This window comes from Neofelis nebulosa, chromosome 9 (assembly GCF_028018385.1).
Source record: "Neofelis nebulosa isolate mNeoNeb1 chromosome 9, mNeoNeb1.pri, whole genome shotgun sequence".
In the NCBI taxonomy this organism is placed as follows: domain Eukaryota; kingdom Metazoa; phylum Chordata; class Mammalia; order Carnivora; family Felidae; genus Neofelis; species Neofelis nebulosa.
In genome coordinates, this window is record NC_080790.1 from 29,415,362 (window position 1) to 29,487,450 (window position 72,089).

Here is a 72,089-nt window from a genome sequence, read left to right on the forward strand (position 1 = left end):
GAAGTGACAAAAAACACACTAGTGCCAGTCGTGGGCACCTTCCAACGTTCTGAAAAATCACTGATTTTTGCCAAACACTGAGGCCTGAGACCGAGCATCCGAGCATGGGTGATGAACACCCACAATCCCACAGCAAGGGAGTGAGCGAGAGAGAGAGAGAAACCATTGGCTCAGTTGTGATCATGTGACCTGTGGCATTACACACTACTCCTGTTGCAAGACATCACTTGTTTATCAAGTTAAAATTTATTAGAAATGTTTGCCCATCTTGCAGCACACTCACAGAACAGGTGACTCACAATGCAAGGTTTTACTGTACTTTTACAGGCAACCCTTGCCAAGAGTAGGTGCTCTAAGCTTAGTGCTTAATGGTAAAGATAGACCGTAGAGTCTCATAGCATTGGATACAGAATAACAATTCATGCCACTGGTAAAACAATAATTTGATTGTTAAACAATGGTTTGATGCATATTTATTGAATATTTTCCTCAGTTTACATAATACTTGCTGATACAATGTTTAGTGTACAGGTGAGATTCTCTACATGCAGGGAACTTTACCTGTGATCATATAGCAGAAATAGAGCCAGATGGGGAGGCAGAATATAAATTTAAAAATGGATTCAAATGTCAATAGTTAATAAAAATAACTAATAGGAGTAGTCAACTAGAGAAGAAATGAGGATCAACATTGGGAGAAATTATGAAACAAGCAGAGAACAAGAAAAGCACTGTAAATCCTAAGTAGGGGGGCCTATAGTGCCCACCCTCTTCCCAGTAAGAACATTATACATCCCCACAGATTACCATGAGCTTTCAGTACTCTATGGTAGGCGATATCTACATGTTCGCCTCATTGTCAGGGCCATTTGACTTGCTTTGAACAGTGAAATATGAGCAGAAGAGACTTTTGAAATCCTAAGTATAGGCTTACAAACCACCTGCATGCTTCTGTTGGCACTCTTGCTTTTGTCTCTCTGCCGTGAGATGGGTAGGTCAAGACTAGAGGCTGCTTCTTCAGTTTGGACTTTGGAATGAAGACACAAGTCATGACCACCACAGCCACTGCAGTCTACAAATACCATCAAAAAGAAATATACCTCCTCTGTGAGTCAACAAGATCTGGAGATTGTTACTGCAGCCTTCCCCAGGGAGAGCAAACTAGTGCAGTGAGCATCCAGCAGGACTACTTTTTTGTTTGTAATCTGGAGGACTTCATCAATATGTAGGATTGAAGTCTTAAAGAAGTCAGGTCAGAATGGAAAGGCATTTGCTTTAAGGTTTTGTGCTGAACGCCAAAGGAAAGCTGATAGTTTTTTTTTTTTTAATTGTTTAATGTTTATTTATTTTTGAGACAGAGACAGAGCATGAGTAGACGAGGGGCAGAGAGAGAGGGAGACACACAATGTGAAGCAGGCTCCAGGCTCTGAGCTGTTAGCACAGAGCCTGACACGGGGCTTGAACTCGTCAACCTACAGATCATGACCTGAGCTGAAGTCTGACGCTTAACGGACTGAGCCACCCGGGTGCCCCAGAAAAATGAGTTTTTGCTTTTAAGAACTTTGCATTCCATTTGGGAGAACTTTTATGACTTCACTAAGCTCTGTCTAAACGAGGACTGTTTGAAGGAAAAATGTCAGAGGACTTTAAGACTTACTCTTTCCAGTGATAAATTATCAGAAGATATCTCAGAATTAGAATGTAATTTGAATTTTCAAGGAGGGAAGGATCACCTTTAATAGGTGAACAGAAGGGATATTCAAATTTCTGTGAGTGTAAACATGTAGGCAAATGTACATCTAGGAGGAAAGCATTGGTAAACGTGTGTAGGATTGAAGACCTATAATCAAGAGGACATTAAAACTGTAAATAAAGGTCAAAACAAATTATACAGAACCTTGAATACCAACCTATAGAGCACTAATGTTGAGTTTTTCCAAATAATGCTCACAAACACCTGGAAATGACATAAAAATTTAATGACTACAGCCGCTATAATACTTCTGGACAGATGTCTGAGTAGCAGTGGTCAGGCTTAACTTTCCCCATCTTGACCCCATCCCAGAATGGAGAAACTTAGTTCAAGATACTCATAGATGGCATGGTGTTACGTGAAATCTATTGTGTGTTTCTTCAGACAATCAGCTCATGCCCTTTCAGAATCACAAAACTCTGCTCTTCAATGCAGTTCTCTTTGGAAACTTGCTGTTTTAAATGCCCAGGTAGAGAGGTAGCAATATGAAGCCATAATATACAGCATCTAGAGTATAGGTGACTGTATATACATATTTTTAATGGAGAATTTAAATAATACTAGGCAAAAAGGTACACATTTTATGGGTTACTTTAAATCGCCCATAATTCTATGAAACAATTATTTGATTTAGTAAGCCTTTCTCTCCCTTTCACTATTTATATCTACCTTACCTTCTCTCTGGAGAACAAAGTAGAAGGAAAAAAAAGAGATTATAATGCTGCAACTTTACATATGAGGTTTCAAACAAAAAATATTCTTATTAAATGTGGCTACAATTTTGAATACTCAATGTGTTTTGCTATATGGAATATTTAATAAGTGTTAAGACAATATTGCAATGCTAATTTAAGTTTAGTATTTCTTGTGTTATTTTTATGTTAGGTCTTAGATTTAATATTTAATTAACATTCTAGTAATATTTAATGTATTTATACATTATAAACATTACTATAAAGGCTTGAATTGTATGTATTTTCATGCATTTCTTACTTAGAAAATCATGAGACTGATCCTGAACTGTTAGCTTGGAAACAACTGATTTGAAGTCATTTTCTAGATGAGAGTACTTTGAGGATTACACAAAGCGATTTTATAATCAATCAAACCTGCATCTACATATGTAGTATTAAATGAAGAGAAAAGCAATTTTCTAGACAATTCAGGCAAAATTTCATTTAAGGTGTGTTTGTTTATTTGTTTGGTTATTTTTTTGTGCTAAAATAACATTTGGGCTGAATTCCACCAAATGTCTTTATTAATCTATAGTCATCATTTTTTATTAGATATGTAGACACAGTATTTATGCTAATTATATTTGTATGTAGGACAAGAAAACTTATAATTCATAATTTTCAGAAGTGACTGTATTACAATGTTCGAGAAAACTTACTTTGTTCAAGTTAATACAGTATTTGCAGAGGCCCAGATTCCCAGTAAATCCAATCCAAAATAGTTACTGAAACTGTACCATGAAAAAGGTACTACACAGGGGCTGTAACCAGAAAGAATGTAATATCCCAAATAAGGGGCAAAGCCTTAGCACTTTAAGCCAAATTAAAACCAGAATTTTTGAGGCAAATTCATGACTGATCAAGTGATTCATGTACTTAAATCCCTTCAGTGAAATCCCATTTTCTTGGCCTCTGCCTGCCTCTTTATCTTCATACCTAGCCACACTAGGGGCTGGAGAATCTTTAGATTTCTAAACACTTTCTCTATACACAAACATGCATCATCTCCTAATAACTGAGATTTGTATTACTTTCTTATTAATACTTATTCATGTTATTTCTTTTGTCTTCCTGGACTGCCTTATTTTTAAGTTATAATATGTAACAAACATACAGAAAATCCAAAAAGACATACATGATTTAACAAAACTGTAAAATTAAATGTCTCCTTAACGCACCCCCCCCCCCCCCCAACCCAATCTCAAGAGTGGAGCATGGCTAGCAGCTAAAAAAGCCCCACAGGTTCCTTCTGGATCATGATATCCTTCCTGATTTCAATGAGAACCATGCTCCTTAGTGTTTTAAAACATATTCCTTTTTGCCTCCGCTTATCATTTTATTATCTAATTGTTCATTTTGAAAAAATGTGGTTTAATTTGTTTCCTATTTTTGAAGTTTATATAAATGAAATCAATTAGTTGGTATTCTTCCATATCTGATTTCTTTCACTCAACATTATGAAGGTTTATTCATTTTTTGCATGCCTATGTATACATCGAGGTCTAGTTTTCTGAATGAATATACAACGGTCTGTTTACCCTTTCTAATGTTGATGGAAATTTAGGTATTTGTTGAGCTATAACAAATGGTCTTGCTATGAATGTCCTTGTTCGTGTTTCCTAGCATATTTATGCATGCCTAGCAGAATTGCAAGATAACATAATAATGTTTTCAGCATCTTCCAGATGGTGTCAAGCTTGTTCCCAAAGTAGCCGTTACCATTTCATATATCCAGGGTGGCTGTTGGGAAAGGAAATGTGGAAGCAAAGTAAAGGAGAGCGAGAACAAGCTGGAACCCAACTTGAGAGTTTTGATTCAACATCTTCACCAATATTTGATGTTTTCAACCTTAAAATTTTGCCAATCTGGTGGTAGTAGACTGATTGGTATTTAGGCTTTGTGTTTTCTTTGTTTGGTTGGTTTATTTTTTTGTTTGTTGAGAGAGAAAGACCACGCACAAGCAGGGGAGAGGGCAGAGGGATAGAGAGAGAATATTAAGCATGGAGCCTGACGTGGGGCTAGATCCCAGGTGCTGGGATCATGACCTGTGCTGAAATCAAGAATCGGACATTCAACTGACTGAGCCACCCAGGTGCCGCTCTTATTTTTATTTTATATTAATAGTTCTTCTTTCACAGTAAATATACATTTAGTTTATTTAGCTATGATATTGGAAAGAAGCACAGCCTTCTATTTTCTAATGGCCAAGGAAATTCTTCTCAGGTTTCACTTGTAAATATGATTATTGGTCTAAGTTTTCTTCAAGATATATTTTATTAAATTAAAGAGGTTCTCTCATCTTTATAGTTTATGAATTTCTAGCGTAACTAGATATTGAACTATAGCAAATGCTTGTTCTGTATCTAATGAGATAATCATATGATTTCTCTTCTTTGTTAGGCTAATGTGGTAAGTTATATTATTTCGTATGTTAATGTAAAACCAACCTTGTACCCTGAAATGAATCTAACTTAATTGTGAAGTATTATTCTTCTTATCTATAGACATATTTGGTTTACTAATATTTTATTTTGGACTTTGTTCATGCGGAGATTGGTCTATAATATTTTTTATAAAATTTTCCAAGTTTTATAAGCACAATCATACCGACTTCAAAACAGGAGATGAGGAATTTCTGATTTTTTTATTCTGAAAGAATTTGTATAAGAATTTCTAAAATATTCAGTAGAATTTGATGGTGAGGCATTAGTGCCTGTGTGGGGGGGGAGGGGGGTGGGATATTAAATTAACGTTTCTTTAAAAATATATGATTCTTATATTTATTTCTCACTGTGTCAGAGTTAAGTTTCATTTTTCTCAGAATGTGTCCATTTCAACTAGATATTAATATTTATTAGCATTAAGTCTTTTATAAGGATCCTTATGTTTTCTTTGAAATTTCTTTACATTTCTAGTGATACCATATTTTTCAAAACTCTATTATGTTATTGTATTATATATGGTTAGTTGTATTATTTTATTTACTATTTCTTTTTTTTTAGTGTTTATTTTTGAGAGAGAGACAAAGACAGAGTGTGAGCGGGGAGGGGGGGCGGTGGGCAGAGAGAGAGGGAGACACAGAATCGGAAGCAGGCTCCAGGCTCTGAGCTGTCAGCACAGAGCCTGATGCGGGGCTTGAACTCACGAGTGGTGAGATAATGACCTGAGCCAAAGTCAGACCCTTAACCAACTAAGCCACTCAGGTGCCCCTACTATTTCTTTCCTTACATTTCTTTGAATTTATTTTGCTACTTTTTTTCTGCTTTTTTTCATATATTTTAAATGTGTCTCCTATGAACAATATATGGTCTGAGTGTTGTGTTTTTGAATCCAGTTCAACAATCTTTGAATTTTGTATAGAGCATTTAGGCTATTTATATTTTATCTAATTACTAGTATATTTTAGCTTATACCTACCACTTTACCATTTGGCTTCTATAGATAATGACTGTTCTATGTTCATTTTTGTCTCCTTTATTACATTTATTTAGCATAATTGATTACTGCATCAGAGTTCAATTAGGGAAACAATACCACTAGGAAAAGTGATGATACAGATAGATAAAGATAGGTATAAAGGAATTTATCACATGTTTTGACCATGCACAATTATGAGAGTTGGTTAAGCAGTCTCTGTAAGGCTATCATTTTCACATCTGATATTAGACCTTGCAATCCAGAGGTAGGCTGTTGGAAAGGAAATATGGAAGTAAGGTAGAAGAGAGCAAGAACAAGCTGGAACCCATGACAGCTCTTTTTGTCTTTGACCCTGATAATACAGGTGTCTTGCAGAAGCCAGAGACTTCCATCATGTTACTAAATGCACATTCCCCTGACTCAGGACTTAGAGAAGCTAAAGAAATACTTAAAGATGGAGCAGTTTCAGGCTTGGCCATTGACTCAAGTCAATGGGTAGGCCCACTGGTAAGGGAAAATATGTGTGAGCTGCAAAAAGGCTGCTGCTTCACTCCTACCTTCCAAATTCCCCAGAAGAATTTCTCCTGTGGACTACTCTACCAGAAACTTAGAGAATAGGAATTCTGGGAATGTAGGTCAGTTTAGACAAGTTGACATATTGAAAAGCCACCAAAACTGTTTTAATCACTTCCACGTTTTCTGTAGTTTGGAAGTTACGCAAACTTTGGTTTCTGCACTTTTATTATATGTGTTCAAACGTAAATTTCCTTTTTTCCCCTTTTTTTAAGTTTATTTATTCATTTTGAGAGAGAGAGAACACAAGTGGGGGAGAGGCAGAGAGAGAAAGCAAGAGAGAAAGTATCCCAAGCAGACCCCTCACTGACAGCACAGAGACAGATGTGGGGCTAAAATCCATGAACTGTGAGATCATGACCTGAGCTGAAACCAAGAGTTGGATGCTCAATGAACAGATTCACCCATGTACCCTGGTAAATTTCCTTTTAATTATCCCATTGGACATCTGTTGGGCTTATTGATCAGTTTTAGAAAATTGTCAATAACTATTTTATGTTACTGCTTCCTCATTTTCTCCTCCACACTTCTGGAACTCTAATAAATGAGTGAATTTTAGATATTCTTGTTTTATCCTTTATATTGATTATTCTCTTAACTATATCTCTGTTTTCCAATTCTCCTTCTTTCATTCTGAATTTCTCCTGAGCTATCTTCCTATTCATAATTTTCTCTTCAATTGTATCTCATTTGCCCTAAGAGTCATCTGTTTTTAATATCAGTTATTATATATTTTTCAGTTATATCATTTCTAATTGGAGCCTTTTCAAAGCTGCAAAATAATATTTTGTGTTTCCAGTACTTTGCAGAAACTTTTTGCATTTAGATTTTGTTTCTAAGAGTATAATGAACAGAGTGCTATTACATTCTGTCTTGGATGATTTCATGTTTTTGGTCTTGTGAATTTGTTTCTGTTGGCGATTGTTTCTGCTGATTTTAGTTTGTGTTTTATTGCCTCCTGTGCCTCATAAACTTTAATTGCTTGCTGGATACTTTATTTGATAAATTCTTTTTAGAAATAATTTGAGATCTGGAGTTTTATTATCTTGTGTCAGAAATGGTTTTATTTTATTTTTTAATCTTTCTTCCAAGTTCCTGGAAGAAAGAGTGCAAACCCAAGGCATCAGAATTTTCTATGATACTTAGATGATCAGGGCACTATTCCTAATCCCACTCTATAATGTAACCTTTTAGGGTCCTTGCCAGAATAGGGGCCATATAAAACAAGATTTCCACCTTTGGAGAAGACTGTAATTTGATCTTTTCTCTTCGGTTCAAGGAGTTTGTGCCTCAAAGTTCTGTGTGTCTCTTAACAACTTTCTTAAAATTGGCAGAAGAAATACGGAAGTGGACAATTCTCAGAGAGCTTTGCTTCTGGTGGACAAAAGGAATTTGACAGCTGTTCCTTAGCTGTCTCTCATGGAGCCCTAGCTCTGACCTGCTTTAGAAAAATGTCCCTGGATAGAAGCAGCCCTGGTTTAATTCAGGGGCTATTATCTTCTCCTTTTTCATGGTCTGGCAATATCTTACCATCTTACAGAGTTTTGACCAGTTCCTTTAGTTATCATTAGTAGAAGGATTAGTCCAAATCATCTAGTTAGCTATTTATGGAAATGGAAGTCTTTCAGGAAGCTTTTCTTTGACTACCTTAAAGTCTCCATTTTTCTTTAGGGTCTTTGAAAATATTTCATCAGCATATAAATCTTCCACCCATTTTTGAGTATTTTTGAATTCAGATTGGGGCCTTGGACAGATTTATCAAATTCTCTTTTAAATATTAAACACAAAAATAGTTTTGTGATAAAAATTAAATGTTTAAGTGTTTAAGGTCCTTCACTCTTACTAAAATGTAATATCATTGACAATAATAATGTACTGATAACATTTATTTAATGCTTACTGTGCTAGATACTCTTCTCAGCAATTTCCACCTATAAGACTCAGAGTTTTACTAACTTTTTCAGGTCAGGTAGTAAGTTAGTGATGGAACCTAGTTACAAATATGAAAACTCTGGCTCCAGATTTCCTTCAGTAAACCACTGCACCAAAAATTCCTTGCATGTAATGACAGTGGTATCTCATTTACCACCTATCTGTACTATCTAACACAAGGACTCAGTGTGTTATGCTCAAAAAGTTCTCGATAAATATGTGTTGGAAGACTGCATGAATGAATTCGATAATTTTCATATGTATTGTAAACATGATAATTTCTATAAGAATAAAGAGAAAGATTATATCAATTTAGATTGCCAGAGAATACAAAGCAGTTAGATTCTAGACAACTAATCTTGTATACTAATTATTATTTGAATAGGAAAATACAAATAAGGCAAACAAAAGTGAAGAGGCAGAAAAGCATATATCCCAACACCTATTTTAAATATGTTTGGGTGGAGTAAAATATTTGGGAGTCATAATACATATCTCAATATTAATAGTAATTAACATTTTGAACAATGGTTCTAGACTGAGTATATATCATTATTTCATTAATATTATATAGTTCACATCATTTATTCCCATTTTACAGAGAGAAAATTGAGTTTCCAAGCAAAATAACAGCCTCAAAATCATATGACTAGCAAGTGGTGAAGCTTTTAAGTAAAGAATGAATAGTAGAAGAAATTGGGACAGGGAAATTAGGATCCAGAATTCACATTTTCTGTGCCTACATAAGGCATTTGGATTTTATCCAGTAGGCAAGGAAGAACAAAGAAATTCCACTTCTGAGGTGAAAAATAACCAAAGTTTGTGTGTGTGGAAAAGAAGTCTTGTGGTAGTAGGACTGATAGAATTTTTATCTACACTAAAGTTGAAATGAATTTTCATCCCTCATACTCTTTCTGATTAGACTAACATCTATCTATTTGTGGCTATTGTTCCATTTGTTTGTTCTTGTTTCTTATGTATAAATGTAATCTGTGTCAGGTACTGGGTTGGTTCCCAGCAATACAACAAAGAAACAGAAACACAATGTGCAAACAAGCAATTTGTGTACAGTATGGTGCATGGTCTTCATTTAAGAAGTAGGCATAGGATGTCTGAGAAATTGTTCTGGGAAGGTCATACCTAAGATAAATGATGGATGTGAAGAGTTTAGCCTGTTAAATATGGGCAGGTAGACCCACTCTCAGGTAAAAAGATAACACAGGGACAGGGACAGGAACGGAAATATAGAACACTCAGCGTATAGGGAACTAGTACTCAAAGGTGGTTACAGAATAGATGTCCAGAGCTGGACACAGGTCCATATACACCATGAAAGGAAGCTTTACTTTCATTCCATAAGACGTCTGGAGCCATTCAAAGATTGTACCCAGGGCTCTGATGTGGATAACAATCAGTGTGTTGGTACCTGATTTGAAATTTGTCCTCAGTGAGTTCTTATCAAGAACTTTCTACCTGTTCTGTGTGTTGTGGCCACCCCACTTCCATTAACCAACCATACAGGGCTTCAATTTTAGAGTCCAGATATTTTTGAATTTGGAATTGCTTCTCCCTCCACAGACAGTGCTCAGAGACAATTTAATCCAAAGTGAACGTGGTAACAGGAGGAGCCATAAATAGGATAAGCCACTCCAAGATATGATACCTTACTGAGGAACAAAAAGTATTGAAGGAGAAAGTCCCAGTATAGAAATAAGACAATTAAAAAACTGTATGAAGAAAATTACAAAGACTGAATTTCGGGTTAGCTGTGTGGATGTAAAGAAAGTTTCCTTCTCTATCACTCTCCAATGCTTTATTTGTACCAGATATTCTCAAGTGTAGACAAACAAAGTTACAGCCAGTAGAACAAGTAGCTTCAGAATTAACCTTCCAATAAAGGTTCCTAAGGGACTCTGATGAAATTCTTAAGAAATTTCCACCACAGTCTGGGGGAAGCAGCAATAGCTTCAGATACAAGGCCGTCTATAAACAGAAAACGTCTCCTGGATCTTCCCTCCATGGAGGTTGTATGCCCACAATTGACCTCATGAGTATGAAATGGATACAAAGATAATAAAAAGGTGGTCCGGGAGTGAGTGCCTGTATGACTTGTGGCTCAGTACATTCTTGCTTGAACACGACTTCCACTTAATGAGTGTGGAACATACTTAACATGTTTACGTGTCTATTTGAAGTGAGTCCATTTCCTAGACAATAATTCCTTTGTCATCTGTTGTCCCTTCTCACGTGTTTCTATCATTTTTTTTTCTAAAATATACATTCAAACTGAAACTTTAATTATGAAACCCTAGCTTTCATGCTTCGATCCACTTATACGTAATGTGTCAGATACCCCCCTGCAGGAAAAATGATCCCTTCCAGTTAGGGTACAGATTTTATTCACCTCAGCATCATCTTAAGCTCAAAGCAACTTTCTAAGAACTTTGGATATAGAATATTTTCGATAAAAGATGTTTGATTTACAACAATATAGTTACTAAAAAATTCTAGTTGGTGTTTGAATTTGACAGCCGTGATTGTATCTGCTGCATTTCCCTTACATCAATTCCATACATAATCAGGGAAATGGAACTTGATGGGGAAAATAAAGAAAGTCCCACAGATTTTGAAGTTTAGAAATCTCAGTTATTAATTAAACTTATAGAGTAAATTCAAAAGCAACCAAAACCTTTTGTAAAAAAAATAACAAATTTAAAAATGTTATCCATATTCAGCCATAGAACTTAAGGCCAGTTCAACATGTATAGATAAAAAAAAAAGTTCTCCATATGCTACTGGAAAAGTAAAACTAGGGTTTCTCATACTAAGGACATGTTCCTGGTTGAATTAGTGTTAACTAGTCTCCATCGTTTCTGTCTTTTTGGAGTTCTCTCTCTTTGCTGCATGAATTCTGTAAGGCTTTTGTTGCAAATAAATAGTCCAACTCTCCTCAGTGCCGTGGAAAATAGCTGTCTACATCAATATTGCATGGCTAAAACTCAAGCATTTCGGCTTCCTCTCTTTGCCCCCAACCAACTCCCATTAACCGTAAAGTTAACAGGATATTCCATGATGTCCCACCAGCAGATATGCTTTCAATGTAACCAGTCCAACAGACTGGAGTTGGTCCAAACTTCAGTATACATGCAGCCACTCACTGGAAGTAGAAGTCGTTGTCAAATAAAACCCAACAAAATAGGAAGATGATCAACTCAAAACATAAATACCGGAAGCATTTGACATCACCAAATTATAATATATTCCTCCTGATCAGTTTAAAGAAAACAGTAAAAGGCAACAGAACCTAAAACGGAAGTCTTGCTACCTGTAAGTATTTTGGCTGATTCACAGATGTAACAAAAGCTTCTTTCAAGGTGCAACTTCAAAAGATGAAATAGGTTATAACTGTAAAATCTAACACAAAACAGACTGGATTTAGTCCCTAGAGAGATTGAAGTGGAAGAAAGTCACAATGTAAACCATAAATGAAGAATGTGGAAAATTGTCACCATCAATTTCAGTGGCTTTGGAAGGCATTTGGCAGTCCATGCGGGAAGACCAAGTAATACCCAATGATGGATTTAGCCCTCTTGTCACTGCTGAGCTGATGGATACAAATCACTTGCCTTTTAAACTGCAAGTTGTGGAAATAGGATGCATTGAGCTATAAGGGGATCAAATGGATGAAAGTCAAATACCAACAGATCAGAAGGTGCACACCCCAATGTAGTCTGGACCAATTTTTGTAAATTGGTTCCGGTAAAGAAAATTAATATTCTCACTGAATTCTAAGAGTTAGATTTTTTTTTTTTAATCCAATAGTTTCACAAGAATGGTGGAAGGAAAGGTGATGTGGTTGATGTTGTAGATAAGGGACATTCCTAGCATCACTTCTAATCACACCAGGGGAGTGGACCGGTTTCACCTCTGCATAAATCTCCAGGTGGAGGACAGAGTGTGAGACAGGGAAGCTGAAACCATTTACCAGTCATGTGACCTTGATACAGCCACTTAATCTCTCTGAAGCTTATTTTCTATATAAAGAGTGTAAAGACCTAAAAAAAAAAAAGAGAGAGAGAGAGAGAGAGAGAGAGGTTCTATTTCACAAGGTTGTCTGAGGGTTAAAAGAATTAATTTCTTTGGAAATGCACTGAAGTACATATGTTTAAGGATAGCTGTTTGAGAACAATCAACTGAGTCTCTTCCAAAATTTCTTTGAAATGTCCAAAATATATTTAAACACTTTACCAGCGATAGAAAATGGAGAAAAAAATTGTCATTAAGACAAAAATTTTAAAAGATCCCTTTTAAGATACAGTACAGGTGAGCAAGTTCACAAAAAGCAATAACCAGCTGGCAAATCAGCAGAATGAAGGATGTGAGAAGGTACCCACATGGGTAATAAATTAACAGGATTTCCAACAGAGCCCTCGGAACTACTCATCTAAAACTGGCATGGCTCAAGAGGGAAGCAGAGTCCCTTGGGGACACTTGGAAGACTAGCAAATTGAACAAATTTAAGAATTTCAGACACTATTTCGTTAGCCAGATACATTCAACAGACTGTGGCCCTGATCACCATTCCTCCACCTAATGTGACCAAACCAAGGTAAACTATGAAATTTGCTACTGCAGACTCATAAAACATAGCCATGTCAGTCAGAGAATGTTTGAAATGACACCTCCCCCCTTAAGTGATGGGGGACTAAGGCAAAAATAACAGCCTCTTTGACAGCTTTTTCCATTCTTCCCTTGAGCAAAAGAATTTTTAATGGATCACAGATATCCCAACTTTCCATCTGGAGGTAGTGGGAGAGGATGGCCATAGGTCAGCTGGCAGAAAGAAAATTACTTGAACAACTTTAGGAACTGCAAGCATGAATATGGACACACACATACAAACTTTGCAACAAATTTTCCTGCCTCCCCAAAGAAGTGTTTTCCTTGTAGCTAACGTCCTAATTCCCACTTTCAAGCACTAGGAGTAATACAGGGACAAAAATAGATATAAATCCTCACCTTCATATGCTCATACTCTAAAATAAGTTATCTCCTTTTCTACTTGAAGCTTCCTCTTCCATTTTATATTGCCAGGGAAAGAAAGGCTGTATCTAGAAAAAATTATTGAATCCATAAAAAAGATAAACCAAGACCAGGAAATAAATTTTTCAGATGAAAATAGGATAAATAAATTTAAAAATTGAGTTGAGGCAATAAAGAACAGATTAGAGACTGCAGCAAAATGAGTATTTGATTTAAAAACAGGAGTCACCAAACTTGTCTATAAAGAAGAGGATAGTAAGTATTTTAGGCTACGAATTCCAGATATCGTCTGTGTTGCTGTTGCTGCTGCTGCTAATAATAAAAATAATATATAATAATATATTATTATTATTTCTTAGCAACCCTTTAAAAGTGTGAAAACCATTTTTAGCTCATGAGCCAAACAAAAGCAGGTCATGCACCATAGTTTACCAATTCTTGATTTAGAAGATCCGCTTATTTCTTTAACATGTTAGAAATATATTAAGATTAAGACAACTTTAGTGGACAGTAGATTTAGGAAATTTCCCAAGAGCAAGAGAGCAAACAAGAAAGTCAAAACTGGGGTGCCTGGGTGTCTCAGTTGGTTAAGCGTCCAACTTTGGCTCAGGTCGTGATTTCATAGTTAAGAATCTGTTTCACCAAGAAAAATTTTTTAATCCTTCAAGCATTAAGGCAGAGAAAAAGGTGTTTACATACAAAATAAAAATAAAACTTATCTTCACATCAGACTTGTTTTCCGTTTTATTGGTCACCAGAGGACAGCAGAGCAATGGCTACACTTTGACCAGTTGGAAGTCTAGCCAGATCAGGTCATTCAAGAGCCAGAGCAACAGAGAGAGTTTCCAATATCCAGTGACCCAGTAGCACACCAGCTACTTGTTACTCCTGGATAAAAATGTCCAAAAATGTACTGTAGAAAAATACATAAAAAAAAAAAAAAAAAAAAAAAAAAAAAAAACAGTTCAAGAGAAAAAGTAAGGCACTCAAATCTGGCGACAAAAACTGCTAAGAAGACATGGAGAAGTGTAATTGAGGAGGAAAAAATGATATTCTTGGAAATAGAAAAACAATTAGAAATAACTAGATAAGTAAAATAGAAAACAAATAGAAAATATAAATACATAGGGAAAATATTAAAAGACTAGAGATGAAAAGGTAAAAATTTAGGAAAGATTTTAGATTCACAGTCCATACTCTAGAGAGTATGGCTCAAACACAAAACATTTTTGTAAAATGAAAGAAGATATTGGATCTCCAGCTTCTGAGCATAACAGAGGATTGGATCTAGCCATTTCCTGGGTACCTCGACACACACTGTTCTGATACTTGTGTAGTTAAACTTTAATGCACCTGTGGTTGCAACATTTCTGTGCAAAATACCCCAGAAATACTCCCCAGCTCATAGGGACCTGCTTCAGCAAGGGCACACACTACCCAAATTCATTCATTTACTGACATAAGAGATACAGGGGACCAGGCACTTTCTAGTGCCAGGGATAAACAGGGAACAAAACAGACACAAATCGCTGCCCTCACAGTGCTTACATTCTAAAACAAGCTTATTTTCTCTTCTGTTTGAAACCTCTTCCCCATTTTATATTGCCAAGGAAAGGCTACATGAAAAGGTGTCCCACCGACAAGCTTTCATGTTTCTTTGTCTTCTTTTTTTCTTTCTCTTCCCTTTTCCCTCCAACTTTGCTTCTTAAAATGACACTGACGTCTGTAAACAACAGTACTGTTATTCTGAGGATTAGAAATGATTATGCAAAGAAGCAATCTATCAACTAAGAATGAGAGGGGTGGAGTCAGGAACCCTGGCTTCATCATGAGGAGCTCTGGAAACTCAGACAAATTCCCTAAGTTATGTGTGCTTCTGTTTTCTTGTGTATATAATAAAGCTAACAGTAGGATTTGCCTTAGACAGTTGTAGTGAGTATTAAATAATATAAATGATGAACAGATTGGGAATAGGGTTAGGCATGGAAAAAAGTGCCCCATATTCCCTGCACTCACATTTAATTATTATGGTCAATCCTGAACAAATGACATGCCTCTCAAAGTATAGGTGTAGGGGCACCTGAGTGGCTCGGTTAAGCGTCCTACTTTGGCTCAGGTTACCATCTCACGGTTTGTGGGTTGGAGCCCTACATTGGGCTCTGCACTGACAGTGTGGAGCCTGCTTGGGATTCTCTCTCTCTCTGTCTCTCTGTGCCCCTCTCTGACTCATGCTTTCTTTCTCTCTCAAAATAAAAACATAAAGTTAAAAAAAAAAAAAGTATGGCTAGGGGTGCCTGGGTGGCTTAGTCAGTTAAGCCTCTAACTCTTGATTTCAGCTCAGGTCATGATCCCAGTGTTGTGGGATACAGCCCTGTGTCGGATTCCAGGCTGGGTGTGGAGGCTGCTTAAGATTCTCTCTCTCTGACCCCCTACTCATGAACATGCAGGTATGCTGTTTGTCTCTCTCTCTCTCCCCCACCCCCCAAAAAAACACTCTCACACATACGAAGTTGTGAAGATACAAAGATAGAAAGAAAGTTCACATATACATTACTACAGGCCACTCCATAATTTGAGCTCCGGTGATCCTGGCTCTAACACTTCTGTTCTGCTTATGCTGCCTTCTTAGGAGAAGCATCTGAATCTCCATTCCTTCAAATAACCCAATTCAACTTAATTCCCTTGGGACAATGCAAAGGCTTTGAGCACATGGAGCTGAATGTCACTTACACTGGTACTTTTCTTATGACAAAAGGCTTTTATAAAAAGAAAAGTGCAGTTTAGAAAATGGTATTATGACATTATTGGACATAAAAATAAAGCAGACTGAGCACTTCAGGGAAAACCCACTGCCCTCAGAGAAGAGCTTAATATGTCACTCTCAGAGAAAAGCAATCCTATGGAAAGGGCAAGATCAGTAATCTAGGAAGAACCTCACTTACACTTGGTAGGATGTTGAGCTCCCAGCTCAAGGGCAGACAGAGAACAAGAGTCATATGGAAGGGTCATGAAGATGAGGGGCCCCATCAGAAAATCCCCTTCGCTTCTATTTGAACACTAACTGTAGCAAGAGTAAGCAAGCACTCATAAAATGCTTACTCTGTGAGGGACACTGTGCTGATTGCTTTACGTCCTTTATTACATTTGGTTCTTCCATTAATAAAGTAAATGTTATTGCTATTCTGATTCCCTAGATGAGGAAAGTGAAACTCAGTGAGGTTAGGAAATTGGCTCAAGATTATCAAACTAGTAAGTGGAGTTGCTGGGACCTGGTTAATGAATTCTTGACAAAAACAAGTTACTATAATTGAATTAAACAAAATTAATCATTTTCTTATTCAATTAACATGATCATTCTTCAAGGAAGAAAGTATTATCTGACACTGATTTTAATACCAATAACTTATCAATTTAATTATTCATTAATAACATTGCATCAGTGTATTTAGCCAGTGTTTTTAAGGGGCCTATTAAGCACAAAGCACTTTGCTTGGCATGATAGGAAGTTGGGTTTTAGAATAAAAAAAAAAAGTGTAAGGTTACAACAGAAGATGCTCCTAGCAATCCCAGGAACTGCATTATTTACACCAAAGGTGAACATTGGCCACCTCAACGGGATACAGAAACACTTGGCATAACCAGAAGCTAGATTTATGCCCATTCTGAGCCCACTTATTTCACAGCCTTACAGTGCCTTAACCCCCCCGATGCTCTCTCTCAGGTTTGACTGAGTGCTGTTAAGATACCTGTTTTCTATATTTAGTGCCATAATATCTGAGAAAATACTGAGAAATTTAAGAAAATGTTAGTACCAGCTAACTAAAGAGCAATTTTGCAAAATGGAAAGATTAAGGGAGGGAAAGAAAACTAGATTTGGATTGGGCATTGCAATCCCAATCAGATCTCAGCCAACCCCTGGGTAGCTCCAGTGCTGGGATGATTTCTCAGAGTTAACTTGAGTTGGGTCAAGAGAGTCAAGCCATTACAGCTCCATGGATGCAGGTTGCCCTTGAAAGGAGCTTAGGTGACACGGTCTTCTTCCTCACCCAGTGTTCCAAAGGAAATCCTCAAAGAAGAATAACAACTAATGGCACATCTTTGAGTAGCTCTCAGGAGCTGGTGGAATAAACTCTTAATTCCTAAAGGGGCAGAAAGGCAGTGCACCCCAATAACTACAACAGTTTACACTTTGAGCCCCTTGTATACATTTCTTTATATATGGTCTGGGAGCAGTTGGCCTTTCTTCCTGGGAGAAATGCAAAGGGGAGAGAGTGGGATGAACTGCAGCTTTTGTCACTGTAATTGGACTTGGGGCCACAGCTAATATCATTCTGATAAGTCCTATCTGACTTCTCTTATTGTCAGTAGGGATGATTTTTCATGTCACCCTTTTTTCCAAAAATAAAATGGTCTTTATTGTTGTGAGACTATATGTTAGGAATAATGCGTCACTCTAGCAGATTAAATTCTGTTCTGCTAGTTTTCTTTCTAGTTTTACGTTCACCAAGAAAGAACAATTCCAGTTACCTGTTAAAGATCAGGGTGTATGTTCCATCTCCTTTGTAAGCAAAGAACCAATGTCCTATATGGCTTTAATTTTCCATTTTCACTAATTCTTGTATTCTAAGAATAAATAAGGCACTGTTGCTTTTTATGTTTGCTTACTTATCATTATCAGAACAGTTCATTTATTATCCAATTCTAATATGGTAAGTAAACAAAACAAAGAAGAAACAATAAATTGAGGTTTCAATGGACCTTCTTTAACGACTTGCTTTAAAAATGAATATACATAGGGATGCCTGGGTTGCTCAGTTGCTTGAGCAGCCGACTTCGGCTCAGGTCATGATCTCACGGTCTGTGAGTTCAGGCCCGGCATCGGGCTCTGTGCTGACAGTTCAGAGCCTGGAGCCTGCTTGGGATTCTGTATCTCCCTCTCTCTCTGTCTCACCCCTTCTCACACTCTGTCTCTCTCTCTCTCAAAAATAAATAAACATTAAAAAAATTAATGAGTATATATATAATTTCAACCTAAAGAAATCTTCCATGGGTTAATGCATGACTTCAGCTTAGTTTATGGCATGGTTAAGAGTGAACATTAATATATACATGCTACAGATTTGTAGATTTCCAATAATTACTGCTTGCAATATGAAAGGGGAGTTCTTATTTCATTTTGAATAGCAACATGAGATTCTTATTAAAATCATTGACTCTATAGGTCATAGATATCCTTCATTTTCAGAGTGAAATAAATTCACTTTTTTTGAATATATACTCTATTGCTTTTTTAGCTTTTAATTCTCAAGGATTTTAATAACCGGATTGAGAAATTAAGTAATTAGCTGGTTTGCTACTAGTATCTGCTCCCCCCACCCCCGAGAAATAGTAACCATCTGCCAAAAGCTTCCCTTCCCCATTCCTTTTTCCCCTCAGACCCCTTTGTGATTTTTTCCATGAAGAGGTTCTGATAGCTTTAAATAAATCAGGGTAACAAGTCCCCTTGGCCAAAGTAATTAGTTCAGAGTGGGTAGTTAATCTGTTAATCTGGTTAGAGCCAATGAGATGCACAGGCATATTTTCTGGGGCTTCTGGAAATCTCTCTCTCTCTCTCTCTCTCTCTCTCTCTCTCTCTGTCTCCATCTCTCTCTCCTCTCTCTCTCTCTCTGTCTCTGTCTCTCTCTCTCCCTCCCTCCCTTCCTTCACCCTCTGTAAACTGGGATTTAGAAGAGGGAAGGCTTGGCCCAACTGAATCCATCTTGTGACATTGAATGGAACCAACCTAAAAATGCTAGCAACTCAGACCCAGAGACAACAGACTCAGAAGCTGATCCTAATAACTTTGTTTATGCATCTGAACTAAGCCATGTCGGAAGTTTGTCCTAATCCTAAACTGTCAGTTATGTGACCCAGTAAATTCCCCTTTTCTGTTTGGGCCAGCTTAGTTAGATTTTCTGGGCAACAGCCAGATAAGTACTAACTGAAACCTATGGGAAATCTGCCATTGATCCAATGAGCAATTGTAGAATTAGCTCTTCATTATGATTAGGCTAATAGGAAATTCCAAACACGATGTTCATCTTTTTATTCCTCTGGAATGTTTACGTATCACCAGTATCACTTCACCAGGAATGAAGTGAATAAAAATATGTACAAGGTAAGTTAAATGGAGAGTCATTAAAGAAAATATAATTCATCTTCAAAAGTGAAATTACCTTGTTAAATTCATCAAAATTCAGGTTCTAGTTCTCAGTCTTGTGCATCTAGAAAATTAAATAAAATGTATCAGTATATCCCAAAGTACTCAGTCTTTCAATGAGCACTAACATTAACCAAAATTACAGTAGGCTAATGTATGATATCTAATAGCAATTTTGTAATAAATAACTAGTCATCTAATTTCCAGATGGTCACATTCTCTGTTCAGGGCATCTCTTCCCCAAAATTAACATAAATTGTAACACCAAAATAGTACTCATACTTTTTCCTTTTTGGTGAGCATGGAAATGAAGCCAGAGAGGGCATAATCCTCAGTGGATCTCAACCAAAGGTAGTAACTCTTACTGAAAGTATTTAAACTTAACAGTGATTGGTAGTGTTTGTGGGGTATTACTGGGGCTTAGTGACCAGGACTAGGATGCTGCTCACTTAGAAACATTTAGGTCAGTCCTGACCAAAATGCCAATAAAGACTGATTGTCTAATAAGGCCTATCAGAAGGTACAAATCCCAGAATCAGTATCCTTTTCCCCTTATAACATCCTGACCCTAAAGACAATGACAGTCTACAACAAAAAGGACCCCTAACATATAGTTTGTGGTCTCTGAATACCATTTTACGTAACAGAAACTAGGGGTACAAAGAGACATGGCTGATTCTGTGTCTGGTACAAGAAATATACAATAGTTTTCTTATGCCAGAAACCTATCAAAGACTAATAAACTATTAAATCTCTTTCATTCAATAGTGAGCCCCAGGGGAGGGGGTGAGGAACCCCAAGCTAAAGGAGCTTTCACTGGTCTAGCATAGTATAAATCAATCATCAAGAAAAAGTTATTACAATAGGTTGCAACACATCAAATATATAAGAATATATATTAATGATATAATGACATAATATGATAATTTTTAAAAAGTAAAAGTCACTGTTTACCACAATGGACAATTCAATGAACAAATTCAGTATTCTACAGATTAACAAATAAAGAAAAACTGCTAAATATCCTTCTTTTCCTCTGAAACTTTATTTCAGGGTAACCAAATATTTGATAAGGGAGAGTCATTTTTTTAAGTTTATTTATTTATTTTGAGAAAGAGAGAAAGAGAGAGAGTGGGTAAGCAGGGGAGGGGCAGAGAGGGAGAAAGAGAATCCCAAGCAGGCTCCACACTGTCAATGAGGAGCCTGATACAGGTCTCGATCTCAAGAACCATGAGATCATGACCTGGGTGGAAATCAATAGTCATCCAACGCTTAACTGACTGAGCCACCCAGAGACCCCAGGGAGAGTTCTTTTCGATAGAATGCCTGATCAAAGTACAGGAGGAATGATAAAATTAGAAAACCACCATTTTGCAATCCCAATTAATAATGTATCTAAGTAATATCCATCAATGGATTACAAATCTAATGGTGCAATAGGAATTAACACCATCTATGATCTATGCATATTCTATCCAAAAATATTACGGTTGAACAAATCAAGTCTTAAGAAGTAAAAAAAATTATCACTTAAAAAAGTAGCATAGAAAGCCATTTTTAAAAATCTTCTCAGGAAAAGATGATCAGCCAAATTGATAATGTGGGACATTGTTTAAGACAAATGACCCAGTTTCTGCAAAAGAAGGAGAAGGAGAAGACAAAGAAGAAATGTGAAGAGGAAACAAAGAGCCATTTTTGAATAAAAGAGACTTAAAAGGCATAAGAATAAAATGTGATGTGAGGCTCTTGTTTGCACTTTGATCTAAACAAACCACTTGTTAGTAGATAATTTTGAGAAAATTAGTGAGATTTAAATATGGCCTGTGTATTAGTATTAAATCATTGCCAACTTTCTCAGGTATAATAATGTCATGATAGGTGCATAAAAAATTCACTGTCAATTAGTGAAGTATACTGAATGGTTGCAGAAGGAAGTACCTGTTGGGTTGCAACTGCAGGAGCTTCCTGGATGAAACCTAAAACTGGTTTCCATACCCAGAGGGTAAAGAGTGTGCAGAAAGAGGCAGACCATCCCACATTGGTAGATGGCAGGTTTAATAAACAAGGGAAGTTACATATGAAGCTTGTCTTGGGTGGCCACCAGATGCGGAGGTTTCTGCACCTCCCTGCCAGAATCTTAAAAGTTATATAGAGGCCTTAACTGGGTTCACTCATGTATTTAGTCCAGGTGGTCTCAACAACACCTCCCCCTCTCCAGGCTGCATCCCTGAAGCAGCTCCCACTGTGAGAATGGTACCCAGAGCATACATTCCAGGGGCAGGGGAAGGGGTGAACAGCATCTAATTGCCTGGGTCCAGCTGGTGGGTCACCTGGAAGTCACATTCTCTTGATGACCTTCTCTAACAGTAACATGATGGCTAGCATGCTTTCAAATACTCCAGGAAAATAAAAATGTGTGGACAGGGAATACAAGAGACAAAACTAACAAAATGTTGATCATTATTGAAGTTGGTTTATTATATTACTTTCTAAACTTTTATATATACCATTTTTTTATAAAAATAGTTTTTAAGAGAAGAAAGTACTAGAGCCAAGCTGTTTCTCTGAGTCCCATTTTGATAAATAATTTCATTGGTAGACTTGTACCAGTTAAGCTAAAGGCAGTCTTCACTACAGATTAATTCTTTTAGTTGCTCAGACATGAACCTGGATACCAGCCTTGACTCCGTTTGTTTGTTTGTTTGTTTGTTTGTTTGTTTTTCTTTCACACCCCACAGTGACTCCATCAGCAAATCTTTCTGGCTTGGTATTTGACACATATCCTAAATCTGACTTCTCATCATTTGCACTGCATCTGCCTTTTTCCAAACTACCACCATCTCTCCTCTGAATTATTGCAAAATCCTCCTAACTGGTATACTTGCTTCTATCTTTTTGCTCTTTTGGTTTGTTCTCAATGGGGCATATAGACAGGTCCTTTTAAAGGCTAGGTCAAGTTAATCCTTTGCTCATCCCCTCTACCTCTAACATTATATCTATCTCACTCAGATTGAAAAGATATATCCTTAATGCAGTCTGCAGGGTTCGACAAGATCTAGACCATTACTCTCCCCTGTTTGTTTCCCCTTCACTCATTCCATTGCAGCCACACTGGTCTCCCTATCATCTCTTGAACATAAGAGCATGTTCCAGTCTCAGGGCCTTTATCTTTGCTGCCCCTTCAACCAGCCATACACTTTTCCCACATGCCTGTAGGCTTGTTCCCTTACTTCTTTTAGGTCTTTGTTCAAATGTCATTTTCTCAGAATTCCTTTTTAAAAATTCTCTACTCTTCCCTATTCCTCATCAATGTCTTATTTCTTGTCGTACCTCAAAAAAATTCAACATATATATGGTGAACTTATTTAAATTGTTTATTTCAGTGTCTTCTATTTTCCATGACAGATTTATGACTCTTCTGTTCACTACTAGATCCCTAGCACTCAGAATAGTGCCTGCTACATGGTAGGAATTCCATAATTACTGGTTGAATAAACAAATTCGTTGAATAACATTTGATGAATAAATTAAGCTACTATTCCAATAATGTTGTCCATGACCCTAGGGTCTCTTTATGTTCCCAAGTGAATTTACCTTGACTAGTTTTAACCATCAGGGAGCAAACCCACTTGCATTATTCACTTATTCTTTCAAAATATATTTATTGAGTTCCTTCTCTGCATTAGGAACTAAAAATACAATAATTAATGAGATAAAGATGTTATGCACTCTCTTATAATCATCTCTCCCAGTTTTTAGGGAAGAAGGGGCACCTCACTGTCATCCTGTGATTAGTGTATATAAGTATTTAATCAGTTATTCTAGACCCTAGGGCAAGCTTTCATAAAAAATTTTTCAAAGTGTGTATGCTACAGAAGAGTTATAGAGGTAGGTACTGTGAGATAAGGATCCCTCTGGAATAGGCAGCCTTAGTGATCCTGAGGGGCTGTTTGGAGTCCCAAAGCCAATAGCATCTGATTTTTAGCTTCCTCTTCTGGACCTCCTCCAAGAGCAGCCCAAGAGAAATAGGTTACAAGAGTATTGCCCGTGGTCTTCTCAGGTGGTGAGTGCTCCTAGCCATATCTGGCTCTCACCACTGGACCCTGATATTCAAGCGTGGAGCCAAGGAGTAGCTCTGCCACTAGAACAAGAGGGCAGTGTTACTGCGGGAGGCACTCAAAGAGAACCACACAGAGCAGCAGTCCAACCTCCAGCCCATGGGAGGAGAGGAGTGACTCGTCATGGGTACAATTCCACACAGTGGCTAATAATTAAAGCTTTTATTCTGATGCTTCTACTGTTTGTGTCTCTTTAGTGATATCCAGGGTAACCTAGGATGGTGGTTCTAACAATGTATGCATGTTCTGCAAGTCAGAGCTCCATCATTAGTTTAAAATACCTACATTCAAGATCCTTTTTTATTACCACAGAATATTTCAACACTGCATTTGTCAGTGGAAGAAAAGAATAATGATTATATTCTTTAAACCTAATTTCCAACTATTAATTTTTGTATTGCTATAATAACAGCTTTAAATTTTTTATCACCTGTTTGTAGGAACAAAGGTTCTTGTTGATAATGACTATCAGATTTTGGAGACATCATCATTTAAAAAAGTCTTAATCAGAAATTGCTTTTGGTCATTTCAATATGAAGATCTGATGAAAATTATAGTTACGTTCACTGAAGCAAGCTCAAGCTTCTCATTTGAAATTTTAAGGTTTTACTTGGATGTATTCTTCCAGTTAAATATCAAGTATTGTCCTTAATACTTTGCTTTATAAAGAGATATAATTATTTTATCACCATGCCTTATATAGCTACTCCCAAATTTACTTCGATTTACCCCAGGAAATATTATTATTTCCTGTGTGTGCTTTGAAATGGAAAAATGTTGATAAGCACTCCACTGGGGAAACTTATATGCCATGGGTGAATCCATTGGCCTCTTATGTGCAGACATTTTCAGACAGCCAAGATTTCCCAATGGCATTTCAAACCTCTTTCTCTCATGGCTTGATTCCTGTGCAGATGATGACAAGTACTGGTGACAGCAATAGCCTCCCTGTGCTATCATTCAATTCCTTCAGTTCCTTAGAATGAGATCAATAAAGCTTCACTCTTTTGAAGGAAAAATTATACCACTGTCTTGGAGTGTCACTAAAGACAGTATGTGAGTTCAGTAAGAGGATGTATTGATGGTACAGATTTCCAGTCCAAGTTAGAATGACTGTTTCAGGGTCAAGGAAGTGAGACAGAATTATTCTAATCCATACTAGACTGCCGTTTGCCACAGTTATTACAGTATATAATCTTAAATCATAAGAAGAGAGTTATGGTTGAAATTATAGTTGCCATCTTTGATATCTTGAGTATCTCTTAGGCTCATTTACCCTTTTTCTAAATAAACTTAGAACATTAGCACCTAAGAGCTACCCTTATTAGTAATGGGTTTGACTATCAAAAAGTGTATAATCAAATCTGAGTTGCTTCAGCAAGATGAGGTAACTATGCAATATCCTGACTACATGGCAGCAGCTGTTTTCCCATTCGTGTGTGCGGTGGAAGGACTTTGTATAATCATAGGTGAGGCTTTATCTTCTGCATATCCATCATACTGTGACCTAGTCAAAGAAGGCATCTGTGAATGGCATAAAAGGATATTTCTCTAACAATTAAGAAAAAGTTTAACACTTGGAAAATAACAATTATATTTGGAAAAAGAAGAATCACAAAAATGCTGGTGGTTATGGGTGTGGAAAGTTGGGGCCTGACCTCTGTTCCCATTGCCCTGGTAGTCCCCACCCCCCGCCAATGCAAGGCAGGTGCTTAACCCCTAAGAAAAATCTAATAACTGCTTATAGGTTTGAATGAATAAAATAAGAGATGTAAAAATGTCTTCAATATTCATAACATTCATCACTAATACAGTAGGCAGAGTACAAGGTTTTATTGATATTCAGTCTTTGGTCGGGCATGAGGAACAGCTGTGAGCAGTGGCTATGTTCTAACCCTATGATATGGTGGAGCCTTAGCTAATAAGTGTCTGTTCTCTCAGACCCATACTCCCCATGAAAAGGTATATGTGCTATGGTTTCATTTTTGAAACAGACGTTCTTTCCTGCTGCAAAAATTGTCGAGAAGTTGAGTTTATAGAGAGCATGTGTAGCAAAATGTTGAGTGCTTCAGTCAGGATGGCAGAACACCGTACATTTTAAACCGGTGTATTTATAATGTTGCTGATGCATTTGGTTAGAGGAAGGCCCTGTTAAATGCCTCACACGCACTCTCGTTTAACCTTCAGAGTGCTTTTACACAGGTGCTATTTGTAACCCCATCTTACTGATGAGGAAAGTAAAGCTTAGCATCTGAACCCAAGTGTGTCTGAATCAAAATGCCACCCTCTAACCCCTTTGCTCATTGCCTCTTAATAATGCACATTCAAGTGCTTACATTTTACACATTATATCTAGAAAAGCTTTTCTACTCTATGACAGCTGTTTACATTTTCAGCCTTTTTGGAGGAAAAGTATAACTTCTGCCACTTTACAGGCTTGTATTAATTATTTGTTAAATTGAAAAATTAATTTTTTACTTTTTGGAAATGCTTACTTTAATACTTGAGTCAATCTGAAATAGATGAGAATTTGGGTATTTTAATATATACTTGAAGAATTATTAAACACTGATTATGATGATTGTAACCGGTATGAGATAAGAGGATACCCGTGGCCAGGAAGGTCAAGAATGAGTTTTCCAGGTCATTGGCTCTGCCCAGAACTGCCTTGGTGAATCACATTCCACACAGTCTCTCAGTGCTGAGCTAGCATCTATGTAGATCAAAGCTGTGGCCAGAATGGCTAATTCATGCACTAAACCCAAATGTCAAGATTTGTTAAACACATGTCCTTTAGAAAAGCTACCTAACTGAACCCACTGCATGAAAAGTGGTAGAACGAATTATTGGTCTAGATTCAGATTTAGATATTTTAATTTACTTTTAGGAGGAGCAGCCACACAATATTCCTAAGCAATAGCATAGGAATAGCCTACCTGGGGGCAAAGTGAGAGTCTGTGGCTGAAAGTCTTCAGGGAAAGACATGTGAGGAAATTAGTGAGATTGATGAAGTGTTTCGCGGTATATGATACAGAGGTTCATAATGGATTGTCCCTCAGTCTTCCCTAACCACATTGAATATAAATGCATTATTGAATGAATAAATCAGCAGCTTAATGATATAAAGGCTTTCAATGTATCAACCCAGCTGTTGATTCTTAATGTCTCTGCTCAGTTTCCCCACCCTTCTTTTTTCTTCTTCTCACTCCTAATGAGGAATGTCTTAGGACTACAAAAGCGTAATAACCCCGACGCTGCCACCACCACATACACACCTTTTTTAATAGGGTGGAGTACTAGTTCAGGACCCTCAAAGCTCCAAAAGCAGAAACCTGATTCCCTTGCTCCTCTTTGTCTCTTTTCTCACCTCCAATTCCACTTAACCAACTCCAGGAGAGCACATACTGGGCTTCTCACAAGGACTTGCATTTATTATACAACATCATTCTTCATACTTTTTATCGTGCCATAAAAATTAGTAGTGTGTGGACACTCATGGCACAAAAAGGTAGGAATCCTGCTATCTTCCCTTTCAGCTCTTCCTCACATAAGGAGAGAAAATGGCAAGCATAAACTAAAAAGATGCTCATAGGGGTGCCAGGGTGGCTCAGTCAGTTAAGCATCCGACTCCTGATTTTGGCTCAGGTCATGATCTTACAGTTTGTGAGTTCAAGCCCTGCATTGGGCTCTGCACACTGACAGTGCAAAGCCTGCTTGGGACTCTCTCCGTCCCTCTTTCTCTCTACCCTGCTCCCACTTGCTTGTTTTCTCTCTCTCTCTCTCAAATAAATAAATTTTAAAAAAAGATGCTTATAATATGATAGACCCAGTGCCACTTATACACACCACAATGTATTACCTGAGTTAACATGAGACTCTCATATAAGGTTCATGCCGTGGTCACTCCTTGCCTTCTACATCCTTTCCACAGTCAATGGTTTCTATGTATTCTGCTTACATAAAGTCAACATAATTATATTTGAAATGTTCAGAGACAAAGAAACTGGTATTTAGCTACAATCCTTGATTTTCCCAGTACCTAGAAACTCAATGACAAAAACTTGAATCCTGTACCTCTCAATTAAGCTAAAGCCTCATACAGACATGTCTGAATGACCAGGATAGACATTCAAGGTCATAGCAGAAAAGAACCTAAGGCCCCCAAATAAAACTGTTACAAGTGCCAAATGAGCTTAGGAAGACAGGACTTCACAGGAGTGCCCGGGCATTGGGAAGAATTAGTTGATGCTCAATAAGACGAGCAGAAACCTATCCGTCATCTTTGCTATTAGTTATGCCAGCTGTGAGGTTAAACTGAGGGGATTATAAAATTAGGGCCTTTAACTCCTCTGCTATGGGATCCCCTTAATGAATAGAGTGGCAAGCAGCTAAGCTCTGAGAAAGGATATGATGAGGAAACGTCCAAAGAAATTTTAGCATTGTTCAAGCATTTCGGGTCCAACCCTACAGAGACCTAAGGCATTGTGTCCAGTCCTTCTACATCCATTACAAGCCAACACTTTATGGGGTCTGGCAGACATTCTCAGGCCAACCATGCCCTCTTGGCCCACACATTTCTGACTTTCAACTCCTTTAATTTTGGCCCCTGTCAGTATCCCTTAGACTTTCATGAGCACAGCTATGCACTTAGGATGTTGTTGCATTTCTAGCTGTCTCACGATGGAAGAATTTTCACCTCCCAATCTCAATATTCCTGGGACTTTAAGAGTCTTCATTTTTCCAAAGAACTCTTTCTAAAATAGATGTGTATAAGGCTGTTGTTTAAAACAATGAATTCACTGAAATTTGGTGTGGTTTCAGCTGCTTTGATATATTTTTGTCAGATACTATGCTCTGAGAACCTCTGTTCAACCTTTGGCTCTCTCAGCCTTCTTTAAGAGGGTAAAAGGAAATGACCTGTGTGGTTATACTTGAAACTCTTCTTTTAGGGATAAAATCTGGAGGCATGTGGTAGAAAGCAAGTAATGTACTGAGGACATTGTAAACATAAGAAAGTAGGGTACAAAAATGCTGGATGGATTATTAATAATATTAGCTTAGCACTGAGTCAATTTCCCAAAGTCCTGTTGTATCTTGGTAGAGTTTCTCCAGGCATGTAAACTATTCCCTGGGTGCAAACTAAACACTTTCAAAACTATATTCACTTTCTTAGGCTTCTGTGGAAGTAAATTCATTAAACTGGAAATTCCCCCTGGACTGAAAGACTGAATGCAGTTTCTTTAAGTGCTCTTTAAGTAAAGGAAAGATGACTTTTAAAAGTGTATTGATTTGGCAACTATTCTGAATCCATTTACAGACAGAATAAGCACAGGCCCCCTATGTCCCTGGATATCCCACTCTGGCTCCATATTCCTAACTGACAGTCATACCTCTCAAGAAAATAAGCCTAGGTAAAGAAATTTAAAAAGAATTCAATGGTTTGGAGCATGATGCTATTTAGCTATCTCTATTCTTCTTTTCCTATGTAAAACATCAACAGAGCACAGAGAAGTTGGAAAATAGGGACACAGAGAAGTTATGAGACAGTAAAACACAAAGAAGCAAGACCATTGTGGGCTTCCAGGTTGGTTGCAGACCCTCCAAACAATAGGTAAGTCTCGCAAACATATTAAACCCAGGTTAGGAGTATAAATACAAAGCCTTCCCCTAATTACAAATATATCTCTTTTGCAAACAGATGTATAGGAGAGAAAGGAAAAGGTCACACAAGGTCCTGAAAAGGAGACAAAAACAGTGATAAAGAGGGTGGTAAGCCGAGCTTCACTGTACCTAAAGAAAAGTGCCAAGAGACTACTGGGTGTCAAAGTAGGACCATAGACTTTTTAGCGAGAACATGGAAATAAATAAATTGATGGGGGAAAAAAAGGGGGAAATGTGAACATTGTTGAAGGGAGTCTTGAAAAGATATCTGAGGGGGCACCTGGGTAGCTCAGTCAGTTGGGCGTCCGACTTCAACTCAGATCATGATCTCGCGGTTTGTGAGTTCAAGCCCCGAATCGGGCTCTGTGCTGACAGCTCGGAACCAGGAGCCTGCTTTGGATTCTGTCTCCCTCTCTCTCTGCCCCTCCCCTGTTCACAGACTGTCTCTCTCTGTCTCTCAATAATAAATAAATGTTTAAAAATTTAAAAAAAAAAAGAAAAGATATCTGAGGACTTTTAGGTATGAAGCTAATTACATGTTAAAACTACTGAGGATCTAACCTTATACCCATCGTCCTTTCAAAGTGCCCTTTGAAGACCTGCAATGGGGAATAATGAAGGCAATAACAGAAACCTAGATTCTGTGATTGAGCTTGGGACTAAATTTAGGAAGATTTGCTGTAAATTTAGTAGAAATATGAACACATAAAAAAAAAGGGTGTGGAGGAGAGGTTTGAAGATTGACATAGGATTGCCTCCTGAACTAAATAAAGTTCTATGCCTCAGAAATAAGTGGGTCTTGGAGAGTCAAGACAATGTTCAGAATCTAAACAATAGTAATATCTTACACTCTAATCATCAATGTTGACCCAGGAAGTCTACTCACAAGCCTCTTTAAGGACACATTTAAAGTGTTGAAATGCTTTGTACACACATATATTCATCAAAGGGTTATCTATGATAGTGAAATTGAAATGTCTAACCATAGGCAGGTTGTTAAACGAATGGGGTTTTTTGAAGATCTGAAAATGAGATTTACACATCCAGGTAATAACATGGAAAAGTGTTGCTATGTTTAAAATGTAGGCTGTAGTATATAGATATTTTTAAATTAGAGTTGCAGGAAAAAATGCTTAAATGGAAAATCACAAAAAAGTCAAAATTCTTGCATTTAGATAGGAGAAAATGATGTTGACATCATCTTCCTCTGCCCCTTCCTCCTCTGCTTTCTCGTTTTTTATTTTATAATTTTCAAGTTTTATTTAATGATCTTGTATTATTTTTTAAATGATTTTTTAAAAACAGTTCAATAGAGGTAGAAGCCCATCTGAGGTTATTCATACAGGGAATAGACAGTCTAAGATGGTAGTTCTCCACTTAAGCATATATAAGAATTATCTACAGTTCATGATTCTGTAGATCTGGGACAGGACCAGAAATTTTGCTTTTTTCATATGTTCCCAAAGGATTCCTATAGTATTGATCTAGAGACCAAACATGGAACCACTGCTCTAAGAGAAATGCTTTCATTCCTCATGATTCACAAGATTTTACCCATTTATCCAATCATTTTACCAGTCATTCTACCACACAAATAGAAGGCTCTAGTGTAGTGAAACTGACGCTACAACAGTATGACTCAATATTTTGCCCTTGCCTTTTATCCAAGGTCAAAGTAAATATGACACTTTTCTTTTTCTTGGAAAGGGCGACTGAGAACATGATTTTACATGTTCCAAGTTCCCTTTTAAAAGGCTTATGTTGAAAAAGCTTTCACAGAACAAAGAGGAAAAAGAATTTAATCATATTTTTCTAATTACTTTTCTTTATTAAACAATAGGAACTGATTTTTAATTATGTGTTTATATCTGCTTTATTCCTGGATTTAGGATTGTTTCCAAAAATATAGGACAGGAGACAGAAAAAAGTTGCAAATAGATAGGTGAGGAAATCATGACAAAAATTTACATAACAAAGATGGCATTAGCCTGTCCTCTTTACCTTGAAAAGTTATGCATTTGCCATTGCACTACCTTCCTTCGCGTTGGTTTTCTGTTTTTTTTCTGTATTTAGTTTCCTCCTATTGCTTCCATGGCACCTTTGAGTACTTTCTTGCAGACATATCTCCCTTTCGACTCAACTGCCCAAATAGTTACGTTAAATTGTAGATGATGCTTATATTCCTATTCCTCACATAATTAATCTTCAACTAAATATCAACAAATACTAAGTTATGTTCAACTAGCAACACAACTGAAATTAATACTTAAGGACAAGAATATTTAAGTCTACTGTCTCAAATATAGTTTTAAGTATTTGTTTGGATATCTCAACAAAGCCTTGAGAAACAAAAGCTTTGAGAATATGAAAACCTCTCCAATTCAAGATAAAATAAAAGTGTCACAGTTATTGTAATGAATTTACTCAATATCTCAAATTTAACCAGCTGAATTTTTTTTTCCTTTGCAAGCAGTATTCTATTCAACTTTTAGAAATGAGGATCCTGTCTTACAATGGAAAAGCAGCATATTGTCATATAGGTGGAACAAAATGTCCTTGACTTATTAATCCTCTAGGGGAGCATTGCCTTTGGTAACAGCTACTTAGCATATATTAAAGGAGTAGATTCCAGTAATTTCACTTCAGGGCTTAAAAGTCCAGAGGCTTCCTTTTGTTCAGCATAAAGAAAAATGCCATTCTAATTCCAATGTACTAGCTTCTGCTTAACTAAACCCTGGCAATATTAGTCTCCTGCTGTGTAAGGACACCCTAAGAACACAAAAGAAAGAAGCAACTTTAAAATAAGTGATTGAAAAATAAAGCAAAATAATAAGTGATTGAAGTAATTAAACACATTAGAAAAGGAGAATGTTGTGATCCAAGAGCAAGTAGGTCAACAGCAAGTTTAAGTGAGACTCAATGTACTGTAAATACCTGCTTGCTTCTTACTGATTTGGGGAATATATAATTAAAAAATAGCACATTTAATCTGTAATTTGCAAAATCAGTGAAACAATAAAAGCCTATTTAAGGGAGAAGTTTTTATACTTTGGTTTTTAAACAGCAAAACACATGATTGGCATTTGCTTACTTAAGACTGTTGGAGATAATTTTTCAGGGTTGACACATTATCAATTCAAATCAGTAATTAAAGATACAGATGAAACTTGTCAGTGATATTGATATGGTTCAGAATTGTTTGGAATCAAAGCAAACTCATAATGAAGTGTTGATGGAAATTATTTTTAAGAAGTACTATTAGGTTCCTCCTGGGTACAGAGTCTTGAATCAAACCCTGGAGAGACAGATAAATTATAAACATCTCCAAGAAATATTGTATACAAGGATAAACTGACAGAATTGCACCATGGAAAGAATTCAGTGTGTTTGTATTCCATTTTTTTAAGGGAAACATTATGACATAATTGGTTCAGAGTTTGCCCACTTGAGAATACTGAGCACTCACCAGGGGTCAGATGCTTCATATAAACATTACGTCGTTTAATCCTTACAACAGTCTGGAGAGGCAGGAAAAATTGTGCCGTTTTACAAAAGAGGAGAAAAGCTCAGTGTTTAAAAAACTGTCTCAAAATAGCATTGTTTGTGGGAATCAGAACCAAGACTTGAAGCCAAGACTGCCTGATAAAACTGTTTCCTACAACAGACCAGACTGACATGCAGCACTCTCTCTTCCATACTCTGGGGACACCTTTATCCAATTTCTCATTTCTAAATCGAAGATCATTCTGTTCTTAGGAAGCTCCTCAAATCTTATTTCCCTGGAATATTAATTATATTCTGGCAGCTTCCAGACCAAGAAGCACTTCTACAGAAACTTGGACACCTTCAGGAAGTCATCAACTGGAAACACTTTCCCCTCCATGGGCAGTGTCTCCCACCCACCTTTAGCATCCGGATCTATTTTAGACGTACTTGTTTTTAAAGATTCAACACAAGTAGTACCTATTCCATAAAGCTTTTTCTTTTATTCACAACCAGATGTGATCTTGCCTTCCTCTGTTATAATTTTCTTTTCTTTCTCCAATAGCACTTTGTTTATAGTTCTATGTGGTAGTGCATTGTATTTATTTATGTATATTTATTGACTCAACAAGCATTTACTGAATGCCTTCTAAGTATCACTCTATCTAAGTCACTGCTAAATGCTGAGTCTACAGAAATTAGAATTGTGTAAAGACACCCCAACTTTGTTTCACAGCCTGGCAGAACATGCTTGCTTCATGTGTTGGATAAGACTGAAAGTTCTTTTATGTTTCAACTTATGTCTTGTTCATTTCAACATAAAACATGAACCATGTGTTAAATAAACCAACACATTGTCTTTCTCCTAGCTGCTTTCAAAAGCGGTTGTTTAATTTAATTAGATTGAGAGGCACCTGGACGGCCCAGTCGGTTGAGTGTCCAACCGTGGCTCCAGTCATGATGCTGCAATGCGTGAGTTTGAGCCCCACTTTGGGTTCTGCGCTGACAGTTCGAAGCTGGCTTCAGATTTTGTGTCTCCCTCTCTCTCTGACCCTCCCCTGCTGTAATTCTGTCTCTCTCTCTTTCTCACAAAAATAAATATTTAAAAATATATATATTTAAAACAGAAGAATTTAATTAGATTGAAATAACATGCAATACTTGCAGTGAAAAAATCCATGTAAAGTTATTTACAAGAATACAGCATTTGTATCCGTATCTTATTATTTTAGGTAGATGAAAGTAAGACTTTTCTCTTTTCTGACATATAAAACTAGGAACTAAGTATATAGAATTCTGTGTTTATAACCATATGCCAGGTCTCAGTAGAGTCTTAAATGTACCCAATCTGACATTAAATGCATTTTGAATATATTGCTGGTCAAATTAAATCCCAAGAAACATTAAATAAATTACATAATTAAAATGCCTTGGACAGCATGCTCACAAAGGGAATACCCACATACAACAGTCAACAAAAAGCAAACAAAAATGATGTCAATTTCCTTCTCTGAATAGTATAAATGGATTCTCCTATATTTTCCTTCAAGTGAAAAATAATGAGATAGTGAAGCTTATTACAGGGTTGCTTTAAATTTTTTATGGGTAGAGAAGTTGCTTCCATATTTTAACCAACCTAAGTCACATTGGTTTAAAGTCCCAAAGTGGTTCAATTTTTGTCAATACTTTCCTATCCTTTTAAGTCCTTACTTCTTATAGCTGATTTCTAGATCCAAATGACTTGCTGTCTTTAGAATCTTCTTCCACTAGTAGCTTAAGAGAAGAAAGTATGTGTATATTTCTTCTTGAAAGAGTTTTGTGCCATCAACATAATTGGGGCAATGTAGAAGGTCTAGAAGAATGGATCTGTATTTTATTTCTTTAAAAATTTTCTTCTAGTGAAGGATAGATATTTTCCACAGTTCAAGTGGATTAGGAGTTTGCCATGTCAATGCTTTGTAGAACACCCAAATTTCACCTCTTATATCTTATTTACTCCTGATATTTCTCCCATAAAGAGAGTAGGTTCAAATAATTTAAGCTTGGTCAGTCTCCCACTAAAATGCAGGCAAAAATAATCCACGTGGTGTTGGTGGAAGAGAATCTGATATAAGGACTAAAAGGTGAAAAGCTAAAAAAATGATTTGAGAACTCTACTGCCTGATGAACTTAGAGATCTTTTTAAGGAACTTCCTGCAATCATTGAGGCAGCACCAGAGTAACATCTTAAGAAGGGGGGGGAGGGGGGGGAAGGAAATGGAGGGGTCATGGAAGCAAATTAAAAATATGCAAAGAAGTGGGATACAGGTAGGAAGCTGGAGACCATGCCCAGCAGAGTCTAGTGAGAAAGTCCCCCTCTTAAAAGTGGAGTATTCATCATTGCGGAGGTTCTAGTATTGGAATGAATGAGAGAATAAGTTTATCCAGCTTCCTAAACTGCAGTTGCAGGGAAGCAAGATGGGGTGGACGTTCGTTCTGTGTCCTGGCTACTCTCTTCCAGGCAGCTCATTGCAAGAGAATGTATTTGAAAGCTTCTAATCACCTGTCTCCTGCTGAGCAGTTTCCACCTGGGTAAGTTCAGCAGGTGTGTCAATCAAGAGTTTGGGCCAATATCTCCTCAAATGCCTTCATTATATCTTACATCTTCCTCTGGCTGTATTTTTTTTTTTTCATTTCCAGAGTCTTATTCTGATTTTTTTCAAACTAACAGAAAATTTGAACAATGAACATTTTAATGCCCTTCACCTATATTCATCATTTCTTTTTCTTTCTTTCTTTCTTTCTTTCTTTCTTTCTTTCTTTCTTTCTTTCTTTCTTTCTTTCTCTTTCTTTATTTCTTTCTTTCTTTTTCTTCTCTCTCTTTCTTTCTCTTTCTTTCTTTTTCTTCTCTCTTTCTTTCTCTTTCTTTCTTTCTCTCCCTCCCTCTCTCTCTCTCTCTCTGTCTCTCTCTCTCTCTCTCTCTCTCTCTCTCTGACATTTCTCCTGAGCAATTTGGAATGTAGTTACAGAAATCGTGATAGTTTACCGCTAAATATTACATCATGCATCTCGTAAGGAAAAAAATCATCTTACCAAGAAAATTAACAATACCATCTACTCTCCATATTAAAATGTTCCCAATTACCGAAAATACATTTTTTTCCAAAAATATATCTTATAACTTTAAAATACAAGATTCAAGGGGCACCTGGGTGGCTCAGTCAGTTGAGCATCTGACTTCGGCTCAGGTCATGATCTCACAGTTTGTGAGTTCAAGCCCTACATCGAGCTCTGTGCTGACACCTCAGAGCCTGGAGCCTGCTTCCAATTCTGTGTCTCTGGCTCTCTCTGCCCCTCCCCTGCTCTCTCTCTCTCTCTCAAAAATAAATAAACATTAAAAAAAATGTTTTTAAATACAAGAGTCAATGAATGATGAAGCATTGTTTTTGATTGTTGTCTTTTTAGCCTTTATAAATTTAGAAGTTACATACCTTTATGTTTGTTTTGTTTTTCAAGACATTGTGTTTTGTTTTGTTTTGTTTTTTGTTTTCTGGAGGAGTACAAGCCATTATTTTGAGGAACAGATTACATTTTGAAGTTTCTGATTGTTTTTTAAGGAATGAATTCAAGTTAAACATATTTGGAAAGAAGAGCATAGGTGTTACTGGTACTTTTTATTATATTACATTAGGAGCATAATGTATCAGATTTTCACACTAATAGTAATGCTGTTTGCTTGTTAGTTAAGGAGTTGACTGTCAGATCTCTCTATTCATAAAAGTACATTTTCCCTGTAAAATTCAATTAGTAAATAACTGGTGGGATTGAATCATTGTTGACTAAATATACTATTTTCTAACCATATTTTAGCTAAAAGTGTTAACATCCACAAAGAATCCTTGCCTAATCTAGTTACTACATTAAGGGTTGCCAATAGAGTTTTCCTAATTTTCCCATTTCTTTTATTTTTTAATGTTTTTGGTTATTTTGAGAGGGAGAGAGAGAGCAAGCAGGGGAGACGCAGAGAAAGAGGGAGAGAGAGAATCTCAAGCAGGCTCCACACTGTCACCATAGAGCCCAAAGCAGGACTCAAACTCACAAACTGAGATCATGACTTGGACAGAAATCAAGGGTCAGTCACTTCACTGACTGAGCCACCCGGGTGCCCCTTCCATTTCTTTTACATTAACTCATTGATATTTTTCTGAAAAATGCTTTAATTTGTACCCCCCACACACATACACACACATATTATCTCACAGGAATCACTACCACCACATAGATATTTGTATCAGTGTTATCATCCATTTTCATAAGTCTTTGGTACTCAAAGTGCCCAACTTGTGGCCAGTGGGAGCCCCTTCAACCTGCCTTCCATGTCATTTTCAAATGACCTTGTTGTTTCTGAGTTCCTCTTTGCTTTCTGCCATAGGTATTCCTGGCACACCTTATGCTTTTCCTGCCTCAGAAGGAGGCAGAAGTCAGCCATGTCAGCTACTTCTCAAATGAGTTGCAGTTCTTTTTAGTGGGAAACGGAACATAGAAACCAACTCTGGGAGCTAGATGTGCCCCGTAGTAATGGGATGTCATTGTTTTGAGACCATCTCAGTAGCCAGTTTACTCTGTGTGTGTGTGTGTGTGTGTGTGTGTGTGCACACACGTGCATGCATGTATGCATGTGTGTTGTATAATGTTCTTAACTTTCTTATATTTTGATATGCCTTCACTGGGATAGTAAATTTTATTATTTTTTAAAGATAATATTTTTAGAGCAGTTTCAAGTCTACAATAATGATGCTTTCTCTACCCATATCTTGGGGTAGATGAGAGGAACAAACAAAATAATATATACCATGTCCTTTGAAAGGCATAAACTGCTATAAAAAACTTAGTGCATTGCCAGTGTTATTACTCATACATGTTCATAGTTGATCGGACATTTCAAATATGCCCCAGAAATTTTCTTAGTTTGTAGTGCTAGGTGTTTATGCTTTTTTGCTTTTGGTTAAAAATATCATTTTAGAATTTCCTAGTGTAGTACGTATAATCTTGCATGCTTTTTATAAAGTTAGAAATTCAAAGTTTGGGAGGCCTGCAGTAACCTCAGGAATAGGCAAACATTGGCAGATTTGGAACATAAAGGCTTTCACTTTAATGCTGGCCCTTACTGCAATCAGCAAACTAAATTCCTTGTCACATTTCTTACTCTGAGTGAATTCCAGTGTGGCAGAGTACTCTCAAAAAGCATTTAATCATCGTGCAAGTCACAAGACAGGTTATTAATAAGTGATTATTTCTCATAATAAAGAAGCTTGTTATAATCAAAGCTGTTGTTTATTCCTACAAGAAATGTTCTTCTGCTCAAAATGAAGTTTGTTCCCATTTTTAACGGAGTTTAAGTGTGAGAAATTAGAATGCAAAACTGGGTGAAGCAACAGAAATTGGCTGGCAGGGTTCAAATATCAACCCACAACATGTCAACTTTCTCAGTCTCAGATGCTGCTGTAGACACACACGCCTACTGTGAACGATGCCACGCACAGAGACCTGACACAAAACATGAGAATCATGGAAGCAGAAGAGACCGTAGGAACTTATGAAACACTTGCCCCACAACAGATGAAACTGAGACTTAGTAGGAAACTCTTTTACCCAAGTTCACAGTGCAAGTCAGCAGAAGAACAGAGCTAGAGCCCAGGTGTCCAGACTCCAGGTCCAGTGCTGTTCTGTTTCGCGCACCTGTCTGTAGCGCCGGAGGTAGACATTGGTTAAGTTAAACAGTCAAGGGGTAAACAGAATGTAACCTGGTTGGATGTGGGGAAGGCAAAAGGACAAAAGAGAAAAACATGAACAGATTCTTACCTCATTCCCCAGAAATCCTGTCCCTAAAATTTGGCTCTTTAAGGCTGTGGTGATTCTGTGATTCTGGCTGACGTTCCAGACATGGAAAGGAATGTTCTCTAGATAGTTCCTTTTAAATAAACTTGCTGCCACCAGGAGTGCTAATCCCTGGGCATTCTGCTGCCTGCAAAAGTATCTTTATCCTCTTATGCTTATATGCTTAAACAAGGGTGATACCACACCCAGACCCTAGACACATTGTCCCTCAGTGGCTTTCCCAGCAAACACTGTTGTTCTTAACTCCCAGGAAAGATCAGTAAGAACTGAGGCGCCCCTTCTTTTGGAATTATTCAGAGTCACAGTGCAGGGCAGGGATGGGGTGGGGGGGCGGGGAAAGAGTATTCATTTAGAATAAAACAAAAAATCTACAAAGAAAATGTTAAATTATATTAAAGGTACATATGTCCAAAACAAAGATTTTTCAGGGAAACATAAATAACAAAAATATATATTAAATGCATTCAAAAATATTCTTGTGGTCAGAAGGCAAATAGAATTAAGGATGAAGGGAATAAGTAGACAACAAACTAAAATAAAATAAATTTAAAAAAAAATTTGGAGGGAGTGGTAATGACAGAGGGGGTATTTCACTATAAGAAATACCAAGTTACTATGCACGTCACTTGACCTGACTGCATAAAGAAATCAGATGTCAGAGTTGTTAGGTCCTTGGTATAAATTTGTGCCAAAATGTTACATCCCATAGTCTTTATAAAAGTGTTCTGAAAGAGCTCTGTTAAAACACAAAGTGCCAGGAATGACTGCATTCAACCTGGAGAGCTAGGAGTGAAAGAAAACCATGCCAACCGATACAACATGTTGGCCAGTTGCATGCAGTTTAATTCATAAGGCCTCACAGGTGATTATAAAATGACCACTTTGACTTTCTTTTTGAAATCATCTGCTGAGAATATTAACATAACGACAATTTGCGTGTACCAGGTGAGTGGGGAATATTGCATAGAAGAAAGTCAGTATTTTTGAAACTTCCTGGTTCAGTCAGCTTTTTAATTTAACCCAGAGAAATAAGAAGCCTCCAGTTAAGCCTGGGGTTTAACCCCAGGGTGGGGGAGTAGGGAGGTAGAACAAAGACAAAAGCAAGAGGAACCAGGAAGCCACCCACCAGGACCAGAGACTTTCTGCCAACAAGGACTTTTTTCTTTGCAAGGATGAACTGATACATTGAGGAAATTCAACAGCAGGCTTAATTTTTTAGGTGACTGTTGAAAAAACTAAAAGTAAGACATTGAAAATAATCATACCCTTCAAAATATATGGCTCTTGGAATTTAAAGGAGGTTGTTGTCATAAAATGTAAACCTTAATTCAACTTTCACAAAAGTTCTTATTGGACACCCCTCCACTGTCTCCCTGCTCCATGAATAGCCTGCTTTCAGCAATTTTCGTTTCTGTTCATACATAAGGTATTAGCTTGCTCTCCTTTCCCCTTGGCCTCTGGCCTTGAGAGAGACTCTAAGTAATAATGCAGGAGGAGAGCAGTACAGGGCAACTTTTCAGTGTTTCCACTTCCTCCTTAGATGTCACACCAGCTCACCCAGCAACTCTTCATTCAAGAAATCCAGTGCAAAAACCAGAAGGTCATGAGCAGAGTCATGAGTCATGAGAACTGGCTAAATTCTAAACCATTCCTGAGATATAATAACAACTACCTACTACAAAAAAGCAGCTGACCCTAAGAGGCTTCTTGACAGTGTAGGACAGAAGAGCCCACAATAGTCCCTCTGCACCATTGCTGCACATTAGAATCACCGGGGGGAGTATTTCAAAAATATACATGCTCAAGTTCAACCCAAACTAATTAAATCAGAATCTGAGGGGGTTAGCCTCAGTATTATTAAAGCCCCTCAGGTAATTGTAATATGAAGCCAAGGGTGAGAACTAGTGTTCTAGAAGATCCAAGGAACAGATAATTAATACAATCCGGTTGCTTATTAAGGGTGGTTTTATAACAAAACATTTAATTAGTAGCTGATCAAGGTAGTTGAAATGGAGAATTAACCTCAGGCTTTGTCTTACTGCATTTTTTGAGATCACAGTCAGATACCAATTTATAAAGTGATAGGTTGCAGAAGGCTGAGAAAAATGGAACAGAGTAAAGTGTGTGGGGAGATGGGTAGGAGTCAGCCAAAGGGAAGTACCCCAAATCCTGAGAGCAGAGACAGCATCGTATTCATCTTTGAATTGCCACCACCTAACATAGCAAGTCTGCACAGAGTGGGTTCACAATAACTACCACGATCTGACTGAATTACCAGGAGAAGCTTCTTTTTGTCTGGGTTTCTCTGATAGATCTTGATACTAGAGCGTTTTTCTCCTGAAAGCCAGGGGAAATCCCTTGAGAAAGCACCGCCAGACAAGCCTGGATAGACATGTTGGACACACGCAACTAGCTAACAATGTGGTGCCCCTTAAAATGGATATTCATTTTAAATGTTCCCTGGGCATTGTTCAGTCGAGAAGCCGAAGGCTCTGTTCGGGAAGGGCGGGACTGAGAAGATCTGGTGGTAGTAATCTGGCTTTCTTCCATTATATGAACAAATTAGCTCTGGACCCAAATTTGCATATAGCATTTGGCAAAACAAAAGCCATTCAGTTAATTAATCCACCCTACTCAAAATAATTTTCGTGATAATCTATTGTCATTTAAGCTTATTGATGGAAGTGTCACCTATATCATCCCTAAGTACTTTGTTAATATTCCTACTAATTACATCTGTATTTTCCCTCAAAGGGACTAGAGAAGATAAAATTTGATGCCTCTTTTACCTTTCCCCTGTTCCCCAGGGATTTACATGTGCCTGCATAAATTGGTACCCTGTGGCTGGCATATCTCTGAATCCATCTTATTTTCTTGAGTAATTGCCAATATCACCACACTGTCTAGCAGTGCCTCAGACATTTCCTGGTTCCTATTGGAAATTTCAATTCATCGCCAGGCCTTCTACTCATCTTCAAGTTGTCCACTCTGAGACATTGCTTGCATTCCTCACACTGACTTCAGGACAGTCACTCACTATTCTTTGGAAACCCTCTGCCTCTATTATACCGCAATATTTGGCTATCCAGAAATTCAGCCCACTGTCGTCACCTGTGAACATTTTCTCATACTGGTCCTTATCTTCCGTCTCTCTATAAAAATATAATCTAAAAGATTTGCCTCAAATCCCATAATTTAATAGAACTTTCCAGAACTAATTATGAATCTCTTTTCTCTGAGCTTTTTGTGCTGTAGTTCTTTTTCGGCACTCATGCTATTTTACTTTACTATGTACACGCGAGTCTGTATTAGTTGGATTCTTTTAGTTACAAGTGACATAAAACTCACTTTTCAAACTGGCTACAACAACAAAATATTTAACTGAGAAGTCAAGAAGTAGGACAGGCTTCTAGCATGGTTAAAGAAGAACGTGAGTTCCAAATATGTGTGACTCTTCCATTTTTTCACTCCGCTCTCATGTGTTGGCTTCATTATCGGAACTGGCCTCTTTCATGGTGGTAAGTTGGCTGCTGGGGCAACGATAACCTCCTCCTTCACATGTGGCAGATATAGGAAATGATATCCCATCATAATTGGAAAAAGAATCTTGGGTTTTCTGCTGCCTAACCCCATTTCCAAACAATCCCTTTACCTAAGGAAATGTCTTGCATTAATTGGTTAATGCCTGAATCAGTCACCATAGCTCTGGAGTTTGGCTGAGACCAGGAGTCAGCATTGCCATAAACTTCAGCAGAGGGTACAAATTGGCCCACAGTCCATTTTTGTAAATAAAGTTTTATAGGAACACAGACACACTCATTTGTTTACTTTCTCACTGTGGCTACTACAAAGGGCAGAGGTGAGTAGTGTGACAGACTCTATATGGTTCCACAAAGCCTAAAATATTTCACTTTGGCCCTTCATAGAAAAAACTTGCCAATTCCTGCTTAAGTCTAGTTTGGGACCATCCATGAAACGGAGCTTGGGAGTCATTTCCAAAAGGAATGGCTGCTTTATCATGAAGAGGAGAGGGTCCCAAAATGCAATTCTGTGTCTTACTAGGAAAGAAGAAGGAGAAGTTTCTTGAGGGCACTGACCAAACTTACTGATTTTCATAGCACAGTGTTCTGAATGGCGTTAGGCTCAATAATAATGTGTAGATTTGCTGAGTTGAATCGAATTGTTGCATTCTCTCCTGTTAATTTCCTCTTCCATTTCTCTGGGAATGTAGATATTGAATACTCTAGAAATTCTATTGGGTGTAAAGGAAAGTTTCTCCAACTTGCTTGCTCCATTACTTTGCTGAAGGAAATGATGGGATCTGACATTGGATTTGTAATCACCAACTCTGTTTATTTGTCCAAGTCAACAATAAACCCTAAAAATACTGCAGGAACTCCAAGAATGGAGAAGGACATGCTAAATTTTTTAGAGAAAAATAAGGCTGAATATTCTGTAATTATACATTCAGGAAGGTATCCTCATTTGTTTGTTTCTTTTTTTAACAGAAACTTTTACAAATATGAGTCAAGTTTAAAAGTATATTCTTCCTTTTCTATAGTTCCATAGTAAATGAATATTTTCATGGAATAACTAAATTGGGTCTGTAAATTTTAGTGTAGAAGATATCTTCGGCTACTGAACGATACAACTGACATTATTTGAAATTAGAATAAAGCAAAAAGTACATGTAACAGCTTAATATTTATAGTTCTGCCATCGGGAAATCATACATCTGACTAGAATATTTTTAATATAAATAAGGCACATATTTTTCAGTTATTTTACTTATTAAGTGCCAATCATATCACGAAGTTAGTACATCAAAATCATTCCTATTTGATTATTAGCAGGTATGTTTTAGCCTACCGATTTATCTTTTTCATTCAATACTGATTTTGAAAGCAAAGGGGCTGGGATAAGGAGAGAGGACATAGAACTGCAAAAATTGCCTATTAATTACAATAAAAATTACAATAGTATAAAAATATTTATGTTATCCTAAGACCCAAGATATTCAAAATTGGATGTGAATGTCAAGCTGAAAATGCAAAGGAAAAATACTTTAATTTCCCAAACTGCATCATTTCCTGCTGAAAGGAAAAATTGAATAGATGAGAATTTGATGCTGTAACATATTCTGAGTTCAGAATCCTGCAATTTTTAAGGATTAAAATACTAGGGGATTCAAAGCTGTGCAATTCCATCTGACATTTGGATTGTCATTTACTATTCAGCTCCCTGTTTCATCACTCTCGGGGGATGGGGGGGGGTTGGGGGGAGTACTCTAACTGCATACTGGAGAAGCCTGCTCCCCCATCTCAGCCACATACTGAGAAGGGAAATGTCCTGCCTCCTAACACCTCATTTCTTGTCTTCCCGTTTGGATTATGCATTGCCCACAATGGATTTCAAAACAACATTGAAATGTTGTGGTATTAGAATCTCATTACCTGATATTTACCACTGATTTCCTTCCATTCAAAATATAATTTTACGTCCTTAATTTCTTAGCATAAACAAACCACTTCCAATACCCACGTCTACTTGCACACCGTGGAATTGGTAATAACTCAGATTCAGTTGTTCTAATTCACCACGGCTCTTTAGGGTTGCCTCCAGAGAGGCAAAAATTCTGTTTTGCTTGTAAATAGTAACCCACTGTTGCCTGAAGGCTATGTCTAATTTATCTTATTTTGCAAAGATATGCACCTGTAGCACAATACATATTGAAATATTGAAACTTTTACTTTGGTTTACACATTAATTTCCTTAAAAAACACCATTAGCCTTTTAAAACCATGCACCATTCGGTAATTTTCATGACTTTCATACACATTTGTCAATAGTTTTTTTTTTTTTTATTTTCCCCACACCTTACACTCTATTTCTTGCTCTTTATTACTGAGAATAAAGGTTTCAGACAATAGAACTGGGCTGTTTCCCCTATTTTATAAAATATCAAGGTTAGGATAAAAAATACAGCACTTTTTTTCCTCCTGAGTTCACTTTTGTTGCCATTCTACCTTACAGAATCTGATCCTCAAGAAGTTATTCATAGAGTGTGTGCAAATGTCCTTTTTACATTCAACTACTTTTTACATATCAAGTCTCACTACTCCCTTCTTTCTCCTCCTCTGCTTACCTAGTCTACACATTTACTTTGTCCCCAGAAGGAATAATCCCAATAGAAGTATGTTAATACTGCTTTACAATTTGGATGTCACTACACTGTAGCATTTTGTCCTATCACAGACATAAACTAAGAGATTATATTATAGTTTATAATAATCTTCTCACATGGATTACCAAACAGAAAAAGCTCTAGTCCACTTCTGTTTAAAACTTCACCCGCATAGATCAGGAAAAGGAGAGAGCAATGTCATGGGAACTTTTTTGATTGTTTGTTTTTAATATTTATATATTTTTGAGAGAGAGACTGTGAATGAGAGAGAAGCAGAGAGAGAGAGAAACACAGAATCTGAAGCAGGCTCCAGGCTCTAAGCTGTCAGCACAGAGCCCGACGTGGGGCTTGAACTCAAAAGCCATGAGTTCATGACCTGATCTGAAAGTCGGACGTTTAACCCACTGAGCCACCCAGGTGCCCCAATGTCATGGGACCTTTGTATTTGAAGTTAAACTGACCTGAAAATGCAGGTTTTGACTCTGTGCATGTGAATGCCTGTTTGCCTGCCTATTATGCCAATGTGGGCATTTCTCAGAGGATCCAAGTGACAGAGAGTGTGGAGTTAGAACAAAGAAAATGCATCAATAAAGGATGTATCTATTAAGTATGGACAGGAGAGAACATATACAATGTAGCCCCACAGATACATTAAATGAGTGTTAAGAAATTAACCAGATGAAATGAAGTAGAATTTCTTGATTACTGCAGTAAGAGACTTCTAACTCTGCTGAGTAGATCCTGAAGTAAATCAGACCTTGTTGAACAACAAGACTTTGAAGTCTTGTTTCAGCAGAGAGGCTTGACTAGAATTGAGTAAAGGTGTTGGCATAATAGTTCAGGCTTGGTAAAAACAGCAAGGTGACGATTTTGAGGTGAGGGATTCAAAAAATGTTAGGGAATAAATAGTCCACTGATACTTTCTATTGAAGATTTAATGAGTCTTTTAGGAAATTTCTGGAATGAATAATGAAGTTGTTTGCAGCTAGTTTTTTATTTTGCTGGTAAAAGTCTCCTGGAATAATAATACCATATTGATGTAGACAGTGATAATACTAGATCCTTTATTTATGATTTCTGTAATCTGGCAAAACATTTACTGTCTCAATATCTCTTTTCCCCATCTGTAAAATGGGAGTGCTTTTTACCTGGCAGTTTGTTTGGGAAGACTGAATGAGATATTTATTAGGTTCTGGCACAGTATTTGACCTAAGTTTTCAACAAATGCTATTTTTTTCCCTCTTCCCTAATTTCTGGACTCTGGCTCCAAGGATTCAATAATATTTTATTTTTTCTTCTATTTTTTTTAATAACTCGAAGTTTGTACACTTTGATCACCTTCACCCATTTCCCCTGTCCCCGCACCCTCCCCAGGCATCTGCCATTTTACTCTTTAGGGTAATGTCCTCAAGTCCATCCATGTTGTTGCAATGGCAGGATTTCCATATCTTTTATGACTGAATAATATTCCATGGTATATGTATATACCACATTTTCTTTTTCTGTCCATCTACTGACAACCCTTAAGTTGTTTCCATGTCTTGGCTATTGTTAGTCATGCTACAGTAAACATGAAGGTGCAGTTATCTCTTCAAGATAGTGATTTTATTTCCTTTGAACCCAGAAGTGGAATTGCTGAATCATATGGTAATTCTGCTTTTAATTATTTGAGGATGCTCCATGCTGTTTTCTATAGTGGCTGCACCAATCTGCACTTCCACCGACAGTGTACCTAGGTTTTCTCTTGTATCGTTTGCTTTAGCCAGCTTTTAAATCGAACCCAAGAGTTCCTTCCATCTACTTTCCTGCATCCCAGAGCTGCTATAAATAATGATACAACCCTCCCAACCACTCTTTTACTGGATGCTGTGGGAAATTAGTACATGAGATCTTTTTATTTTAAAGTTTTAGTTCTAATCATCTTGGGGGAAATAGATGTGAGGAAGTTGTACAAGTTCCAGATAGTTCAGGAAATTGGTGTCACGGCTATTCCCAGATTTATTGAAACACCCAGGCTGGGCCTGTCTTTTATTTAGCCTGGCAAAACTACTTCTTAAAAGGGTCCCGTGGAGGTTTAATTCATATATATTTTTAAGTGACTGATAGCTTAATGCGTTTCCTATAGCAGGGCAATGTATATACCAGCTTACCAACTAAGACATTGTGTATACAAATGAACAATGACCAAATCATACATGACAATAGAAATCTGACCCACAATCTCTACAGCAACCAGTCCAGGAAGCCAAACCACAACTTCTGCAATAATTGTAGGACTTGGTTAATGACTGCCAGCTTACCTATTTTTTGCCTCCCACTCAAATCAGAATCAAAGAAAGCCACACATGATCTCTAAAACAATCATATAGACACTGTGCTTCTAATTAGCCCAACTCGCATGCCCAAAACCCTCATTCAGAGCACACCTAACACCTTCCCCTTCTCTCTCCCCCTATTTTTCCTATACTGCTTTCCCATTACCCAGCCTGTCTTTGAGTTTCTGCCAAATACAAAGACTCCTTTGCTGTAGAAAACTCCGAATAAATAACCTCTGATTGTTGTCATTTAGGTGGTCATTTGTTTATACACAATAAGGCTTCAGCAAAATCCAGAGTCCCCAGCCACTTCCAGAGAGCCATTTACTAAACATATCACTCAAGTGTGAATCCCTAGTTCCCTCTTATTCTTCCAGCTCTCATTGACTTGACTATACTCAACAGGGGCAAACTACGTTCCTGCCAATAGATCTCACCAGAAGTCAGTATTAACATGAGAGGCTTTCTCTGTCACCTTAGTTAGCAATGTTCACGTTGAAGTCCCACTAATGGACCCCATGAGTTCAAAAATGTGTCTCTAGGGATTAGGCCTCAGCAACAGAACACAAGTAGGTGACAAAGAAATTTAGGTGATGAAACAGAGCAATCAATCTCCTACTTACTGAAAGTCAGGCCCTAAGGTTCACGACAAAACACCTGATTTATGTCCCCACTTTTGTTGGCCAGAGAAACACCTAAGTGTCTTCTTAGGTTGGAATAGATTTTGTGAGATTTAATGCTCAAAGAAATCATGTGACACCAATAGATGAGAAAACCAAAATTCAAATACATGAGCATGTCCACAGCCAACCAAAAATTATCTGGATGACTACCAAAGACAAAAGCCAGAGATTCAAGTCCAGATGGTCTATTCGAAGTCTAATGTTCTCTCTGTTACACCCTAATAAAGTATATAGCATGTTTATAAAACAACAATTTCACATAAGAAACAATGTCAAACTCATAGAAATGAAGACATATTAAGTTAAATCAACATATGAAATTAATTAGTTCTTCCATAGTATTAGATAGGGCAGGGAATCTGTATGATATTTGTTTTGACTGCTGTCATGGCCCTTAGCACATTGTTCTATAATCATCAGATAGTCTTCAGTGTCTTCTTGATGTTAGGGACTGTGACATTTTTGTTTTTGTGTCTTCAGTCTTAACAATTTGCAACACATCACAGACTCACAATAAGTGTTTGCTGAATAAATGTAGAAATTTTGTGAGGCAGTCAAGAGATTTCAAACCAAGAGCTATATTTGCACCATCTCTGAAAATTAGTCAGGTAAATTCATCTACCTGGGACTTGCACTAGATTAGTGCTTCTCAACTATTTTTTTTTCATTACTTATTCCCCTAAGGAGTCTTTTTTAGATATTTTTTTTTTAATTTTTTTTTCAACGTTTTTTATTTATTTTTGGGACAGAGAGAGACAGAGCATGAACGGGGAGGGGCAGAGAGAGAGGGAGACACAGAATCTGAAACAGGCTCCAGGCTCCGAGCCATCAGCCCAGAGCCTGACGCGGGGCTCGAACTCACGGACGTGAGATCGTGACCTGGCTGAAGTCGGACGCTTAACCGACTGCGCCACCCAGGCGCCCCATAGATATTTTTAAAAATCGTCACTGTCTCATCACATTTTAGTATACCGGCTTATCTAATACATGTATATCTGTGTTTTATACATAAAAATGTTAAGATTTTCTTATTACCCTCCAAGAACCAATATTGCCCTCATTGAAAATACATAGCACTACATGGTTGATGAATATCCCAACTACAAAATGCTGTAATTATTCAATTTCTTAGGTTTTACAATTATTACAAATGATGTGTTAGTCTTAAGGTTGGTAAGGAACTGTGTGAAACACAAAGAGGTGATTGATAGTGAAAATTATAGAATCAGGGCAAGATAAATATTATTCTGATCATATATAATCAGGCTCCTTCTATTCTAAACATGGACACTGACTTTTGACCAGGGATCAAAATCTTCTTGTGGTTATAGCTTTCCAGTTTGTACCATCGATCTCCCAGAGGCCCGCATGCTGGTAGGCCTCACTCAGAAATGATGTACATTAAAGGAAAAGCCTCCAATCATGAATCAGATCCTGGAGTGAGCAAGCCAAAGTCTCTAAAATTGAACGGCTCAGCAGGGACTCTAACACTGCTTTAATTTGAACATTCTGATTTTTTCCTATTTATACATATCTTGGGTAGTCTCTTGGCTTAAAATCAAGTAACAAGCATATTCTTACAATGGACCTAATTAATAATTTGTGCCTGGATTTATACTGCATTACAACTGAATGAAGATTAAAAGAATAATTTGTCCTCCTCAACACTACATGCTACTCTGAAGTTATATAGGCTCATTTTCAATTTTTTTTTTTTTTTTGAGAGAGAGAGAGAGAGAGCGTGCAAGCAGGGGAGAGGGCAGAGGGAGACAGAGAGAGAGAATCTTAAGCAGGCTCCAGTGTGGAGCCTGATGTGGACCTTGATCCCACAACCCTGGAATCACGACCTGATCCAAAATCAAGAGGCGGATGCTCAACCAACTGAGCCACCGAGGGGCCCTCAATTTTACATTCTTATACAATAATTCTCTGGGATTCTCTCTCTGTGTCTCTCTCTCTCTCTCTCTCTCTCTCTCTCTCTGCCTCTCTCTCTCTGTCTCTCTCTCTCTCTCTCTGTCTCTGTCTCTCTCTGTCTTTCTCTCTCTCTGTCTCTCTCTCTCTGTCTCTCTCTCTCTCTCCCTTTCTCTATCTCTGTCTCTTCCTCCCTCAACTCCTCCCTCCCTCAGAATGTTCCAGTATGATTGATGGACAAACGAATTCTACAACAAATCCAAGCTATATCATAATAGGTCATGATAAAACATTACAGTGATACTGACTTCAAAAATATTGCCATGGTAACCAGCAAAATTTGGATTTGAATGTGGTGAGAGAAAATGACTATCTCTCAACAAACAAAAGAAAAAATAACAGTTAAGGGTACAGAGTGATCTTGCCTTAGTAACCTGATTAACAAAGCTCTCTGTAAGGAGTATCACTCAGTGGTACCATTGCCCTTCATTTCCTTGGCACTAGGAATGAATAAACAGTGATACAAAGAAAACAAACTATGAGTAATAAGCTAATAAATACTCTGGTTATAAAATACAGTATTTGGTGCTGTGTTGCCAGTGACTGTGCTTTGAACTGATTTCAGTAGGGGTTTCAATTTTTTTTTTTATGTACTAAAAAGAGAGAGATGTCAAAACCCAGATTTGGTCCATCTCTGATAATTTTAGCTCATGAAGGTCACAGGTCTCTGCTCAACATAATTTCAAAGCCTATGCTCCTCTCACCAGACTTCCCTAAATAATGCCAAGTCAAACTAATCCCCAGAAGTTTTCTCCAGGTAATCACTTCATCGCCCACTCAATAAGATGGGCTTTCCATGCATTTCATCTTTTTTTTTCCAAGTGTTCAGATTTTCAGATTTGGTTGTACAAATCATTAGAATACGCTTGCCATTAAAAGATATATGTGCTGTTGCATATTTGATGATATTGTTTTGAAGTTGGAACCATCCTGTTTGAAAACAGCAGTTGCCATAGGAACAGGTTTTCCAACTAGATCTTACAAGGAGAAGTATGTCATAAATAATTGGCAATGCCCTGAGGGAGCTGTTAAACACCCAAAGAAAGGCAAGAAAAGAAAAAGAAGAGAGATGCCAGAGGACAGCCACAGAGTGACATTCCACAGGGAAAAGGCAAATGCTGTCTAAATACCCTAGATTCCGATTAAGGTAATAAATTAAACTTTAAGATTCCAAATCAATACCTGAAATGCAGTGCTGAGTTAATTCTAGTGCAGAGTTAAAAGAAAAGTGGTCATAAATAAAAGACCACAATCACATTCTGTATTAATAACTCTCCTATCCAGGAGTGAATTAATGGCACTCAGTTCCCTGTTACATAAACGTAATAACATAACTCAAGAAAAGCATATATTATGGTTCAAAGACTCGTTCCTAAATGCACAGATTTCTCTTCAGGAAGAGCTGCTCTGCCATAAAGTGCTTGGCAGCCAGAATGCAGGAACTGGCCCAGTGGTGCGATCCAGAAGTGGAGGGAGCTGAGACTTAGGCCCTTTGCTCTGGGCTCTTTGCTTTGTTGCATGGGTGTTGACTTTTAATCTTATTTCTTCTCTCATTGTCTCTCCAAGCCCTCTCCTCTCACGTTAATCTCTAGCTCCAGCCCTGGTTACAGCCCTGCTGATTTTGCACAGGAGAACTCGTCACTTGGGATTGAAACCTAGTTGGAAGGGAACAGAAAGAACTCTGGCATGTCTGTGGGAGTTCTGTGAGGTCAAAATGTATACCGGTGACCTGGAGTTCCTATGGAAGAGGGAAAGCTATTCTCAGCCATATTTATTGAAGAGACAGACCCACAAAGACTCTCTTTACATGGACCACGCCCTACTGTTAGTTGAAAACTGAAACAAATCAGACCCTGGCTCTGTATCCAGAGTTCCTCCTTCTCATTCAGGCTCTCATTGGTTCTAGAAGCCTCTTCAGGGTGGGCTGCTCACTGGATGAAACCCTGGAGGTAACAAGCACACAGTGCCTTCCTCAGTTCCCCTTATCATAGTTGTAATGGGCTGGATTATTGTCAAATATTACTACTATATACTAGGGGAACGCAACAAAATTATTCAAGAAAATGCAGACCACATATCCATAGACAAGTTTCCAAAGTCCTTGATGGTAAGAGCACTATTGAATCCCCAGAGTGTCAGAAGGTACTTGTCCCCTCTTTCCTTTTTTGCTATATTCACGTCGTGCATGTGGTTTACATGGGTCAAGATGCAAACCTGCGTTTTAATCCAAGGGGCACGTTTGCTGTACTGCCTAGAAAAAATCGTTAGGCCCAATGATTTTGGCAGCAATTAGGACAAGTTTTTTCAATCTAGAGCCAGAGACAGGGCAGGCAAAAATAGTCCTTTGAAAATAAAATGCATTGCTGGAATTACAAAGAGAAAGAAGAAAAAGGAGGAAGAGGGGTAGGGGAGGAGGAGGAGAACAAACACTGCAAACTTTTGTAAAGTGTCTTGTAGAAAGATAGAACTTCCTCAAGTTCTCTATAGTAAAGCTCAGGATGTATAGTGGATAAAGATTCTTTTTTAAAGTCTAGAAGCTCTGCAACTGAAGACCATGTGTCTGAGAGTTCCTTAAAAGTACCAGTATAACTGTGTTCAAATAAGTGAGCACATAAATCATACTCTGATCTCAGAAAGTAGAAACCAGAATAAATAGGGCCAAAGCTACTGTTAAAGAGTAAGAAATCATAATTAAGAATGTCATTAGTTTTCAGAAAGGACTTGAAAATACAACATATTAAATTATTAATTTATTGTTAAAACCAATTCTAATTCATTAAAATTAATTTTAAATAATAATGTTGAATTGTATAGTTTTCCTTCTGTTTCATCTCAGGTTCCTTTGCTGGGCCCAGCCAGGAGCCTGGGTTTGTGGGAGCTGACAGGTAGTCTGAGGGCCATGGGATCTACCCAGGGCTCCTGGGGCCAGCAGGTGCCAGGGCAAACTGGGGTGTGGGGAGGGAGAGAGCTGGGTTCCCAGAAGCCCACTGGAAGCCTAGTGCTACAGAAGCCACCTGAGATTACAGGAGCTGCCTGGTACCATTAGAGCTGACAGGCACCATGGTGAGCTGGGGGCCTGGATTCCTGGGAGACCCCAGGGAGCCACTCTGGGGCAGGTCCTCTCTTAGTCAGTGCTCACTTCAGTCTCCTTCCACAGGGAAATTGTGTCCCTCCATGCTAGGCTGCTGGGGCTTAGGGGATGGGTGATGGAGTATGTCAATCTGTTATTCCTACCTTCCCTGCATTTTTTTTTTTTAATTTCTGTGCTTCACCCAGCTGCTGTAATACCTCATATGGAAACCTTGTCTCTTTTGATGGTATTTTTATGGTTCTAGCATATGGACTACAAAATCCCTAAGCTTGAAATTCAATAGAAATCTATTTAATACCTAAGAACAGCCATCCAGGGCTGTTTTAATGACTTCCATCCATTAACATAGAAGAAGTCAAGAATAACATGAGTAAAAACCAAAATGTGTGCATAAATTGGAGAAGCATACACAGATAACATCTATCATTTCTGCTTAAACACTTTGTGGCCACTCTAAAAAAAATACATGAGATAATGATGACCTAAATGGGGTGGCAGTAGAAAGAGACATTTTGAAAAAGAAAATGCAGTGTGATTTAGTGATGGAAAGAATGATGGAATCTAAATTCACTTTAATAGAACATTTTGAACTAGGCAATTTGCATAAATAAATGAATAAAAATTCCATGAATGGAAAAAGGGAAATGGAGAGGGAATTCGTTTGGTGAGGAGAATGATTAAGTCAGCCCCTAGGTATGTTTCATCTAGTATATTTTCATCTAGGCACAATCATGGGATAATCATAGCACAGAGAGAGGATGGAGTTAGAGGCATAACTTTTGATGCCATCATTAACAGCTAAAAGTAGATGGAGATGATTTATATTTTAAGGCAGTATTTTGAAAGCAGAGACTGAACAACACAATAAATGAAGCTGTTTGAGGTTTTGCTTTAAACAGCACTGTCTCTCTTGTAGATAACATAGAAATCGTTTTACACAAATGTGATTATCTGTGACTTTAAATTGGAGGTTTGGGGCCATTTTTGTTTAATGTTTTTGTACGATTGAGTTTGGCTCTCCATTGTCATTTGCTTTATTTTTACTTCAGTATGTTTTTTGTTTCTCCATTTCTTTTTCCTGACTCCTTTGGGATTAATCAAATATCTTTCCACATTCTGTTTCAATTCTTCCATTGGCCTGTTAGCTATACCTCTTTATATTGTATTTTCTTTCTTTTCTTTTTTATTCTTTGTTAGCTGTTCTAGGAATTACAGTATGCTCCATTTATTTATCCTGATCTACTACATTGTCCTACGTTATATAAAACATGATATCTTTATGGCACTGTGGCCCCATTTACTCCCTAACTTTATGTTTTTGTCATAGGTATTACATGCATAACTACAGATTTTATGAATCCCACAACACAGTACTATAAGTTTTGCTTAGAACTGTCATATGTCTTTTTTAAAAAATGAGCAAATTAAAGAAAACATGTAGACTGTATGTTCATTCACATATTTAGCATGGATGATACCTTCCATTCTGTCATATAAATTAGAGTTTCCATTTGATCTCATTTTCTTCAAGTATAAAGAACTTAACCTTAGCATTTCTTGTAGTGCAGGACAGCTAGAAATGAATTCTCTATCTGAAATTTTTATCTATCTAAAAATTCTTTCATTTGTTTTTATTCTTTTTAAAAAAATTTTTTTAACATATTTATTTTTGAGAGAGGGAGATGGACAGACAGAGCGTGAGTGGGGGAGGTGCAGAGAGAGAGAGGGAGACACAGAACCTAAATCTGGCTCCAGGCTCTGAGCTGACAGCACAGAGCCCAACGCGGGGCTTGAACTCATAAACCACAAGATCATGACCTGAGCTGAAGTCGGATGCTTAACCTACTGAGTCACCCTTGTTTGTTTTTATTCTTGAAGAATATTTTTGGTGGACATAGCATCTCAATTGACAAGTTTTGTTTGTTTGTTTGTTTCCTCATCACTTTAAAGATATCGCCCCATGGAGTATGAGCTTCATGGCTTTTGATGAGAAGTTTGCCATCATTTTTTAAGTAACGGATCATTTTCTCTCTGACTGCTTTCAGGATTAATCATCAAATATTTTTTGATATTTTGTTTCATTTCGTCCATTGGCCTGTTAGGTATACCTCTTTATACTGTATTTTCTTTCTTTCCTGTAAAGATTTTCTTTTTATCTTTGGTTTCCAGTAGTTTAAATATATTTAGAGGTGTGGCTTTTTTTGTCTCTCTCTGACCGAAGGTTGCTGAGCCTCATAAATGTTAAATTTATATCCTTCATCCCATTTGAGAAATTTTTGGCCGTTGTTTCTCTTTTTTCTGCTCTATTTTATTTCTTCTCCTTCTGATTGAATTGCATATATATTTGACCAGTCATTAATATTCTATGTGTCACTGAGGATCTGTTCTTTATTTTATTCATCTTTCTCTCTTGTCTTTACATTGGATAATTTTTTTTAACTTTTGTTTTTACATGTTTTTCCTATTTATTTTTGAGGAAAAGAGTGAGACAAAGCGTGAGTGGGGGAGGGGCAGAGAGAGAAGGAGACAGAATCTGAAGTAGGCTCCAGGCTCTGAGCTGTCAGCACAGAGCCTGATGCGGGGCTCGAACCCACAAACTGTGAGATCGTGACCTGAGCCAAACTCGGATGCTCAACCGACTGAGCCACCCAGGCACCCCTACATTGGATAATTTTTAATGATCAATCCTCAAATTCAACGTTGTTTTCCTATGCAATCTGAAAATTTCTTTTCAGATATTGCACTTTTAGTTCTAAACTTTTCAATTTTTATAGTTTTAGAATTCTTACTTCTGAGATTCCCCACCTGGTCATTTAGTATAACCACATTTTTTCAAGTCCTTGAAGATGTACATAATATCTTTTTAAAAATCTTTGTCTGCTAGTTCTTAGATTTAGGTTTGATTGACTTTATTTTTCTGGACTATGGGTGATATATCCCTATTTCTTCTCAGGTCTGGTAGTGTATATTGTATGCATTAGATTGTGGACAAGAGATTGTAGGAAGTCTGAATTAGGGCTTCACCCTGTAGATGGTGTTGACTTTGTTCTGGTAAGCAATCAAATTACTATGGGATGATGTTGGTTCTGTCAGAGTTACTCCTATGATCTGTTGTGGCAGATTTCTTTTGGTTTTGAATTTAGAACTGTGGTATGTCCTTTACCATAGATGTGATAATATCCATAAAATATCCAAAACGTGGTCATTGTGAGGTCTCTAACAGTGACAGTTGCAGCTGCCCAGCAAGGCCTCTCTACTCTGATGGGGTTTTAACTCCAATGTCTTCCAGAACTGCAGAACCTTTAATATCAGCTGACCTCTTTCAGGTCTCAGTCTTTCAGCAGGCAATCTCTGCTAGACCTTATAAATACTTCTCTGGATGTGTGCAGCTCAATCCTTGGCCAATTATATATGACCGACTCCCACACAGATGTCGGGGTTCTCTTTCTGGTCAGCTGTCTCTTCTCTAGTATGCTGCCCCACAAACTTCAACTATTTAGGCAGCATGGAATTTTGAATCTCTGTTTCCTCAACACAGAAATTCAGCCCACTCCTCTGCTTGGGGTCCAACTCATTGTTCTACAATAGCAAAGTGCCCTAGCTGAAAATCCAGGGAAATCTTGGTCAGTCACTGGGCTCTTATGTTGTGTGTTTGCCTTTTCTAAAGGATCATAGTCCTCCTACATTATCTTTTGTTCAATGTTTGAAAATAGTTACATTGAATATTTTGTTCAGTTTTGTAGTTTTTTTTATTGAGAAGGCTATTTACTTTGTGGCCAAAAACTGAAATCATCTGGATCTATTTTTTTTTTTTTCATGATAGCTATCGGCCCTTGACATATTATATAGTCTTTTAGTTTATTTTTTTATTGTAAATCTTCCCCCACCCCACCTTGATTGAAGTGTCGAAGAGAGCCAATATTTTGTCTGTAGTTTAATGCTCTAACCACCTCATCTAGAATAGTAACTAACATATATGGGTTTTTTCAAAATGTTATTCATTATTCAAAGAATGAGTGAACAATTTCCATAATCTCACTCCATAATCTCATGTCCATAATCTCACATATTCTCAGTAAATTGGCTTTTTAAAACAATATTACTAGTTTTTAGTTCATTTCTGTAACTGTGAAACAAAGATCCCTAAACCGGTACTCAGCTGACAACTCTTACCCATATTTAATTCTCTGAGTAGCAGCAGTATCCTTGTAGCATCTGTTTATATCCACCATTGTTTGCCACATTCCAAGTTCATCGTTTTATTATAAAATGTATTATACCTGTGAATAGGATGTGTGTATACTAGTATACATAGTGTTTTGTATAGTTTCAGAAATAATAATAAAATAAAACCTATGAAGCAACCACCCTAATTATGAAACTATCCATTATCATTAACTTTGAGGATCCTTGAGTGTCCTTGATATCATCACTTTCCCTCTATAATACTTTCCCTTTTATAATACTATAAAACAATTACGCATCCAACATTTGTGCTGCTTCTAGTTTTTTGTTACACAAAAATTCTTCTCAGGATGATCCTACATGTGTCTCCAGGTATAACATGCAAGTTTCTGTAAGGTATATGTACCTAGAGTGGAATTTTTGTGGTCTTTGGTATGGAAATGTTAAATTTAAAAGATAATTTCAAATAGTTTTTCAAAGAGTCTGTTCCAATATACACTTCAAAATTCAGCTCATGAAAGTTCCCATTGCTCAATATACTTATCAATTATTTAGTACTATCAGATTTATAAATTATAGCCATTCTGATAGGTGAAATGTTATTTCACAATGCTTAATTTGCCGTTTCCTGTTTACAAATGAGGTTGAATATGATTTCATGTTTGCAGTCCATGCATATTTCCCCACTACCAAGTGTCTATATGTGTCTATTGCTCATTTTTTTTCTCTTATGTTGCTTCCTTTTGTTGATTTATAGATATCTTTATATAATATGGATACTCACAGTCTCTTTACTATAATGTTTATCAAATAGCTTCTCCACATTTGTGGCTTTCTTTTTCTCTTCGTGATGGTTGCTTTTGAAGGACAGAGGTTGTTAATGTGAATGCAGTCATATCTCTCAGTCTGTACTCAGCTCTTTTGTGATAAGGATTATTTGTGTTTTATTTAGAAATCCTTCTTATACCCCAAGGATAAGCTCCTCCTCTCAAGTTCTTTTCTAAAATGTGTACAATTTCACCTTTCTCATGGAAATCCTTGTCCCAACAGGATCTGGTTTTTGTATATATGAGGTAGAGATCCATTTTCATTTTTCCATATGGATGAACAGTTTTCCTAATGTCATTTCTGGAATGGCTCTTTACTCTCTGTTCTGCAACACCAACTTGTTTAATTATCAGATTCCCATATATCAGCATGAGTCAGGCCATTTTTAAGCCCAGTATTCTGTTCTATTCTGTTTGTGTTAACTGATCTCCTTTTTAGGGTGCTGCTATAAGCATAGTCCCTCTCCCTACATTTTTGTAGTCTCTCCCTTTTTAGATTTTCTGGCTTTAACTCTCAGTTTTATATTCACAAGAAAGAGAACCTCATGGGTCCAGGTCAATCAAGTGTCTATCTACTCCAAGTTCTATAATATATGGTAGGAATCAGGATCTTCCCTGAAAGCAAATAGGGCCACTAGAGGCCCACCGTGGCCTCCACAGAGGGTGAAACTATTGTGGGAAAGGGAGCTGGCCCAGGGCTTTCTACTCTGACTAATGTCAAAGCAGGATACTGTACCTATATGCAGTTACAAAAGAGTTTGACTAAATCCTTTTCAGAAACTGCTCACAAAACAGCCCCCCAATAATTATAACAATGAACTATTCTTTGCTTACCAACAAGACAGAGATTTATTCAAATTATAATTGATCATCTTCCAAAGGATGCAACGGAAGAAGCATGCATGCATGGTGATAGGAATTTAATTCTATACAACTTTTCTACATAGCAAATTAGCAGTATTTGTCAAAAACCTTAGAAAGGTATGTATCCCATAAAGTAATAATTCTAAGACAATATCTTATGAGAATAATCATAGATTTATTAAAAGGTGTCTTAGGTCAATTTCTTCATAAGCAGAGCACAAGGCAAAGCTTTTTTCCAAGTGATTTATTAAAAGAAGTGTTCCCAGGGGAAGGCGGTAAGACGGTGGAAGAAGAAGGAAGGGGAAAAGAGAGGAAGCAAAGCAAGGGTGTAGTTGTAGGTAAAGCTTCAGGCAAGCTGCAGCTAATCCCTCAGGGAAACCTTGAAGTTGAAGTCATGCCTCAGAGCTGTCTTACCACAGACGAAGTTCCTGTGCAGTCATATCTGGGCACCTGCCAGTCATTGTTTAAACACTGAATTTCCCAGGCACGTAATGACATTGTTACAACAGTTGTACTACTCACACTTAATTATAATAGCAAAACAAAACAAAATAAAACTGCAACAATTATTTAATAGTTAAAAATGGTAAAAAAAAATCATGTCATTAAATATCTAGTTCTTTAATAAAATGGCAAAATGCTCATAATATATTCTTAATCAGAATATATATATATATATATATATATATATATATATATATAATGAGGCAAATTATATTACAAATATATAAAATATATATGTAATATATATTACAATAGATAATATATATTACAATATATTACAAATATATACTGTATATTATAATATATATTACAAATATAATAATAGAGATAGAGAAATAGGAATACATATGCAGAAATAGTTATATTTTCTGGGGCACCTGGGTGGCGCAGTCGGTTAAGCGTCCGACTTCAGCCAGGTCACGATCTTGCGGTCCGTGAGTTCGAGCCCCGCGTCAGGCTCTGGCCTGATGGCTCGGAGCCTGGAGCCTGTTTCCGATTCTGTGTCTCCCTCTCTCTCTGCCCCTCCCCCGTTCATGCCCTGTCTCTCTCTGTCCCAAAAATAAATTTAAAATGTTGAAAAAAAAAATTTTTTTTAAAGAAATAGTTATATTTTCTACCCTATACTCTATATTTTCACAATTATTTACCAATTTAAAAATTTTTTTTCAACGTTTTTTATTTATTTTTGGGACAGAGAGAGACAGAGCATGAACGGGGGAGGGGCAGAGAGAGAGGGAGACACAGAATCGGAAACAGGCTCCAGGCTCCAGGCTCCGAGCCATCAGCCCAGAGCCTGACGAGGGGCTCGAGCTCACGGACCGCGAGATCGTGACCTGGCTGAAGTCGGACGCTTAACCGACTGCGCCACCCAGGCACCCCAATTATTTACCAATTTAAGTGCACAATACATTTTTGGAGAAAGTGAAAGCAAGTGAAAAAGCAAAAGAGAGAAAGAGATCTTGCATTAACATCTATAAATGTAAATATGCAAATTGCATCAAGCTTAATGCCAGTACCCTCCGGACAACTGTTACTTGGAAACTGTTTGGGAAATGCTTCTCTCACCTCAACTCCACTTCATCCATTCAGCATCTGGCTACTTGTTCCCTGTTTCACAGGGAAATGGTTAGACCGCAGCCTTTGATGTAGACACCCTGATGATTCTAAATGCTGTGGCCCTGAGCGTGTGTGTGTGTGTGTGTGTGTGTCTACATGCCTTGATCTCCACAGGATAAATCAACGAAACTGTCCTGTGCGGTACATTGGAAATTGTAACTGAGAACCATTGTCATAAGTGAAACTGGAGGATATTGAACAAACTTTAGAAAGACCCGAGTGAGCTACAGGGGGAAGAACTGAGCTGCTTCAGGTGACTGCCCCAGGAAGGACATCTGAGCTGCCATCTCTCTGGGGAAAGTGTCCCACAGTTGCCAGTACACGTCTCCACAGGAGAAACATTGGGGAGTCCCCTACGGCAGCTCCATGCATGAGCCAGTGTCCATCCCCATGATCAAGGCATCTCTTTCAAAAGGCTACGTATTTGTTCTTTCTAATCCAAGTATTTTAAGTCCAGTAAAAGCATTACTTAAATAAAAGGCCAAACCATTTTGAATGATCAAAAATCTTAAAGTTAATTTGCTTCATAATCTTCCTCGACCTGAAAAATGCCCTTTCACATTTGGATATCTCCAAATTGGCCCAGTGAATTTTTGTGTAACCTCACAATATGTGGCTCAAATTGAGATGAAGAATGAGAAATTTCAGCAAACGGGACTTAAAAAAATAGACAAGGAAGAGGAAATAGGCAGTTTAAATAAAAAATGACTTTTCCACCCATAAATATAGGGTTGCCACTTTCACATTACTACACAATCAATTTAACATCCTTGGGTATCATAAGATAACTTTATCATCCATGGCTTATATCCATTTCAAGCAACATTCTTCTGATTTCTAATTTTAAAGTGAATTCTAGATTGTACCAGAATATGCAATAACATATGCCTACACACAAGACCACATCACATTCCTTACGTTAGGCTGTATTTTACTGTATTGACAGTCCTTACAGTAAAGTAGCATCTGAAAATGTATTTGAAACTGTAAATTAGTATTAAAAATCACACTTTGTTTTATTTCTTCCAACTAAAACCAATATGCTTCATTTTAAAGTTAAAGATTATGATTTCAAATACATGTATCAAGAGCATTATCCTAACTATTAATTACAGATTTACTTTGAAACATAAACTTCTACTCTTCATCACTGTGCCAGTGTTCTAGGGGTGCCATAACAAAATACCACAGATTGTGCAGTGTAAACAACAGAAAGGTAGTTTCTTACAATCCTAGAGGCTGGAAGTCAGAGATCAATGGGTCGGCAGGGTTCATTTCTTTTGAGGCCTCTCCCCTTGCCTTGTAGATGGCCATCTTATTTTTTTGTCTTCGATAGTATTTCCTCTGTTCCTGTCTGTATCCAAATTTCCTCTTCTTATAAGGACACCAGTCATATTGGATTAAGACCCACCCAAATGACCTCATTTTACCTTAATCACCTATTTACAGACCCTGTTTCCAAATAGAGTTAACATTCTCAAGTATTGGGGGTTAGTATTTCAATATGAATTGGGGGTAGGGAAAGACATAATTCAGTCCAGTCATCTACTAGCACATGATATCTCACAAAGAAAAGTAAGTGGACCTTTTCCTGACTTGTAGTTTTTGACTACAGAAGGGTTCAACCATAGGATCTTAATTGTCTCTCACAGGACAGAACATAATGATGCCTCTGTATAGTTATGGGAAACATGAACACTCAACCAACCTATCTGCCTGTGTCTTCTCAGCACCCAATACTTTACCTCTGAGGAATGGTGTGCCTCTATAACAGAGTAGGCTCAGTATGAGGGAAGCATAATGTTGGCCCATAGAACTAATGCAACCTACACAGAGATCAAAACAAAGACATTGGTTTCATCAGCTCCCCTAACCACCACAAGTAACCAAGTTAAAAATAATATTACAAAGGCAGTGGGGGGGGGGGGGGAATTTACCAATAAATTTTATCTTGTTTCTCTAAGGCAGTATAAGATCCCAATCAGGGTTAAATTTCATGTAAGCTTACGGTTATGTTTATCCTAAAAAAAAGGTTTGTTTTAATTTTTTTGTTTTTAATTTTCATACATTATTCCCCTTTTGTGAAATAGATTCTGTTCTTCCTTCATGTTCTCAAAGTCTACTTATTTTCTAATACTTAATTCCAATCCCACCTCTGGTGATACTTCTTCAAATATTTTAGCTTAGATTTCTCTCTCATCCCTTGGCTTAACAGGCAGTGTAACATAGTTTGTTTTTGACTGGTTTTTGTTTAATTTATGCCTTACGAGTTGTGTTCCTCCCAGCCAGAGAATAAAATTGGAAAGAGTAGAGATTGTAGTTTCTAGTCCTCTGTATACAACTGAGGGAATATAGTAGGTTTAATATATATACATTGACTAATAAACTGGAGTATGTCCATCATGACCATTGTTCACAAGATGCTGTCTCTCAACGATCACTTATAGCCTAGTAGGGTAAATTCTCAATGAAATTAGCAATTGCAATATGTTTGATAGGTATTTTTTAGGATGAAGTGCAAGTAGTGAAAATGTGGAACCACTGAAAGGTGTTATCTACAAAACACCTGTGATTAAGGTGCATTTTTAAAACTCACTGTGGGCACTGTGGCTGGATATGGCAATATGCCTGGCAAGAATTTTTAGTGGCCTGGACTTGGCTAATGGCAGGAATGGAAAGAGAAAAATACACCGGATACACATTTAGGAGGGACAAACAATAGGCACAGCTATGGAGTATAAGAAAAGCAATCTTAAGTGGCATGCAGATTTTAGGCTTAAACACCTGAGTGGATAGACATAATGTTTACAGGAAAAACAAACAAGAAAAATAGATATGGGAAGGAAGATGATGGCTTCATGCCTGATCTTGTTGAGCCTGAAGTGATAAATATCCGAGTAGAAATGCCAATAAATTATGCTAATCTGATTCATGATCTAATGGCCTCCCAAAAGCCCATTTCCTAATACCATCACATTGGAGGTTAGGATTTCAACAGATGAGTTTAGAGGGACACACATATTCAGTCTGTAACAGTGACCTAAATTATCGTGATAATATAATAGAAGAGCCAAATTACTGTTGGAAGAGTGAATGAAAGGTAAGAAAGTAGACATTGAAATAGAGATAATCTTTCAATTGGCACATCTATACTTTTCACTGTCTACACTGTAGACTCAATTACCGAGTTACTTGTTTCTTTAAGACAGTGTGAATCCCAACCAAGGTTAGAGTTTATGCAGATTTACTATTATTTTTATTTACCAAAAATATGGTTAGAAAAAATACTTTTAAAAAATCTTTAAAATGAGTTACAGAGACCCCTTTGCTTTGTCCCTTGTATGGCTGGATCCCTTTGCCTTCATTTATTCTCACCAGCATCTCATCATATTTCCATCCATTTGCCCCGAATACCAGAGCGTCTCACCCTTCCATGTTTTCATGTACAGTGCTTTCCTCTGTATGCACTCCTTGTCATTCACAGCTTCTACGCCTGGCAAACACCTCCACATCCTTCTCCAAAACCTCTCCTGACATCCTTCTTCTCCAGTATAGCAAAGATGACTCTAATACCCACACCATGCTTTATATCTGTCTCTTTTATGGCAATTCTATAGTCTGAATCTGAACATCCTAAGTATGTCCTTAAGTGACCTCATCACATTTTCTTTCAATAGAGACAGATTTCTCAGAAAATCATAGTTAGCAAAACCTTATTTCTTCATAATTCTCATAGTATCTCTTCAAGATAAAAACCACTGAGATCCTATATTTTCTTTAGCAAAGAGAAGTCTCATAAAGGCATTTTATGTTATAACATCTAAAAACAATTTTTAGGTTATTCCTCATGTTAAACAGAGATGACTTAATGATGCTATCAGTATTTGAAGTTAACTGTAGAACTCACTTTCTTAATGGAAATAGTTCTCTTCATCAATTTAATCACCTACATAGAGTTTTTCCCCATGCCTCCCAAATGCTATCAGCTTTCAGGTAGTGAGTGTGTTACCCCCACATGAAATTTAGAAGCATTATAAGCTAGCATGTTGGAAATGTGGAGTTGAGGAAAAAGAAGCCCTATAAGAAAGAAGTGTTGAAGCATAATAACAACTTATTTACAGGGTGACACAACTCTACTAGTGATGCTTAACTTTGCAAGAGATATGGGGAATTTAAGAAACAAAACAGATGAACATAGGGGAAAGGAATGAAAAATAAAATAAGACAAAAACAGAGAGGGAAGTAACCCATAAGAGATTCTTAAAAGCAGAGAATAAACTGAGGGGTTGCTGGAGGGGAGGTGGGTGGGGGGAGGGGGTAAATGGGTGATGGGCATTAAGGAGGATACTTGTTAGGATGAGTACTGGGTGTTATATGTAAATGATGAATCACTAAATTCTACTCCTGAAGCTAATACCACATTATGTGTTAACTAACTTGAATTTAAATAAAATAAAATAAAAAGTGAAAAAAAAAATACCAAGAGATTAAAAATAAAAATAATCATCTCCCAAATTATCAGCTTTTATGGAATGGATAATAAAAGCAAAATTAAATAGGGCAAACTATATAATCCCCAAAGTCAGCTAAATAAAGTATTGACAAACTAAAATGAGGGGATCAACACTAAAAATATATTGTTAATAAAAATGTATGAAAGGGAAATTGTCCTGAATAAATTATAGACACTGATCCAGATACCAGAATTACAGAGAGAATTATATAAAATATAATATCCCTGGAAGAGAGCAATATGATCAGGTTTGTTAAAACCTATTCAAACTTATTTCACAGACTATTATAAAGTAGAAAATATGATTAAATATGCGACACCATCTCAAAATCCAGTGTTTGAAGCATTAAGCCTAGAAATATTTATATTTCTTTTTTTAAATAAATTGAACACAAAACTAGATTTGGAGAATAAGAAGCAGAACAAAATAAATAATGCACCATATTTAGTTAATAATCTTTCTGTTTTATCTCTGAACTGAAATCCTGCTCAGGCATGGAAGCAAATTGCTTCAGAGACTCCGAGAAAGGAAATCAAGTTAGTAATGTGGAATTGGACCAAACATAGACTATGATGTCAGAAGGATTTCTTTTTTTCATAATCAATAGGTGATGAAAGACTTATAAAAATCATCCAGAGATTTATTTGATCAAAACCATATGCTACCCAACCAAAGCAGCTTTGTAGTGAAACTAATCAGATTTTGTATGGTCAGTGCTCAAAGCATGCCTTTTTCACCACAGAGGTAATTGCCTTTCAGTTTCCAAAATATGGCATGTTAATGTTATTTTTTAAATATTTGAATTGGTAATACAGTCATATTATTCAATATAAAAGCAGTATAGTGGAAAGTCTTCCTACCGTCACCATCCTTCACCCAGGTACAACTTTCATGAGTGTCTGGTATATTCTTTCAGAGTTTCTTTACAGAGATAAAAGTGAATATGAATATACGATCTTATTTTCTACCTTTTTATACACAAAAAATATTATATTTTCCAGTTTCTCACCTTGTTTCCATTATTAAACACATGTCTTGGTAAGCTTTCCATATCAACAGAATTTTCAGATATATTTGGAATAGATTTTGGAGGAAAAAAGTAGTCTCTTATGAATTTCCTAATTTCTATCATTTCTCAGGATGCCTTTATTTCTTTCCTGTGTTTTATATTTGTGCTTTCCCCTTATATTCTTGGTAAAGTTAGATTGTGGCTTATCTGTTTTATGATTTGTTGAAATAATACTAATAACACATAATTATACATATACATACATACACACATATATATATGTGTATGTATGTATGTATACACGTGTTGTGTGTGTGGTTTTGAAGGGAATGCACTATAAAATAATTTTTTAAATGACTATAATTTCAGTCTTCCTATCGAAGAATAAAGTCCCTATCTTTAAATTTGCCAAACCTTTTTGTCACTTAGTAAAGTCTGTTTCATGAATTTTCTCATTAAATTAAAAAACTTGTTCTCTGAATCTTTGAATAGAAGCGTAAAAGTTGAATGAATATTCTTTTTTAGATCACAATGATCCAAACCACCATTTTTTTCCTTTCTTTGTTTTTGCAAAACTTAGTTGTTTAGTGTTTTGGGGACTGCCAGGTTGCCTTCAGAGCCATACTTTGCCTTTTACTAGCCGTGTGACTTAGAGCAAGTTCTTCAATTTCTGTGGGCTTCATTTTCCTTATTTTTCATATGAGAATGATATTTTTAATGTTTATTATTTATTTTTTGAGAGAGAGAGAGAGAGAGAGAGAGAGACAGAGCATGAGTGGGGGAGGGGCAAAGAGAGAGGGAGTCACAGAATCCAAAGCAGGCTCCAGGTTCTGAGCTGTCAGCACGGAGTCCGAAGCAGGGCTCGAACTCACAAACTGTGAGATCATGACCTGAGCCCAAGTTGAACGCTTAACCGACTGAGCCACCCAGAAGCCCCTGTATTTTGAGAGTGATTATAATAACAGTATCTACATCATAGTGTTGTTATGGTAATTAACTGAGTAATAGGTATAATGAGCTAGTAATGTTGTCTGGTATAATAAACAAACAAAAATGATGATGATGATGATGATGATGATGATGATGATGCAGTAACTTGAAATTGATAACCCTGGCAAGTGCAAGGTGTGTGTGTGTGTGTGTTTCAATAAACAACTGCTTACACAAATATAATTTGCTTCCCTATAGTTGTCATGAAACTTGCTTTGGATCACTTATCCCATTGCTCAGGCCAAAGATGAAGAAAGCAACCCTGAGTCCTCTTTCTCACATACCCCACAACTCACCAGCAAGTCCTGCAGTTCCTCCTTTAAAATAGACCCCAATTCATGAGATACCTGGGTGGCTCAGGATGAGTCTTGATTTCTACTCTGTTCATGATCTCACAGTTCATCAGTTCAAGCCCCATAGCAGGCTTCGGGCTGAAGCCGAGGAGGGTGCTTGGGATTCACTGTCTCCCTCTCTCTCTCTCCTCTTCCCTGATGCGCTTGCTCTCCCTCTCTCTCTCAGATAAATAAATACTTAAAAATAAAACAAAATAAAATAGAACCTTATTCAGACCTCTGTGCACCTTCCCCACTACTAATGCTGTGTTCCAAACCATCATCTCTGACATGGTCTGTTTCACCTGTTCCCCACAAACCCTTCCTGCTTCATCTCTTGTCCTTCCATGGTCTGTTCATATGGCAGCCAAAGTGGTCTCTTTAAATTTAAATTACATCACACCGTTCCACACCCAAAACTTTCTAATGACTTTCCATCAAGTAAAATCCAAATCAATTACAATGGTTGAATGAACCTCCATGATATTCCAACACAGATTTGCCATTTCTCCTCCCTCAACCCAATCCAGCCACGTTGGCTCTCCTGCTATATCTTGAGCAGTCACATTCATCCCTATGGCAAGGCTTCACACTTGCTATTTTTTAAATCTTGAAATCTATCTCTCTAGATCCAATATGTAGATAGTTTTCTCACTATTCAGATCTTGGCTCAAATGTAAGGTTGCCAGATTAGGAAATAAAAATGCAAGATACCTGGTTAAATTAAAATTTCAGATAAACAATAAATTTGATACTCAAATTATGTCTACAATATTGCATGGGACACACTTATACTGAGAAATTATTTGTCATTTATCAACAATTTAAATTTTGTTGGTCATCTCATATATATATATATATATATATATATATATATATATATATAGGCATTCTTGCAATTAGCTCCTCAAAGAAGTCTTTCCTGTTACCTTGTATTAAGTAGACTCCTCCCTTCCTCTGTCGCTCTCTAATCTTCTGCCCTGTGTTATGTGTCTTTATAGCACTTACCACTACCTAAAGTGTTATTTACTTGTTTATGATTATGGAGAAATCTTCCTATCTAAAAGTGTATCTTTCATGAGGACAGAAGATTTGTCTTTTATTATACCTTACTGCCAATGCCCAGCACATAATATATGCTAAAATGTATGTATTGAATGGTTAAATGAATGGCCCATGGTTACTTTTTAAAATGAGCATGAAATATTTCTGTCTTACATTTTTTAAACATAGAATATTCCTAGAGAAATACAACGCTATTTCCATCACAGTCTCAGACAATTTAAATATCAATGTGAGACTCTTCTTCCCAAGATACCTTCTCAAACCACAAGAAGAGGTTATTTTTTCCACTTTTATGTTACTCTTATGCAACATCCAGACTCCTTGCTAGAGAAATAAAAACAAATTGAAATCTAAAGCAGAATATTAACTTATAGATATTAGAGGTCAACAATCTAATTTTATACATAGAGAGACTGAGTCTCAGAAATATAAAATAATTTTCCCAAAGCCATGAAGTTAACATATTTGTTTGTAGAGTTTACTACCTATTTTCTCCCCACTATGTTATAAGCTCCCTGAAAACAGAACCTTGATTATTTGGTTGGCTGATTGCTTACACCACCTCGAAGAGTGCTTAACATATATTGGGTGCTCAACAAATATGTGTGGTTGAATGACAAGTCAATGAACTGAAATCTGGCTCCTATGGCTTCCAGCCAAGTGGTCTTCCCATAAGATATGACATATTGTTTTATTTAACTATCATGGGCATTCACTGAATTACAGCAATCCTTTTATTCCAAAAAACTAAAGAAAAAATCTATCATATTATAAATAAAAACCAAGTTGTCAACATTTAATTAAGTCACAATATCTACATATAAAAAAGAGAACCCTATCTTTGGAAAGTGTTAATTGACTCAAACCTCACAAAATGATACATGAGAAATTTAAAGCTTTAAATTTTCTTTAATTTGTACAAGAATAGATTTATGAAATATAACACTCTAAATTATCCATGCTAATGAGTGTCTTTGGAGCATATCAAATAATAACCTGTCTTTGTTGATTTCAGTGGTCATAAAACTTGTTCTATCTTGTTGAAAGAACAATGACATTACAAAAGTATTTGATAATAGCAAAGGATTTTATGAAAGAAAAACAGAGCAAATATTACATCTTCAAAGATAAGCCATGTGTCCAGAAGTATAAGTCAAGGGATTTCTGAGTGGACTGCAGACATGAGGGCGACAGAGGAGCCTGGACAAAGTGGTTTACCTAAATGTCTATCAGGCCTGATGGATAAATGAATAAAACGGGAAACCAGTAGACTATATATTATATTTAAAATGGACAGTCTCCACTCACCAGGAAAAAAAACATGGCTGTAGCATGACCAGATTTTTCTTTTTTCTTTTTTTCCCAAAGAAGCCAAAATCACTGATTTTTTTAAAATGTGAAATCTGGTATTTTATAAATATCATACAGGACAAACAAAATGGGGACAGACTCACTATGAATGTCAGAGACAAAAATCAATAGAAAAACAAATTGGAAATTATAGATAACGGAGAGAAAAATAATCAATCACTTTTAAAATCTAATTGACATACGTGGAAAGATTAGAAAAGTATTACACCCATGAAAAAGAACAAGATGCTATTAGTTTTTTAAAACATGAAAGAACATTTAAAATGAGGGGTGTCTGGGTGGCTCAGTCGGTTAAGTGTCATAGTCTTGATTTTGGCTTAGGTCATGATCTCACAGTGAGATCGAGCCCTGCATTGGGATCCTGCTTGTGATTCTCTCTCCCTCTCTGCCCTTCCCCCCATCTCAAAATAAATTAACATTTAAAACATAAAAATAAAATGAGAAATAGTCAAAAATACAAATTAATCATATGGAAAAAATCAGTTAAATAAATGGAATATAAAGTCAAAATAATCTTTCAGACATTATAATAAAAAGGCAATAGGAGAAAAGATAAAAAGAATTAGTAGATCATTTAAGTCTTTCCTCTGTATGATGGGAATTTTAGGAAAAGAAAAATGTGAAAATGGAAGGAAAGATACTGTCATATCAGTAATACAGGATAATTTCCCAAAACTGTTCGATATGGGTTTCCAGTTTGAAAGAACCCAACAAGTGCCCAAGAGAATAAATTTTAAAAGATCCACATATCATTGTGAAATTTCAGAAGATAAGGAATAGAGAGACAATCCCAAGATCTTCAAGTGAACTTCAGTAGCTTTTCAATGCAGAACCACAAGTCATAAACAGTGAAATAAGTATCAAAATGATGTCAGGTTTTTCAGTTGTAATCCCAGATTCTAAAATGCCTTCAATCCTTCAAAATTCTGAGGGACACTGATTTTCAGTCTATAATTCTAAACCAAGTCTATAATTCTAAACCAACTCAAAATAGCGTGGTTGTAAAATAGTCATTTTCTCACAAAGATTTTAAAATTTACTTTTTATGCTACTTTAAATCAAGAAAGAAGAATATTTATGAGCCAAGAAACAGGAGATCCAACAAAGAAAACAGCAAGTAAATTACCAAAACCATAGGTGTCTTAGTTGTTCAGTTCAGATGGCAGAGGAGAAGAAAAGTTATGGGGAGAGGAAGGTCTAAGGTGTAGATGTGAAGAATGCAGAGTTAGGTTTTACTAAGGTTAAGTTTTACTAAGGTAGAGGTTTTGTTTTGCAGGACAGCTAAAGAGAGAGGGAGGGAAGGAAAGAGACAGAAAAAAGAAATGAGGCTTGGGTTTAATTACAAGGAAGTTATGATAATTATAAGCCATGGAAAGATGCTAAGCAGGGACAGAAGTGAAGACCAGAAGTTGGCATAGAAGGCAAATTTTAAGACTTTGCATATAGAATTCTCAACTCTCTGCTAGAAATCAGATTAATTCTCTGTCATCCCATTAGCATATCTGCTTGAGTACTCTGCAGTTATCTTAAACATTTCCAAAAAAGAAACATTTCCCCATTCTTCTCTTATAATCCCTCTTTCCAATAATGGTTTGTAATCCAAAAGAATCCTAGAAGCCCTTCAACTAAAACATACTACACATACTATAAACATCTTTCAGGGTATTGCCTTAGTTAAGGTTTTCAACAATTATTTACCAATTTCTTACAACTTACCTTTGCCCCTTATTCCTAATTTCTCACTCTTTCAGTATATGCTCTACATTGATTTTACTATTCCCCAATAAAAACCCTTTGGTAGTTTTTTTGTTCCCATAGAATAATGTTCATCCTATCTAGCAGGATATTTAAACAGAATTTCAATATATCTAATCTATTTCAATCTATCTTTGAAGCTTCAACTCCTGTTGTTCCAGTCACCCTAAAAGAATGGACATCTCTTAATATATTCTTTCTCAGCACCATTTCTAACAAAAATACCCCAAAACTGAATGGGATTGAGAAAATGATTTGCAAAAGGATTCCTCCACTCTTAGCTATGAAGGGCCAGTTCTCATGATTTATGTATTAAATCATTGAACTAAAGGTTATTTGAACAGTGTCAACATATATATTCTTCACAGCAACTCTGCATTTGGGGATTATTATTGTCATTTTACAGATGAAGAAAATTATCCTCATGAAAGTTAACCAGTTTGATCAGGATAAAACAATAAATGATACAGAGGCCATGTTAACCAAAATCCTATGTAAATTAAAAGCTCATGTTTCACAGATG